This window comes from Anser cygnoides, chromosome 7 (assembly GCF_040182565.1).
Source record: "Anser cygnoides isolate HZ-2024a breed goose chromosome 7, Taihu_goose_T2T_genome, whole genome shotgun sequence".
Lineage (NCBI taxonomy): Eukaryota > Metazoa > Chordata > Aves > Anseriformes > Anatidae > Anser > Anser cygnoides.
Window position 1 is genome coordinate 9484134 of NC_089879.1, and position 72089 is coordinate 9556222.

The 72089-nt window shown below is 43.0% G+C and overlaps 1 protein-coding gene and 2 long non-coding RNA genes across 35 annotated transcripts in view; 1 reads left to right on the forward strand and 2 right to left on the reverse strand.

The window, feature by feature from the left end:
- Positions 1-10113: 10113 nt before the first annotated feature.
- LOC106031943 (uncharacterized) lies at positions 10114-23288 on the reverse strand. The gene is made up of 5 exons (XR_010832863.1): positions 23154-23288; positions 22367-22452; positions 21271-21365; positions 13590-13740; positions 10114-12763 (listed from the first exon to the last, which is right to left on the reverse strand). It is a non-coding gene; the product is annotated as an uncharacterized lncRNA (long non-coding RNA).
- Positions 23289-25078: 1790 nt separating this feature from the next.
- On the forward strand, positions 25079-27724 carry LOC125182409 (uncharacterized). Its single transcript, XR_007162057.2, has 3 exons — positions 25079-25160; positions 26546-26629; positions 27523-27724. It is a non-coding gene; the product is annotated as an uncharacterized lncRNA (long non-coding RNA).
- Positions 27725-42793: 15069 nt separating this feature from the next.
- Positions 42794-72089, reverse strand: part of TCF7L2 (transcription factor 7 like 2) — a 177483-nt gene continuing 148187 nt past the window's right edge. For 4 of the 33 annotated variants that reach the window (XM_067000947.1, XM_067000933.1, XM_067000951.1 and 1 more), the window contains 10 exons: positions 70640-70772; positions 68351-68453; positions 65500-65586; positions 59033-59173; positions 58382-58541; positions 57457-57576; positions 52605-52653; positions 52004-52054; positions 50772-50844; positions 42794-45093 (listed from right to left, as the gene is read on the reverse strand). In XM_067000947.1, coding sequence (XP_066857048.1) covers positions 44670-45093; positions 50772-50844; positions 52004-52054; positions 52605-52653; positions 57457-57576; positions 58382-58541; positions 59033-59173; positions 65500-65586; positions 68351-68453; positions 70640-70772 — 1341 coding nt within the window. In that variant the 3' untranslated portion in view covers positions 42794-44669. Of the gene's footprint in view, positions 45094-49224; positions 49251-50113; positions 50187-50767; positions 50845-52003; positions 52055-52604; positions 52654-57456; positions 57577-58381; positions 58542-59032; positions 59174-65499; positions 65587-68350; positions 68454-70639; positions 70773-72089 lie in introns of those variants that run through there. The other 29 variants (XM_067000949.1, XM_067000940.1, XM_067000938.1 and 26 more) reach the window with 26 other exon arrangements.

The following is a 72089-nucleotide window of genomic DNA, read 5'->3' on the forward strand; positions in this document are numbered from 1 at the left end:
AGATCATCTAACCCAACTGCCCCGTCACTTCAGGCAAAAGTTAAAGCATGTTATTGAGGGAGTTATCAAAGTGCCCCTTGAACACTGATAGGAACGGCGGCATCAACCAGGAAGCCTGTTCTAGTGTTTGACCATGCTCATGGTAAAGAAATTTTTCTTAATTTTCAGTCTGAACCTCCCCTAGCACAACCTTATGCTGTTCTCTTGTGTTCTATCTGTTCTGAGATCACACAGTTGAGTTGTCTCAATTCTGCAACTGTAAAGACAGTAACTGCAAAAGAGAATGAAAGGTGTAAAGCAAAAGTAAAATGTCCCCTCGCCTGACTGCAGCAGGCATGTTCCTTGCTACCATCTGCCATTCAGGGGCTAAACCAGAACTCAGAATCTAACCTCTCCTGAAGCAAATCTTAATATTCTAAGGTTACATCTAAATAATACAAAGTGCAGGGCATGCCTACCCTTATAGAAATCTCTGAGGTAATGTCACCCCAACTGGTAGTTCTCCACAGTGCAACACTGCTTGAATGCATTAACTTGGGATCAGGCACATTAAAGTCACTCTTGCACGGAAACACAGTTATTCTGTTGCTGGATCAAAAATTGTTTCATATTGTGGGAGACATCTGTGTCTCTGCCTCACACCCTGAGCTCCTCTCATGCCAGGGGGATGCTGTGCAGGACACCCTTTGTAGATACAGCAAGTGGTTATAAAGCTAAGAGAGCACACCCTGATCATCTGACTTCTGCCGTGGGATCATTTTGTTTTAGGCCCCTCTTACAAAGCTATATAACATGAAAAGGCTCAATTTTCCACAAAGAAATATTTTGCTGTACAAGTGTTCCTGTGAAGACATCATTTCATGACTGCCCCGGTTCAGTTTAGAGAATGCGTGCGGGGAGGAGGGGTTAAAAATACTTAAGAAGAAAGTTTCCCCAGAACTACTCCCTGTTGAGTACACAGGGGGGATAAGCTTTGACAGTTTAGTTTTAAACAAGAGATAACATCAAATAGGCCCATGGGACTGGTTCCAATTATCAAGCCAAACAAAAAGAACAGCTGCACCCAAAAAGACCGATGCTTACAGTCGTATTTCATTTTAACCACATTACAAAGAAAAAGTCTCGTGATATACAAGGCTTTTGTTTTGGTTTGTTTTGGTTTTTAACTCCACAATGTATTTAGTAAGTCACCACATCATATAGTATAGAGATGCACAGTCAATTAAGCAGGCATTCCATTAACATTGCTTTTATACTCACATCAAAATGTCTTAGGTTAATCAAACCATTACATTAGAAGGGAATGTTACAAAAAGGAAATAACTGACAACTCTACCTACAAAACCCATGACTTGATGTCGATATTGTTCCTGGTTGCTTGTCAAGGTAAAGTATCTTGGGATTGTATTTCCTTGGAGTTTTCACAATGATAATGAGAACAATTATATTTCTCCATCTGGAATCCATTAAATATGATTATGATTGCTGACTTTCCTATCCTTATTACTATCTAGATTAGCTAACCCCATTACAAAGACCATGCTCCCAAAGCTCAGTTGCAAATATGGTTATATGATTTCCTGTCATCCAACCAGAGTGTCTTTCTCTTTCTCTCTCCCTCTCTCATCTTTCTGTTCATGTACCATTTTACAAACTATTTTGCCCTTGTTTCAATTATAAGAACCTTAATAGGTTCAAACTCCCAGGTGACTTGCATTTGCAGGTGTTTAAGGGGGGAAAAATCGACTGACCTATGTGGTAATGACTCTTACGTTGCCTCAATCAAGCAAATGGATCTGGCCTGTAACTTGCAGGTGGTACAGGGTGGAAACTTAAACATCCTGACCATTTATTTCATGCTGTATATTTCATGCAGATTAAGTCAGAACTATTAAGAAAGATGTTATTACAAAGAGGGCAGGAGACAGAGGTTTTGTACTATAAATTTAATAAGCAAGCTTCTCAATTCAGAAAGCTGAATTGTTGGCTTAAGTCTCCCTAAAGTCTCTGGTTTTCATTCTGTTCTCATTTATACTATTAGTAAACCCAGAGCACTTCTGCTAGTTTCATTGAAGTTGCTCCAAATTTATACCGGTACAATAAAGATCAGAACGTATCCTTATTTATCTGGAGAGTTTCTTATGAATTGTCATTAAGGAGTCTGTTAAAAACATAAATGTTATTGGGTAAGGGTCAATTCAGTGTTTTAGTCCCAAATCAAATTACTTTCAAAGTTTGTATGTCTTCAGCTGCAAAGTTTAATGTAACTCTTCACAAAAGACAGTATCTACAATGGCAATATGACACACTAGAAATGTGCACTCAACTTTTTTTCTTGACCTCAAAGAAGTGTCTCTGGGTCAAAGCTGCAAAGGCCATGGTTTCCTGTAGGGCTTTACATGAGATGATTCCAGTTCTTCGTCTGACTATGCCCATGGATCCATACTTCTTCCTCAGTTACTTTTTCTGCTGTACATCAATCATCCACTGTTTCAAGCTCTAATTTAGAGGTTCGTTGATGCATTATAGCTTTGCACAGCCAGCTCAGAACTTTCAAACTGTTTGCTTTGTGCTTTAATTATGCATTCATTTTGACTTGAAAAAGGATTATATAATAATAAGCAGCATTTCAACAGAAGCCAGTTGTAGATGTTTCTATCTATAATGATTGTTTAATAACTATTTAAGATGTGTTGCCTAGGGTTGTTTAATCAGCCAGTTTTTATTAACTTTCAATGAATTCAGAGTGATACCTAATCAGTGGCAAAATTTCAGTATTGAGCAAAGTCAAGTTTCATGTAGTAAAATCATAAAGGTCAAAAACTATTAATTTATATTATTAATTATTATTGTGGGTACTTACAAGGCACCTATTATCATGACATCTAGGAAAAAATTAAGTCAGAACAAAGAGTGTTTTCCTAGCCTACGTTTTCTTCATTAAACCATGGGAAACTGGGTAAGGTTCCAAACTTCTTGAAGTCAACAGAGAAAACTACCCTGGTGAGTCCATTGCCTTTGGATCAGGCTCATGGCGAGAACCGTTGTTCACGCTTTGCTACTCTTGAATCCATTTCAGCTGCTCTCTGTTTACAGCCACTTTTAGTTCTTTTACTTTCTGCACCACTGTGGAAGTAATACCTTCATAGCAAATTTGGGGAAGAACTGCGAACAGAATTTGGGAACCACATGACTTAGGGAAATGTGCTAGGTGATCTAAAATATCACACACACATTTCTCTCATTTTTAATTTAAGGAGTCAGACATTTCTGAATTACTGCAGTCTAATGAATCCTTTCTACTCACCAGCTGAGTGCCATCAACTAACTGTACGTGCTCTTCAACCATTGCAAGTATGAGCTGAAAGGTGTTTGCTTAAATTTTACTGAAGGAGGTTTACACTGACTCGTGTTTGTGGCCAGCTAAGACACACACGTCACAGCTCAGCTGACACGTGGTAGTTCCTTAAGCCACAGTAGCATGATCATGCTTAGGAATCCTAATTGTCATTACTGTGGTTGCCACTGTTTTACTGTGGTCACACTGAATTCTATCAAGTACCACCAGTATGAAATCCACATAGAAAAGTAAAAGCTTTTTAATTAAATATCTTATACTTCCCAAATTAAATATCCAACCCATTTGTGACTCATTTCCAAGTGTCTGCAACTCAGATCTTCTTTGCTGCTCAAAACTTCCTTTTTGGTTTCCTTCACATTTCTGTCCAGATCTGTGGTGCTCCGCCTTGCTAATGGTAAATTTGCTAGGCCACAGTGAGCTGCCCAACACAAGTGCTATCCACAGCAGTAGTAGTGTTGATGTCAATGGGCCAGTGGAATCAGAGTTGCCAAATAGATATCTGTTCAACCAAAATTACCACTAAATTGTTGGTTGGCCTTCGTATTGTTTCCCTGCTCAAGGAAAAAGAATTTACAGTAGCATGGGCACCTCATATCTAGCACCCACTACACATTTATAGTGTGAAGGACAGCCCTGCTCTCCTTCATGATGTGGGATTGAATAAACAAAGCATTTGGGATGGTGTTCTTCCTTATGTGAAGTGCCTGGAAGAAGCGTAGCTTACATGACTGTAATACCTGATATAACAGGACATGAGCATACTTTACACCTTTCAGGATTGACCTGTCATCAATCATCATTTGCTAAATAAAAAAAAAATTTAAAAAAAAAAAAGCTCCTTCATAGCATTATATGCAGATCAACTTACAAACCCTTCCTCTTGGAGTCAGGTATTGAAAGCCAAACCCACCCAGCAAAATCCTATCATAAGTTACATGTAAAGTTTTTATGAGATGAACTATGAACTTTAAAAAGTCTGGAATCTTTAGCAATTGCTTATTGCCTGCAGGATAGATGCAGTTAGTATAGTGCCTTGTGGGCATGCCCTTAGCTGCAATCCTTATTGATGTTCCTTTGCTACTCTTTTCAAAACTGTTAAAATTCCTTCGCTCAAGTGTTCTTAGCACTTATGTTGATAGGGAATACTTCAAAGGATACATCTTTACTTTATCAAATCTACTCTAATTTTGTAGACAGAATCAAAGAGGTTCATTTTAAGTCTAGTCAAGTTTGCCAACTGTCCTAAGCTCAAGAAATCAATTCTGTGTTGCCATGTAATCAACCTAAACGAGAAGCCTGGAACACAACAGGGCAAACTTCTCCTTGGTGAAATTACATTTGCTTCAGCACATCTACACTGGAAAAAAAAATTTGGCAAACTATTCCTGCTCCCATGCTTTTTCTATTTCTCCCTTTCCTCTGTATTCAACACTATGGCTGTACTGATGAGCAGCTAACACATCAGACCCCAAACATAGCGCTCAACAGTGTCAGTTTAAAGTACAGCATCATGTATTTGCTTCACTTTCTCACAGAAGCTTCCTCTGGAGCAAAGCACTTGCAGGGTGTTCTCACACTGTTATTACAACAACAAGGTATATAATGAGGGTCCATGCACTTGGCAAGCTTTTATGAACAAATAGCAAAAGGCAAAACAGGAGTTTTGTAGCTGAAGTTCTGGGCATTAACCTCCACCTACTGTGACAACCAAAACACTTTTTTTCTCTTAACAACTTAAATACAATTGTAAACCTTATGTCAGCACAACTAGCTAGTCCCTAATGTTATGTTTGGGGTCACGCATAGCTGTGTGTCTAGTTGTAGCTATAGTGTGAGTTATTATGAATTCTATAGTCATGATACAAAAGGGACTTTTTGTTTGTTCTTTTTCACCTTGTAAAATAATTACAGGGATGGTCTAAACTGAAGGAGGACATCTGAACACACCAAGCAATTTCTGCAGAAAAAAAAAAATATGCAAAACCTGTAAAGCTATGAATCTTTTCTAGCAGAGTGCTTATCCTCATTTGGGACCAGATCAAGTGTGCATAATGGAGGTTACATAGAAGAGTTATCAAAAATCCTCCTTCGTATCCCGGTTGCTTAGATAGACTTTTTAAAATAGTTCTCACCACGATGCGGGACCTAGCCTGCTTCAGACTTTGGGAATCACAAGATCAGTCTGGTTTTGCTCTTTTTGACAGTCTTGTCTCAGGTGTGGGCTCAGAAAAGTTTTATCTCAAGTGAGACTCACAGACTGCAGAACCATTATTAGGGTCCTTGTATCATATGCGATGGATTGAAGATTATTACCCTCCTGGGAAACTTGTTTCTCAGAAGCTTTCAAAAACCAATGTAGATTCAGAAATGCAAAATGTGGGGCAGAATTATTATACAACTTCTATTAAAAATTCCTAGTAATGCAAGATTAACCCTGGCTCAGCAGTGGCAGTTCTCTCTACAAAGTATCCCCAGCTTCCTGGAGGAGAACATTCTCTTTCCTCTTAAATTTCACCTCAGACAGTTTTCTCTGACATTCAGCTTCAGTTTTTACTTTTAACAGTATTTTGATTAGACCATGAAACTTAAAAAAATAGTGTCCTGCATTGATCTTATATTCACATTAAAAAAACGGTAGCAAAAAGCCATCCACTAGTGTCCTTACCTTTTCAGCAATATTGAAATGAAAGCCTGACTCTGGTGCAGGCAATGGTCAAAGTCACATTGACTTCAGCCAAGTTTCCATACAAAAAAAGTTACACTCTATGAAGACTTTTGTTCCTGCTTTGTCCTCTACTTACATCTTTTTGACAAGGAACTGACTTCACCTAAAAAAGATGATAAAGCAAAGTCAAGAAATCTACAGCCACGTACATTGGCTCTAACACGCTGGTTTTTGCATGAAGACGGTTTGCATGTTCTCATCAGCCCAAAGTTGTGGTAATGTCTCTGCAAAAGGTCAAGCCAAAAGAATGTGTAAAATACATACACGAGTGCACAAACATATAAAAAGAAAAGGGTCACATCATAGCTTAAATACCACCTCCTTTGTCTCGTGCTTCCCGTTGTCTGGCTCAAGGCTTCAGTAAATAAGAAATTTGCTTACATGGAATTCAGGCTGCATGGGGCTGGGCTGCAGAGCAGAAACTCTGCATGTTTTCGTAAAAACATACATGTACTTACATGTATTCATTGTATTTAAATGCAATGGCACCCTGTCTTCTGTCTGGGCATAAAGGACCTCCACCGAAGTAAATAATAATCATAGACTAACTTTGCCAACCTCCACTGAAGTAAATAATAATCATAGACTAACTTTGCCAAGTTAACAGCAAATTCAGGCAGGACAGTAGGGGTGTTTGTCCAGGTATGCAACCGCATATGAATACAACAATATACAAAACCGTGGATATTGGTAGATATCAATCCATAAACCATCAGTGTAATTGTGCGGATAACTTTCTATATGAAAGGACACGCTCATGTCTACCTACATAGTGTGCATATGTGTGTAAGCAGTCACTGGCAAGTGGAGGAGTGTATAAAGTGTGTGTGTACGTGCCAATTAGGCTGACAGTCCGGTGCTGACGAGACACGGCTCCGAATGCCGCGATTCCAGAGAGGCAGCTCTGAGAAGCAGTGGCTGAATCCACTGCCTTGTGGGAGACAGGCAGCCGGCAAAGAGAGAGCATCGACGTGATTGACACGTAAGCATTGTGCTACTCCGTGAGCCTTTGTTGTGTGCCTATATGGTCTCATTTGTTGTTTTTTTTCTTGGCACTCCCCGCAACCCATTTAGTGGCAGCGGGACTTGAAGAGACTGTGGCATTTGGTGGGGAGGGAAAGAGTTGCTGTTCAAAATAACAGCAACTTTTAAAAAGAAAAGTTGTCTCAATATTTTAGTTGTCTAAATATTTTACCAACACTTCTGTGTTTCATACAAGCAAGAAAGTGAAAGGATTTTCACCTCTGTTTATGCAGTGATGAAAGCAAGCTAACTGTGACTTTGCTGTTAAATGGGCCCATTTCCAGAGTTTAGAGGAACTTTCATTTGATATTCTCAACACGGGATGTTCCTCTTTATTAACCTTTACATTAAGTTTGTGCAGTTCCTGAGTGCTTTCCTCTAGACATTCCCTTATGACAGTTTTTCTCCTTTCTTCCCTTTTGCCATGGGAGTGCAATAAGCGTGCAGAATGACCCCGGAGCCAACGCAGGCGCAATGTCCCCCACGACTGCCACAAAGCTCCCTCCTCCTGGGGCATGGAGAGGAAGTGTTGTCCTTCCAAAGGGTTAAGGCATTCTCAAATACAGATTCGTATCTTGGGCACAGAAAACAGCACGTCGGGATGAACAAGAAAAAAAAAAAGATCCTGTTTAGTTTCAGTGTGTGACATTTGCCTGGGGGAAGAAAGTGCAGAGCTCATTGGAAATCCTATTGTTGAAACTCTGACCAGTCAGTTATAAAGTGTCATGATTTAATATGCCAGAGTCGTTTCCATTTTCAGGGTCAATCACTCCATCTGTGTGTGTGTGTGTGTGTGTGTGTGTGGTGAGCCTGTGCATCTAAAGAAATATTTTCAGGTTTTATGTTGCTTAATTTCCTTTACAGGAATTCATTTTGTTTTGAGCAGAACAGATCGCCAGGAAGATTACTTCCTTCACAGCACATGGAGGCACATTTTCCAACATCAAATCCCCCGATCAAAGCAGTGAAAGTTATAGATTGAAGCAATAATTTTGACCTTGATCAGGGTTTATTCCGTTACGTGATTAATCATACATGATATTTAAAAATGTCAGGTGCCTGCCTGCTGCTGGTGTGAAATACAACTAAAAACACCTCTTATAAAATAGCTAGAAGAAAGGTCAACAAATCAGAGCTTGTTACAGCAACCTGCAAGTCCTACACATTTCAGTGTTTAGACATCAGTTTGCGATATCTGTTTTCTTTTATGACTCTGGGCTTTGTTACCAACTTACCATTAATAGGGTTCAGCCAATGCAGATCTTTTGACTCTTTTTCTCTCTCTGTCCTCACCTGTCAGCCTTCTCTTCATCAACTATATTTATTACAATCAAGCCCTGTCAACTGTCACAGCTTACATACAGTCTGCCAGTAAATATGTCTTTCCAGTCATTAGACATTCCTTCCAGTCACCTTGGGATTTCTACCTTGTCTATCTCACTCCAAAAAAACTTTTGTTCAGAAGTATTAGACTCCCACAGAGCAGTGTCAGCTTGGGGCCATTACTGTAGGAAGTGACAGAAAACACCAAACTGTCACTCATTAGGATCTAGTTTTTCCAGAGTTGATGTAAGTCAGATTTAGCCCCAAAACGAATCATGATTTATTTAATATATTTGCTTCTACAAGTGTCAGCTCATCAACTTAAAATGTTTCTCCTTTAACTCTATTGAGGCCTGTACAGAAAGTTTTCTTTGAAACCTAGTTTTTGCTCTAAGGCTCAATAATTAGAACAGAATCGAGAACAGTCAAGTTTCTGCTCTACAGGTGCACTTTAGTGGCCCTCAGTTTTATAATTATATGTACAAAGTGTTCATGTTAGAATTAGGGCTGGACACTTGTGAGAAAATGCCACCTGGTGGGTAAGCTCTTTTTATGCTGGCTCCCAAGTCTGAGGTGAGACAATGTAAGTCTATGGGTAAGTTTAAAAAGAGGAAAACAATTAGCTAGGGAAGCAAAGATGGAGAAAGAAACAAAAAATTGTATGATTTCCTGATTATGCTGTGAACTGTCTCTTGAAATGATCTACAGTACATCCATCTGGAGCAAAACTGATATACCTGTGAGGTATATCCAGAGTGCTGTGGCGTTCAGTGGGTCGCAGAGAAATAGGTGGCCTAATAGGTGGCATATCCAAAAAAGTGAGAGGAAAGAAGGGAAGAATAAAAGTCCAGGATCGTTAATGCAAAAGATACGAATCGCTCACGTCCCAGCCACCAGAGGATGAGTCAGGTCCTCCACTGGTGCAAATCAACATAGCCCAAATATCTCCAGTGAATTTACACAGCACAGGCTTACCAGAGTTTACAAAGCCAGAGGAAATGTCAGTAGCCAGATTTTGCATTCAAATAGGGATATCATCGTTACTGATTCACTTATGTAGCAGCTATTAAAGACTGTAGGGGACTATGCAGTCTTAGAAACAGCGCATGTATACCAATGTCTTGGTTTCACTATCAAAATGCAAACGTCTCTGAGATAGACAAAATGTCCTATAAAATGACAGGTTATATTGAACAGGAGTATACACGTAAGTGATGGAGAAGAACAAAACTGTCCCATAAATCATAAGTTACTTTGGATTTTTAGTGGACACAGTTACCAAGTTGTCTTTCTTTGTTTTCTGACTGTGAGAACAATTCCTGACATAGATTACCATCTGAGATTAAATATGGAGCACAGATAATGACAATCATCGGGGGTGAACAGGACTGATAAATCATCTACAGCATTCCCAATAGCTGTGACTGAACAGGCTCGACCTTGATTACTGTGTGAGTTGGAACAGATTTCACCACACAGGATTCTGCAAATCGTAGGTTATTTGAAGTTTCCATCTAAACACTAGGATCAGTGCTATCCCTGATCACGGAGGGGATTCAGCAGACCCAGGATGCCAGCACAGTGGCAGCACTGAACACGAGGAAATTTCAGGTTAAATGCTTGAAATAACATAATGTGAGAAAAATCTCTGTGAACCCACATTGAAATGTTGTGTGTTGTATCAAAAGTTGATCCTTCATTATTGCCCTGTTAGCACATAAGATCAGCTAGAAGTGCTTCTGAGAAGGTTAAGCTCATTTTCTACTTTCTCATACGGCAGGTCTAAAAATGTTTTGTGTAAAGAACAGGTGATTTCTAATGTTTTGGAGACACTAAGAGAATAAGTTGGTGTTTACCTTTTTTAGCACTGAAACCCCAGTTTCCCTCTGATTAGTATTAAGTAACCTTCTTCTTTTTGACCTGGTGAATGATGAAGAGGCGCTACCTGCTGCTAGGTAAACATAGTTCTCATAATTTACAACTTCTTACTGAAAAGAAGCAGCATTAATTGCAAAACAAGGAGCAGAAGAAAAAAGGTGGGGAGGTACTATTTACCACAAAGTGGGAAGGCCTGTTATCTGCCAGCATCACAGCCCTAGTTCTGCAGTAATTTTGCAATGTTTCAAGCTACATCAGGCTCCTAAACAACAAAGGGATCTGAATTCCTAACATGCTTTTAAATCCCTCACCACCCTTGCCAGCCTAATTTCTGCTGTAGAAGTGCTTTGCCCCAGCTGGATTGCTCACCACCCCTACTGTGTGACAGGCCACGAGGCCTTCCCGTCTTCCGTGTGTTCACAAAACAGGTCTGCCTGTACAACACCCTGCACAGGAAGGTCTTGCGAGGCCTCTACCAGTTAATATCTTTTAACATCTCCCAGGGAAGATGCGGTGAACCCATTCCAAGGACTGGCTGTGTCAAAGCCTGTCCAGACCTCAGGACAAAACCAGCCAGTGCCTCCTATCACAGCCAAGGAATAATTGCATTGCATTATTAATAATGGTGATTTCATGCCTAGGTGGTGCCTATACACACAGGCATGGAGGGAGAGATTGACTAAATTCTGTTATGCTTTTCTTTTGAGAAAAGGATGAAGAAACTGTCTGTGGGATGTCACTAATGTGGTGAAAAGGTCCAAATACAGAAATACTAGCAGAAGGGCTGCTAAAAGAGTGCCTGAAATATTGCTGATATGCAGAGTAATGATAAATTAAGTAGACTTTTATTAGTATTGAAAGTAAATTGTCACAGGGCAGTCTGAGAAAGCAAAATCTTACCACAGATGTGCCAGCCACACTGGGAAACAAATGGAAGAACCAGCACAGTCCAAAACCGATCTGAGATGGCTAGGGCATAGCAAATGAAGTCTCAGCGTTTTCCTCAGCAAAACCCAAAGCAAGATCAGTAACAGGAGCAACCTGAGGAGGGGAATGTCAATAACACAGCATGATTTCCACCCACCCTTGTGGGAGCTACCTCTGCATAGGAAGGAAGTAATTCCTGTCTCCCTGGGACTCCTACTGGGAATCTGTCCAGCACCCTCTCAGAGGACAACGTGACTCAACTGAAATCAGCTGCAGATCTTGCTGGAACTCCAGTACTGCACTGTCATTCCCATCATACCCTAGACTTTTAAGGATTTTTTTCCCCTCCAATATGTCCTTTTATTCATTGCATGAAAAAACCTCAATCCACAGGAAACCTTTCATCATTGCCCTAAAGAAGGTGTCCAAAAATGAGTTACTAAATTCTTTTTGACAAAGCACCTATAATACTTACATGGGCCTGGCTGTTGCACACAGTCTCTTTGGTGTGAAATCAGGCTAAATAAATGTTTGCATGTTGACTGCTGCAAGATAATTATACAAACTGCAACCAACAAAGGAAATAATAACTGCTGGAGGTGTAGGCGGGGGAAGAAGGCAAGAAGGGGGTGGGGGAAAGGAGGAATGAAGGGAACCTCAAGGTCAAATGAGCAATGGGTCGGGGCACACAAAAAAAGTGTAAACAAGAGGAATCTTTCAGCATAATTTTGAAAGTAATGGCAGATTGAGTTGTATTGTGCAGGTGTACAGAAAGCACTTTGCTGCATTATGCCATCTCAAGTTCTTGCTCCTATTTCCTTTTGTCAAGAGGTCTTTGATTGAAGACACGATTGTCTTCCTAAGAAAGGATGAAATGTCATGTGAATAGCTCAAGTGATAGACTGCAGTATCTTGGATGCAGCAAGAAAAAGCAATGCTAATGGATTTGTACAGTAAATAATATGGGGCAAAAGGGAGAAACAATCAGGCCTAGCACGAGTATAGAGAAAGCAGCTTGAACCTCCGTAGTTTGCACTGATTGCCAGGGGTTGCTCAGCTCAATGGACTTCAGGCTGGGGGAGAAAGCCTTCCAAATTCACCCCCCAAGTCAGAGGGACAAGTTCTATACCTTAAGCCCTGTGTTTTTTTTTGTTTGTTTTGTTTTGTTGTGTTTTTTTTTTTGTTGTTGCTTTGTTTTTTTCCTCCTGACTTGCTAGTTCCTCAAAACTAGCTGTTGAAGGGCGTCTGTCCTCATTCCTGATGCACAAGTCACTCCAAACAGTTCCAAACAGCAGCTGCCCTGCAAGCTGGGGCAGAGAAGTCCAGTGCTCTGACCGGTACCTGCGGTCACAAAGTATTTCTTCTGGCCCATAACTGAACAGATCACGCTTCATAAGGCTGGTCTGTAGTCACGTGAAGTAAATTTTGCTCTTCAAGAGACCTGTCTCACCCGAAGTATTGCCAATCCAGTAGAGATAAGGAGATAAGGACTTGCTAGGTAGACTTGAGTAGGTCCTAAATCAATCCTAGTGACGGAGAGAAAAAAAAACCCTGGTCACAAACATTCCTCTGGATTAAATTTATATGCCAAAAAATTGCATTGAGAGGAGAGAGGAGAAGCAAGCCACATGAAGCATACTTTCAGGACTGGGTTGTTACGGTGTTTCCAGAGCTGAACGCATGTGTCCTGCTATGTCGGCATGGCACAACGATGTGACATCACTTCTGCTGCACAGCTGGCAGGCTGCTGACCCCAGAGCTCGGCAGGTTGGAGATGCTGGAGCCTGAGCAGCCAGTGCAGTCCTAGCTCCAGACACCCCCAGTCCAGACAAGTGAGGCTTTGGACATCACCCCAACATAGCCTTGTGGGGAGGTCTGTGCAACCAAACGGGCTGCAGCAGGGGGAAACGGAGGTGAGCTGTAGCTTAGCTTGCACAGAACTATGCCCTTTCAGAGCCCCTGCCTACCTTTGCCCTGTGACTGACCCTGGGAGAAGGTGGACTGCTTGGAGACATTGTCTCCCCATAGGGAGCAAACCCAGACTCACCATCCGTCAGGGCAGGATAATGACCAGACTCAAGAGTTGAACTCAGGTTTCCATCCACCAGCACGTAACAGAAGGCTTTCCGAACAGTTGTGCATATTAGATTTCAGATACAAAAAAAATACATCCAACTCCCTTTGGCCTTTTGACTGAGATCAATTGTAGTATCTGAGATCTGACGCGTGCTGTATCAGGGACGACAGCACTCACTGGCAGGGGCATGTGCTCTGTGATCTGACAGATCTTGCCTGTCTTTAACTCCTCTGATCCTATGAGTCGGCTGCCCTGTGGGTACACTGCACACTTACCTGAAGAAGCACAAGGAGCTGTGGGATGCCATCACACTGTCAAGATGCTTCACGAGATACCAACAGCAGAAGTCTTTCTGGGAATGACACCATCTCATCATCCACTTCACGCTGCTAACTTTGTGGTGCTGTTTCCTGGAGCCATCTCATCCTATTCAGGAACAACCGATGAGGTAAAAGAGGTGAGGTATGGCACTGAACATTAAAAACACCATTATCTAGTTTTCTAGTTACTGAGGGCTCAGAGTGAACCCCAGGACTTTGAGTGACTCTTCGATCACTGAGCTGACCCAGAAAGCTCAGGAGGTGGTAGTGGTAGGAGGCTTTGTAGACCACTAAATCAAACCAGAAAATAGGATGTGCTACTTCTTAAGACCTGTCTGGAATACATCAGTGGGAAAACCTGCACTGTTAGGGGGTCCTCAATTTGGGAGGCATGTGCTGGAGGTCTCATGCAGCCAGTAAACAAAGTATTGCTTGGATGTCTTGACAAAATAAGACAGAGAGAGGGGAAAAAAAAAAAAGGAAAAAAAAAAAAAGAGAATTGTAGAGGATAAATCCTTTAATGAGAAAGGTACAGATACACTGCATCATTCCTGACTGCCAGGAGTTAATTAGTTACAGGCACAAAAGATGGTGGTCACTAGACACCTATAGTCATCCAATGGTACAAAAAGGATAGTCCAAGCAAATAACATATGTAGTTGGCTCAAAAGAGGCAATTAATCACAAATAAATTAGAAGGAAGAAGAAAAAAGACAGAAAAATGCAAATGAAGATTAGAGGTACTTTATAATGAATTTCTTAAGCAAGATAATTATGGAATTGCTGTTAAGTTTAATTCACATATGATTTCAATTGAAAAAATGGCATTTGCAATACTGATAAGGCACAGGATGAATGGGTGAAGAGCTGGCTACTTGGCAGATCTCCAAAAGACAATTGTCAACAGAGAGCCATCACTGAATGGGATTTTTCCCTAACAAAATTTAGCAGCAAGTAGTACTGGTGTGCAACTAGCTGATGTTTTCTTCAGTGGATTCGGTTTGTAAACATCATTAGCCGCATGACTGTGAATTAGTCTCAATAAAAATTGCGTCCACATCAGAACATCTCCACAAATTGTTTAGGGGAACTTTCTCATTGAAAACCCTCCTGGTCTGCTCTCTAAGTCTTTGCTGATAACAAGTACGTGAGAACAGAGCCTGGCAGAGGGACAAACGAGAGTGCTGCTGATGTGAGGGTGGCACAGGCAGCACACTGAGACTTGGGAAGGTGGGCTGAATTCAAAGAGAAGGCGCCCTGATATAGCCCAAAGCAACATTATACAAATGGGCAAACTCTTCAGAAGTGTCCATCCGTCTCTGATGTCTACTGAGGGAGCCTAGAAGATGCCTAACACTATTAGATGCCTAACTTTTAGATGCCAAGCTTTTATTTTGGCTAAACTCAGGTGAGATGCTTCCCACCCTCATAGCAAAGAGAATTCAGGCTAGAGACTACACCCCAGGTGAGCATATAGTAGACTATGGGATCTGGTTGTCATGTTAAAGAAAGACATTACAAAATTGGAGAAGGCTCAGAAAAGAGCCACAGAAATGATTTACTGACTGTAGATAATGTTTGACAGTGAGAAACCTAAAGATCTCACACTGTTTAATTTATCAAAAAGAAGATTAAAAGGTTACTTCATTGCAAGCATTATCTCATAGGAATGCCACGTACTGAAATGCTCTTTAATCTATCAAGAATGGCACAAATATTTAACATTGAAGGTGATTAGCCACTAGAATGAACCACCAAGGGAAGAGGTGGATTTTCTCTCTCCTGATGTCTTCAAATCAGGTCTGAATGCTTTTCTGGCAGATGTGCTTTAATCAAACAAAAGCTATGCTTTTGTCAGATGCAAGTTTTTGGGCTGAATACAGAGGAAATCGGGTGAAAAAAAAAAAAAAAAAAAAAAAAAGATGCACTCCTGGCCTCAAAAATCTACAAATCTGTGAATGCCAACTGTAATTTGAATGTATCTGCAGGAATCAAAGTGCTCAAAGTGTGCTCTTCTTTAAGGGGTAAGAATCCCAGGAGAGGAGGTGGTGACATGCTCCTAGTGTTTATGGGCAGTAATCAGGGCTCCAAAAACTTGGTATCTTGTCCAAAACTTGACACTGACTCCCTCCGTGGCCTAGGCACGACTGCAGTTTCAAACAGATCTATCGACAAAGAAACATAACAAAAATGGTCTGATTTCATGGGTGGTGAGCAGGCATGCATTGCTCTGGGTTCAGAGGGATCTGTGAGCACTTAGCACCTATGGATGTGAATTTAGACACTTAATGAAAGGGGGACACTTTGGGAGTAATTTTGATAGCATCTGAAAGACACTTGGGAAAACCTGCCCTCTCTTCCAGTGGCTGCTGTGCTCCTGGATCACAACAGTGCTTTCACAGTTCTTGCTTTTTGGCATCACCTTTCTTTGTCTCTGTTCTCTCCGTTGCAAAATAATCACATTTCCTGGACTGGACAGCTGAAAGGATTAACATTAGAGTGCTAGTTTTCAACCTGGGGGTCTGCAGACCTCTGGGGAGCTCTGTGGTCTACTTCTAAGGTGTCTGTGAGAGGTGGCTAAGAAAAACAAGTCCATTTATGCTGTGCAGCACTTCAAGAATGTGCATTTCAAAAGGGACCCGCTCCTCTGGAAAACACTTCACGGCCCGCAAAGCAAAAAAGGTGAAAAACACAGAAACTGAGAAGCAGTCTGTAAGTGACCTCTGATTAGCAGCTGCTTTCCGTGCCCAGCAGCTGGGGCTTGCTGAGCCTCGCTGAGTGCACCCCTGCCACCCCTGCCCCAGACCCTGCCGCAGCTGGTGGGTTAACACAACTCTCCGGTCGCCACCGGAGGCAACTCCAAGCAGTGGAAAGAAGCAAAAGGGCTGCGGTATGCAATTTCACCTAAAGCATTCCCATCGTCTAGATCCCTCGCTGACGCCCCCCCACCCACCACCTCGCTCGGTGGCTGACAGGTTTTTGATTTTCCCCTCTGTGGGGTGGGCAGCAGCACCCGCAGCGCTGCCGAGCGCTCTCCAGGCAGCCTCCGACGCTCGCACCTTAAGGATCACTTCTCATCTTTGTCTCCAGCCTCTGTCGCTTTCACCTATTCCCAAGAGTTTGGAGCTTTATTTTTTTTTCCCTCCTCCTTCTTCTTTTTTTAAACAAAAAAAGCTTTGCTTGTCAAACAAGTTTTTTCTCCCTGAACTCTCAGACTTTCAGCCTTGACGCAGGCACAGAAATGCTATTCTCAAGGTGAAAGTTTACAGTCTCGAATAACAATGCCAGCTGCTATCTTGGCAACAAGTTCCGCCGCCGATGCAGAAGGTGGGGAAAAAAAGCCGGCACCCTGATGGCTCACGCTGCAGGACGGTTTGGGTACCTGAGACCTGCAGCCGAAGGTGTCCGTGTCTGCGCTGGCCCCGTGAGAGGGAGCAGGAGATGGTGCTGGGCACAGAGCCTCTGCCCGGCCTTGGGGAAGAGCCTTTGCCTCCCTTGTGCCTCTGCTCTGAGGTGCTACCAGGAATACAGACCCTCCGCAGCTTGCTCAGACTATAGTCAGATAGGGAAGGGATGTGTTATAAGGGAAAACGATCCAAACGGCATCACTTGGGGCTTAGCTGCTCTGCTAACAAGTACTTTTGCTGTGGGTGTCAGACTGCAGCTCATTTACAGCTGTAGAAAGGTTTTTCTGCCATACATGCTTTTTAAAGCATTTTGGACTGTTTCCTTTACAATTCTGTTTTATTTATTTATTTATTCAAATCATTGCTAAACATCCTTTAAAAATCAGACTAATGATACACATTTACAGGAAACATTCATCTCCCATTTTAATCTTGGAATCTTAGCTCTTTAATCTTAACACTCCAGCTTTGTATTTGAGCTTTGTATTTGCATATGGAGCTTAAATAAGCAGCCAAGGTACCAAATAACAAAGCACAGAACTCTAAGAACCATAATGTCAACTAAGAAACATATATCCCAGTACCTAGGCTTGACACTGGACATTTTGAAATGCCAAACGAGGAGGATTCACAACACTGTTTCATTGACACCTGACTCCAAATTCTTTTATCATTTTGACATTATCAAGAACATAATAAAAGAGTAGTTCTTTTTTATTATTATTTAGATACTTAATTTATGATTTTATCAATAAAGCTCTTTTTAATTATTATTATTATATATATATTTTTAAATAAGCCGTAACCACAGAAAGCTTTGTGTTTTTTTTTTTTTCTCTTTAAAGCATCAGACTATAAGATTTGTATATATGTAGCGCAATCATGGACCCCCCACTTTCATATTAATTGTGTATGTATATGGCTATAAATATACATATCCAAAATAAGTTATTGGTTTAAAAAAAAAAAACAACAAACAGGTAAACATTTCTTGGATAGTTATTTGAGAGCCTGTTTTAAGAGAAACATGTCTACTGACGTGGCCTAAAATTATGTATCTGCACCAAATTGAAGATGTCACCTTTTTAAGGACAGCATAATGGCAAAAGAGTCGAGTGCGAGGAATTAGTGAAATAGCGCGGGTTCGTCTGTGTGAGGATCGGTGACATGTGCAGTGCTCGGCACAGGCTTAGGGGCTCTACAGTGGAGCATCCCCCTCCCGCTGTGGCTCCGTCCCCTCACACCTCTCCCCGCACCGCAGACACCGGGCGGCACGGTGGGACTTCACAGCCCATGTCCCAGCCGCATGCTGTCCCCCCTCAGCCTGCTCCGACACCTGCTAAGGGAAGGAAGAGTTAAACCGTGGTAATTTTTTTTTCCTTTCCACTTCCTATCGCTGCTTAAATTACTGGAGCTTTATACATCTGGTTCAGTTCATTGCGAATGATTCAGGTTCTCGCTTTCCCCCTCCCTCCGGGACACCTTTCCTGAGTCTTGCTGCGGAGACTGACCCTGGTGCCAGCAGGATGGAGCCCCAGGAAGTCCCAGCAGCCTCATCCCGACTGCGAATACCCAGCTGGGTTTTGAACGCATTGCATCAGAGAGCAGTAGGTCACCACATTAATCAGGAACTCTGAAATCCTCCGAGATACCTTGTTGGGAACGGTTCTGGCTAGTCTTAAACATAATTTAAAAGACTTTGGGGTTATTTTAAGGCTTTTCCTTTCCATCAGCCCTATCTCTATGTAAATGTTTCCCTCCCCTCCTCACTGCCGACTGCTTCTAACAGACAGATTATTTTGCTTCTCTGGCCTACTTTGTTTCAGACAAAGTTTTGACTATCCAAGTTCTTTTTTATTCCATTTTACATTTTTAATGCTATGTTGTAAAACGTCCTTCCTCTTGAGCAGTAATAAAAACCTTTTTTTCCCCCCTCCCCTCTTCAGATTTCTTTTATAACACATTCAGCATTTTCTGGGACATAATTAAAACATCAAACAGTTTTCCTGCTGGTTATGCTAAAATCTGAATGCTCGAGTCTGCTGGCATTATTGAAAATTAAAATGTACTATTCTTGAGTGTATTTAGGATGCCCTTAAATAACTATCAGAAATGGTTTTGTTCTTCTTTATATAAAGACTTGCATCATGATGCTAAAATACCTGCATTAAATAATGTCTCTAATTGGTAGCATGAGGATACTTTTAAAAAGTGTAAAATATGTATTTTTGTTCACTATTTTTCCTGGACTAATGTGTCTAATTTTCCCATACAACTTTATCCCCAAGGAAAAATATAGACGGAAAGACCATTACCAATACATGAAGTTCAGTGGTTCTCTCTCTTTAGATGTAATTGCTATCAAGGAGGCTGGCAGCAGGGTAATTTTAGTTCAAATGAGTACATAGCCTGAAAAAGGATAAATCAACCTTTGTAGGTCTGAAATTAGATCCCAGTGTGGGATTGTTCTAGCTAAGTGTACATCACGTTCATAAAATTCATTTGCCAGAATGAAAAGTCCCTAAAATCCAAGGGCAGCAGTGGGTGTGGGGCTGGAGGGGAAGGTTTCATGCCCTGCTACAAGACCTCCTTCCTCCTTCCTTTACCAGAAATGGCCTCAAATCACCTTAATAGGGCACGAAAGGCTTGATCCTGCTGCCATTCAAGGCAGTGGAAAGCCTCCCACTGCACCCAAAATCCTTGTCTCAGGATTAATAATACACATAAGTCCACATTCACAAAATAGTTGAGAAAGAACGATTTCACTGGGAAGCTGGAAGGAGACATCTTGACCAGATTTAGGCACCGAATGTGGCTGTGGGTCCAGACTCCCAATAGCACTTAGATAGCAGGGCTAACAAAGCCTACATGTCAATTTAAACACTTAGAGTGGAATTAACGCCCAATAATGGTTTTGATTATTGCAGAGATTTCTATTTTCTGTGGATGTCTTGGATATGGTGAACAATTCGTCAAAAAATGGGATGGCAGGGTTCAGCAAGACAGGGTTCTGTTTTTTCCACACTAAAAAACATTTTGGTAAAAGCAGATGTCTCCCAGCCACCATCACTTATCCACCATGGCTTAGAGAGCCAGACTGCCTGGGAGGCAGGGCCAAAGAAACAAGACAGAAATATAAATGGATGTCCAAAACAGTTGATGACATAATTTCCCAAACAACTTGCAGCAACTCTTCTGTGTTTTGAGTACCCTTCTCCTATATTATTTTAACCTAACAATCTGCGTACTATATGTCAGTATGAGGGCTACATATAAATTACTTACATTGAAGTACAATATTTCAATGTATTGTAGATACTTATACAAATGCTATCCAATTCCTAAAAAGATCAATTAAGAAAAATATGATATGAGTGTTCTTAGAAAAGCAGGCAGGTGACTGAAAATCAAAGGATATACGTAGGTCCTTCTGTGAAAAGCAACCTAAAGGTTATAGTCACTTCTGGCTTTGAGGAGGGGAGATTGCACCTGACTTTCTCACTCCTGCTCTCAGCCTCCCACTAAGCATGGACAAACCATTTTCTGAAAGGTTAAAGAGGGTCTGCATAACCTCATACGTGCAGCGTGTCTGCTCCCTGACCTCAGCTCTCAACGATGTCCAAAGTGTTACTAGAGCGATAGCAATAATAATAAAACGCCCCAAACGCAGAAGATTGCTGAACACATTTCTTAAGCCAAAGACTTCTGTCTCACTACAATATGCTGAAGTAAAAACATATCCAGGAGTCGTCCCTGGAGTCTCAAATCATTCTCTCATCACACTGGGTTCAAAGACAATGTGAGTTGTGTAGCGTAGCTGAAAGTATCTGCATAAAGCAATTCCTCTATGATGTTGTTTTGTTTCTGGCTTGCTTTTACCTGGGCTATCTGAAGACATTGTTTGAGGCTAAGGAAAAAAATATGAATAATGTTTGGGCCTAGAGATCAAAAAATCAGGCTTATTTCCATAGTTGTTAGTAGCCAGTATCCCATGTGAATCTGTTCATTTCTAAAGCTTCACTGAAATGCTGGGTGTATTAGGAAGGATTTCTTTTTATTTTTATTTTATTTTTGTAAGAGTTTGTTCTTCTTGATTTTTGAAGATGCTGAAAGCTTTTTGATGTCACAAAACCAATCATAAGAGGGAAAACCCAAATTTAAATGTGAGATAAAAGGAGCTTTGCATGCATGCATAACAAGAAACCCATTGAACAAAACACATTACTTACCACTTCCACAATGGCTCTCTGCCTCCAAGGGATGGGCTGGTTCACAATAAGGAGGTGACGGTGGTAAAGTCACTCTGATACTGTGATCAGAAAAGCTGCGATAAGAAGAAAAATGTATATAGGGGAAAGTAAACTACAAAGAGGGGAGAGAGGAAAAAATGGCTCACCATCCCCCTGGGACTGTGAGTGACTTTCAGTATTCACCCAAAAGTTTCACTTCAAACATGACGAGGCCAAAGAGGTCTCTTTCTGTGTGCCAGTTCTGGCAGCCGACGGAGGAGGCAGAGGAAGGAGGACAGTTGAATTTTTCATTCAGGTAACTTTGTTCCCATTTGGATATGCCTTGTCTGGAATTCCCACTGACGGCAATGAGGTGTGAATTTTCCTGATTCAGAGGGCAAGAGTGATCTCTTGGATCTGAGTTTGTTTTTAAGAGGTTTGTTTTTATTTGATTTTGTTTTCCATTTACATCTCTCCCTTTCTTTTACCATTTTAAAGCCATGAATGATGAACAATAAGGACTGGGGAAAAGCCAAGAGAGTAAGATTGTTATAAATTTCCTTTAGAGTTCTGTGTTTCAGTGTTTGGGAACCACTTCAAACTGGTTAGCAAGAAATACTCCTCCCTCCAGTCCTCCTACCCAATCCCAGAGAGGGTTAGCTCACACTGGACGCAGGCATTTGATATGTTATTTTTTTTATATTTTCACTTTATCTACCAAGACAAAACACTGATTTTTAGGAGCTGAAAGTCTCAAAGGACCCAGGATAGCGTATCTACTATGGAATAAGGATATAACAGATGCCTAATCTGTAGGACAATAAAATCTTTATTTGATCAGCTGATCATATAAAAACAAAAAACAAACACACAAAAAAATCACACAAGATGATGACGAAGAATTTCTGAGTACGAATCCTTACCTATGCAGCTTCTCTCACCAATAGGATTTGTCAGCTTGCCCAGCAGTTCTCCATGTCCATGACCCATTTCTACCAACATTCAAAAACAGAGGGCATAAAGCCCACAAAGCACACTGAAGGCATTTCCATACCAAAGGACATAGAATATGGTCAGAGCTCCTGGAAATATTTACCTTTTTTTAATTATTATTATTACTTGTTTGTCTTGTTTTTGTCCCTTTCCTCTCTTCTTCTATCAATCCCTATATTTCCTTGGTCACTGAAAAAGTAGAAGGTAGAAGAAGAGAAAGAAAAAAGATGATCAAACAGAAAAATAAATGAAAGGTTGACTTGATTTCTGAGCAGTGAACAAAAAACTGAAACTATTCCCTGAAGAGTTGTTTTGTGGGGTTTTTGTTTTTTAAATCATTGTGGATTGGGGGTCTTTTTTTTTTTTCTTTTTTTGTCACAATATTTTGGAAGATGAGTTTCCTGTCTAAGAATGCATTCTTTCTCTTTCACTCATTGGTGTCCTTCCTACATGGGCAGAAAACTTTCCTGCCTGCTCTGAAACCATTGGCCATGCCAAACTCCTTCTTTGCTGTCCAATCACAGCAAAACCTTCAGCTTTCAAATCTATCAAATTTCAAACTACCTGTGAAAAAGGCTATTGTCAAAGGGTTTGCTCAGGAATCCTGTCAGTAAAAACTTATCCATGGTCTTAATTTGTGTTTTGGGATCACATCTGACCTAATTCAGTGGACCACTGATCAAGTCGTCCTCCAGCATGCCTGCCTTGTTGTTTTTACTGATTTATGTTATAGGAGTTATCCTTGGGTTTTGATATCACAAAAACTGTTCTGAAGTGAAGAATCATCACAGCACAATGAAAATTATCAATTTGAACTAATTTTTACCTCAGAGATTCCCACTGTATTTCAGGTTTCCAATTTTAATGCCAATTAGGGGACAAAAGTATACCTTCAGTATGTAGAGAACATACATAATGGGTAACAGTGTTGGAAGAAGCCTTCTGGTACTTCAGGCAAGCACCTCTCTAGAGATCTGTTGCTTTTGCCACTATGTCTTGAGGATCTGAAGAACATTTCCGTCACTGAGAGGAGCTGCAGAGAGCTATACGATAATCACCTGCAAATTTGACAAAGCAACGTCAGGATCTTAATACTGCAATTCATTTCCTTTGATATATCATCTGTCATCTCCCCCTTCCCACACATCCTCTTTATACTGAGAGGGAGATGGCACATCACCTATTCCCTTGACTGTTGAGAGAGAAAGTTATTTCTCTTCCCTTTCTCCCTCTCCTTCTCTGTCTCTCTGTCTCTCTCTCTTTTTTTTTTTTTTATTCCGTGGTTTCTGGGACTAAAGATGTTGGTTGTGTCTTCCATCTCTCCCTGCCTCTTTTATGATTCTTTCAAAGGAGAAGGAAAAAATCTTGTTTGCTTCAGCTTGACATAAAATACCACAGCAGAGAGGGAGCCCGTGGTGAGGGCTTAGGCCATGTGGCCCACGACCAAGTGAGGGTGCCCCAGTATGCTCCATTAGGTATGTCCAGGCTGTATTTTAAGCAAAGGTCCAAACGCTGCTCATTTCACTTTCAAAGAGCCTGGACAGGTCTTTGGGGAGCTCTGAAGTCCAGGCAAGGTGAAAGCTTGCATTCATGCAGCCCAATGCGCGGTGAGGACAGGTCTGGCTGTGGACGTGTCTGCCCGCCTGCGGTTGCCACCCAGCTGCCCTTGGGAGCACTGTGCATGAGATCTACACGGTGCAAAAGAGCCCGGAGCTGAGAGATAATATTTATACAAACAGGCTTTTCATTACCATAGACTATTTTGTCATGAGCTCTCGTTGGCTGGAGGAGGCTGAAGAAAGCTCAGTTACAATTCAATTAATATTTAAATATCTTCTGTGACTTCGCTACATAAAATCTATGGTTTCAAGTGTGATTCACGTGGTGTATCTGGCCTATAACTTCCAATCGACATAAAACTTTGATAGAAACTCTGAAGTCTACAAAGCTGAGGTTTATTTATATCTCTCGTAATCCCTGTGAAATCCTAGGAGTGGAGTCACCCAAATGAGAAGTCACAGTGTTTGGGTTCTTGTCTAACCAAGGCTCATTGATTTTTAAGCGCATAAATTCAGGAACTCTAAAGACCCAGCCAAAGACAATAAGGCAAGCAGCGCAGTTCAGAGATTCCCCCAGGGAGGAGATGTGGTTGTAAACACTTGAAAATGTTTAAATCCAGTGAATGTTCTAGTTATATTTGGTAGGTCCGACAGGACAAGCAGTCCTAACAATCTGAAACACTGGACAGAATGGAGGGAAGCATGTGCCAAAGATAATGAAAGCCTTACAGCCCTTTTCTCATCTCCTCCACCAGGACATGGAGTTATCACGGTCTCGGTCCTCCTAGAGATGTTCTTATCCCTGATCCAAGGGACACAGCAGCTGTCCCTTGCATTGCAGGTTCACCTGCTGAGGGCCTCATACAGTTCTGAGGGGGCTTTTGGCTGAAAAACTACTGAAGAGCAAAGAGGTTTTCATCTAGGTACCTGAGGCCCAGATTAAAGCCAGTGAATGCCCATGCAAAGAGCTTCACGAGGCCTTGGGCCTGGCTTTTGGCTGAAAATGTACTGAAGAGCAAAGAGGTTGTCACCTAGGTACCTGAGGCCCAGATTAAAGCCAGTGAATGTCCATGCAAAGAGCTTCACAAGGCCTTCGGCCTAGCTTCTGACTGAATATGGTTGATAGTCACGTTCCTCTGGTAATGATTTCCAGAACAAAGGGCCCTGGGGCAGACCTAAGCAGCCAGCTGAGACATGTAGAGCTGGGCAGATCTCAGCAGATGTATACTTGCCACAGCAAAAGGTATCTTACATATAGGTGGCTTCTCTTACAGATGGCATGTGGTCCTCGGGCATTATTTTCCAGGCCCTTGACTCCCAGCAGCAGCATTACATAGGGTAGGTATGAAGCCCTCCTAGGCAAGAAAATGTAAATCTATCTGTGCAGAAAAATGTTGGGGTCTTCTAAAAATACCTCAGTTTGAGAAGCATCAGAATTCCTCTGGAGAAAAAAAAAGTGTGGAACAAGCAGCAGAAAATGTCCAAAAATGTGCTGAATATAAGGGGCCTGTGATTCTAAAACAGGACTCTGGGGTCTGTGAGCAGCAGACATGAGTATCAAAGAGACCAGCGAGGTTAGCACTAGATAGATGGGTAAGGAGAACAAGAGCATTCACAAAAATACCAGGGGAGAGGAGTACTAGCGAGAAGTTCTATCCTGCAGTAAACCATGAGACTGAACTCTTTTGATATCTGTCTTTAAATAAATACACAAACACGAAGTTTGAACAACTAGAAAACACTGGAGAAAAATAAACCTGTAAAAATACAGATAATGACAAAGAATGGGTAAGGGAATACAGAGAAAATATGAATATAAACAAATCAGCTTTCCAGATTGCATATATCCTGGGACACTTAGGGAATTGAATACCAAAGTTATTGTACTACCAACAATTATTTTTTGACAAATCATGGGAGATTCCCAGGGCCTGGAGCAAAACAAATATTGTACAGATTTTTCAGAGAACTGAAGCGTGATCCTAATAACTATCATCTCATACGTCAGTTTTCTCTCCCTGCTTGTATAATAGCACAAATACTTTCCTGAGAGCTATGGGACTGACTTGCTCATTACCCCCAGATGATGAGGTATAGTCCAACGCACAGTTGGCGCAAGGCTGACTGACAGCTACGGTCCCAGCCAGGTGACAGGAGAATTACTTGCTTGGTTGTGATGCATCCAGCAGAGTGCCTCCATCCCACAGTGCAGCCCTGTGCAGGAACTACACGAGGTGACTCTGAACAAACTCATTTCCAAACTATAAATGATACCGGTGCTCTGCCTAAGCTAATTAGTCCTGATGCTAATTTATCGGATCCGAAACTCAGTGAACCTGTGGAAAGCATGTTTACATCTGTAAAGAGCCCGTGAGGAAATACTCTCAGCTCAGCCACGCGCTGCAGAGACAATCCGCCCATTTTACTTGGATCCCACATTCCTAGAAATGCATTGGGAAGGAATTCAGAGAAAACGAAAAGATTTACAGATGACTAAAAAACCTCACATTGTTATTATAACAAAAACATACAAAATAAAAAATGGAGAGACAATGAATAAACAGCCACTGCTGCAGTCAGGGTAATGCTCGTAGCTGTTTGTCCAGCTTCTGGGATGGGGCTAAGGCAAAATTCCTTTCCTTAATTTCTTGTTCCCACCCAAAGCCTGCTGTTTTTGACTTTGTGCAGGGCATATATGTTTCATCCATAATCATTATTTACAGATATTTTTTAGGGCCAGGAGGGACCATTAGATCATCAGTTCTGGCCTCCTGCATAACACATGCTGTAGAATTTCATCCAAAAAGGTAATGAACTATTCACCTCCTTTGTGACAGTGGATGAGGTCTGAAACTGTGACTGTTTCTGTGGCTTTGGGGGAGATCACAGATGATTTTTGACATTTCTTAACAGAGATTCTGCAAAGCATCATCACATGGAAAATCCCATATGATAAAAAAAAAAAAATATCTTGAAAAGCAACACTACTTGGAGAAGGAGAAAAGGGGGGTTGAAAGCCCACAGTATAAATGGAAAAATTTGGAGATTATCAGCTTTTTCCAAATTTCATATCAAGCTTTTTATTCTTACTCTCTTCCCAGTTAACTTTTGTCAAAATAACCAGACACAAGAATCAGGGAAACTAAATGATAGTTTAGTCTCCAAAAGAGGGGAAAAAAAAAAACTTACTGAAATGTGTTTCTATAGTAGACTTTATACATCCATTCAGTGCGGTCTAATGTAAGTCAGGCTTTAACAAATATTTTTTTCTCAACTTGGTTCCAGGATAAAATTGTAGAAGTTACTGAAAGGTGAAAAAAACCCTCAATCTATTCAACTTAAAAAAAAAAATAAAAAGACACTTAAGGGGGGTCTAACTGAAGTATACAAAAATCTTAGCTGAATGGATAATATCAATGCATGTTACTACTTTTGATACTGCATAGATGACAGGATCGGGGGCATAAATGGAAGTTCAAAAAACAAATTCAGAGGAGACATAAGGAAGTGCTTTGTCACTCAAAGAATAATAAATGTTTGGAATGGCCTACTGGGCAAGGTTGTTGAGGCAAAGACAGTGGGCTCGTTCAAGAAGCAATTAGATGCTATCCTGGGGGAAACGCTGTATTACAAGAGACAAGCATCAATGTGTTGAATGGCCTTTTCTCATTCCTAACATTTTCTATGTTCTTTTCTCCAGCTTGTACTCTTAAGGGTCTGCAGCCTCGGTGTATGATATCAAAACTGAAATCAGGCCCAGCAGTGTTCTCCACTAAACTGGGCCAAGAAGCATAATAAAGATTTGGCCTTGCTATAAAAATGTGCCGCGCTGTACTGCTACCCTGCTTATTCCATGCTGGCTTCTGGGCTTCTAATAAAGGAACAGGCATCGGGCAAAGCACCCAGGGTTCAAAGATTTGTTTCACGCCTTGTGTTGAGTCCAGAGCGCGCTGTCAAGAAACTGGGGCACCCTGCCCTTCAGGTGGGAGCACTTCAGAGGTGGGAGAGGACAATTCCAGCGCACGCAGGGCTCTTTGGATCCTTCACAACAAAACTCGTCATTCAAATGTGCCTTTATTAGTAGTTATTAATATTTTTAGAGAATCACTCCATCCTTTTCACCTTACTCATCTGTCCTAATTCTGCTCCTTCTGCCTCCAAGCACAGCGCTGGTCCTTCCCCCCCCCTCTTTGCCGCTTTGCGCAGATCAGAAGGAAAGTAAAGTTTGTATTTGTTCTTCAGTGGGTATGAGGGCACCCACTGGAAGAGGGACTCTTTGGAAGGCTGGGTGATAAGCTGTGTGGCGCCGGCATGGGTGAGCCAGTCACAGGGCGATCAGCCGAAGCAGTGCAGGCTCAACCCACCACCTCCTGGCCGCATCAGGCCCCACCATGCTGAGGCCTTCAGCCATGTGCGCTAGGGGCAGCAGAGGAGGCCCCACAAAGCACCCTGCTGCAGCTGGCCCTTTGGGGAGGAGGCATCAACAACAGGTCAAGGTGCTGAGGAGCACAGAGCTCCCGGTGCCTCGCTGAGCAAGCTGAAGTCCACTCAGACGTGGGTGGTGACTCACGGCACCTCTCAGACTAGCTGCGTTATTGCGTCCACCTGATTTATGGGTTATGGAGGAAGCTTCAATGGCCCTCTGCCACTACCATCAGATCAAGATGGTTTCTCCTCCCCTAAGCTTACTGTGCGCCCTACAACTAGAGGTAACAGGCAGTCACAACCACGTGGTGGGGAAGTCCTTGAGGACATTCGTTTTACTATGCACGCAGGCTATGCAGCTCTTATCAAGAGTGTGACAGGCAGATCAGCACAGGAGGGATTTTAAGGAAATATTTAAAGAATGTTGCATTTGTAGCTGTGCAGTTTTGTATGGTAAATCTCCACCAAACATAAGGGCGCATACAAGAGAAAATATTAAATTGCTTTGTGGGAACAAGGAAAATGTACTGGTGTGCAAGACATGCTCTGCCAGTGATACCAGCTAAGAAAGACTGGAGAAGAGTGATGGCAGCCGCTCCTTCTGCAGGCAGGGAGAAGAAGGAAAAAAGACCACTGAGGTGCTGCCTCCAGTTCAGGAATTGAGACAGCCCCTAATTCAGGGTCATGCAAACAGAAGCTAAATTAACATGAGTTGCTGAAAGACTCACAGTCTGTCTGTCCTTTCTTACCCTAGCCCTTCTGTTGTTTTGTTTTGTTTTATTTTTTTTTTTATTTTATTTCTTTCTGATGAGGAAATCTTATTATTATGGTTCTAACCTCCATTACAGTGTCTTTGTGCCCCAGCACTCCAGGGGGAATGCAAATGCAGAATAGCTTTGCAAGTGCTGCCGAAGCCATTTGATGTCTGCACCACTAGCTAAATTATTTGCTAACAAACTTTGAGACTTTTTGCCCTTCCAAGGGAACCGTTCCACATGTGGTTTTTGGCTTCCTCTGCAGTGGCCCAGCAATATTATTTTATCCCAGCAAAGAGCATATTATTGTTTAATATCACTGCTATATTCCAGTATTTTTCCCAGGATGATAAATGTTGGCACAGAAAAGAAGCAACTTTTTCAAACAATAAGTAATAAATTGTGGAAGGCTGAGGTAAATATTTTTCCATGTCCCCAAACAACTCTGAGTACATTCTTGAGGAGTGTATTGACAGCAAAATGTTTGAGAACAAGAAAATTTGTTGGATCAGGTTGTGGTTGTTGTCCAGCCCATAAAATATCAAGAAAATTCCTAGCTCTTTCAACCATCTGTTCCACTGTGTACTTGTAGGTACAGCTTTAAGGAAAGCAATTAAAAAATCTACTACAGCAAATATGAATATGGATGAGTTAATGTGAGAAGATAAAGTGCAATGCTACAAGGCTTTAGAAAGAAAAATAAAAAATAAAAGTGTCAGATAGATCCAAATGCAGGGGGAGGTGTCTTGTCAATGAGTTATTCCAGCACCTGGATTCACTGTGCCAGGGAGATTCATGGTGCTTTGAGTACCTATTCCTAGCTGGTGGCATGCATCCAGACCAAGCAAGGTCAAGAGAAGCCACACATGGACTGCTGAGCACTAAGCACGTGCAATGAGCCTCTTGTGAACAAGACACAGATCACAAATGTCAGAAATTAACCTCTAAAATGTCACCTCCAGATTACATTTGAAAACCACTCCCTGCTGCTGGTCAATGTGCAAAGAGAAAAGGATGACCAGAAACAAAATATTATTATCCAGTGTGACCTCTACTTACAGGTAGTGCCCCCGCAACCATCCTTACAAGCTTTGCCTCCAACACATATAACTGTACCCCTGGGATCTTTGACCCCACCTTCACAGATTCTGCTCTCAGGCTGGCACACTCACCCAGCAGGAGTGCTCCCTTAACCCACCAGGCGTTTTATCAAAGCCACAGGGAAATGGACTACTAATTGTGAGCAAGGCTGTAAGTAGCTGGCCCCAGCTGCATGAACCTCTGTATATTTAGAGGTTACTTGGTTGTAATTTTTGCACCGACTTCAAAGGATTTTTACAGTGTTTAGATGTTGAATATAGACTTATTCAACATCCTTCTGGGCCAATATTTGCCTGTTTAAATGGAAACTACTAATCCTCTTGCACTGTAAGGGGAAGACATACTCAGTGGACATACTCTGTACCTGAGACATAAATAATAAATGCAATTTAATCTGAAATTTGAGCAGACTTTCCATTAAGTAACAGATCACTGTTGGATGGTCATGGTTTTTTATATCTGGCGGAGGGCTGTATCTCAGATATGTAGACATCATGTAGAGATGGGATATTTTGTAAGAACATTAATAATGATGTTCCTACATTGCTCATGCTGTGGAAATGCTTCCTATTCATCTCATTATCTTCTGGTCCCACAATGGCAGCATGATGAGTGCAGAGAAATGAGTGAGAAGCCTTCTATGTCTTTGTGTGTTGGGTATAAAATGGTTGCAAACCAGACGAATGCTTAAATACATTATCTCTTTGACATTTTGCACTACCCTTCTGGAAAGACCCCATATATTTAATATCAAAAGGGCAGAGACCACTTACCATGGGAGAAAAAGAGAATGACTGCTTTGTCCTACTATCTGTATCCCAGGGAGCAGATCACAGCAGACCAAGATGGTTTCCCTTACACCTTGAAAGGGGCTGATGAGAACCACAGAAGCACCTAGATAGAAGTCGGATTCGTTCATACATATCAGTCCCACAGAGCTGCTCTATATCTCTCTTCCCAGTCTCCTCCTCCAGGGTTAAAAAGATGGCACAGCAGAGTGTGCCAGAGAGAGGTTGTTCTGAGTTATTGCTGTGTGTCTTTCAGTGGTCATTGCTGTCTTCATAACCCTCACTTCAGTATAAATCACTTCTGTTTTCACATTTTCTCCTGGGCCAGTTCTGCATCCCAAGGACTATTCCCATGTGTAGCTGTTGAATTTGGGCCCCCGGCTCTTCTCTAATGACCTTTCACAACATTGGAAAAGGCTTCAGCACTTACTGAAAGCATCAAAGGCCCTATTCTCATCTTTCATGGAATCTAATAAGAATGGTGGGGCTGTGTATTCACAAAGCTGGCACTGATTCTCTGTATGTCCTTGGGCAAGTCCTTTAAAAACTGCAGGAGAATGGGAATATGTGGGAGAATGGGAATAACAACAATGGCTTGCCAACCATGAAGGTTACAACACAGAATCATGTGAAAGACTTGCTGAAGCCCCAGACAGTTGGTAACGGGCAAAATACCTTGCAGGTAAGCAAGAGGTACACACATTGCTGGAGAGGAGAGCAATGTGCCCAGAGGTAGCATAGATGTCACCCCAGCCTGTAGCCCCAAAATACAAATGATGGCAAGACTGCAAGCATGAACATCCCAAGCTTCAGTGATCTAATTTACATCAGTTGACAACCTCTTGTACAGACTAACCTCTGGTATAGTCCCGTTTCCCTGTGCTGCTAACAGAACTATAAATATTGAATTCAAAATATAAGATACTAATAAGCATCTTAAATAAAAGAAGATTGTGATAGATTGGCAGGCTGCCATGCTCATCTCCACTTTATACAGTACTTCCTTCTTGTCTTGGACTGCTAGATGACATCCTTGCGATGGAATTAATTGGCCTCTTTTTTGCCCCATGCTATTTCTGGTTTAATTATCCTGCAGTTTGGCCAGCAGTGGATGATGTTCTTCCTGTTGCCACTCTTTTACTCTTAACGTTCTCTGTTGGTGTGTTTTCTAAGTTCAGTCTCATTTTCCTTTTATAAGTTCCGGACCAATATTTGTGACTTTTTCCATGGAAAGGACCATTTAGAGCCCAATGCAACGTGAACTTTAATCAGAATCCATTGACTTCAACAGCTGGGAGATCAGGTTTTCACACCTGCCACATGCCCCAGCAGTTGTAGGACAAAAATATGCATTTAAAAATTAAGTTGCACGTGTGAGGAAGAAGAGATGACAAGACTGATTGGAAGAAATGAAGTTGAGTTTCTGTTTTCTCAGGTAACTACAGCCTGACCTCTTGCTACTGAAATATTTCCTCTGGCTTCGTATCTTTTCCTTTGCGGGTGTGTATCAGATATTAGATATACACAGTGAAGTACGTTCCTCTGTAATTACTTAATTACCAAAGTGCAAAAAAGTATGAAGGAGGTGAAGCGCATTTTAGAATTAGACAATGGTCTTTTTGGTTAACTTTTATGCTTTTTTTCCCCATATGTTGACTGACTTCCTCCATGATGGCATTTTAAAGTGTTAAAAACCATCAATCTCTCAGAGTTCACTCCATAAACTTGTGACGCCTGGTATCTGACTTTTCCTGTCCCATGACACAGTGCCTAGTTTACAAGTCCAGCCAATGCTTCTTATATGGACTGTCAGATCTGGTTAAGTCTGTGTCAGGGAGCCAAATATTAGTAAAGCCGGGGAACATTCTCCTAGATCAAGAGAATATTCCTGTGCTACGAGCCAGGCACTGCAGCCACGCTTGAGCCCAGCCATGGACACATACTGCACTCGGCAGTGGTATTTATAGAATTGTTAACAGTTGAAGAGATGTGAGGCACAGCCCTATAATATTATTTCCTTTGCCTTCAAAAAGCACTTCTCTGAAGTGCCCAGAGACATCCTGTCTTAGGGGTTATTCCCAGTTAAGATAAACCAAGTGAAAATGTGCAACTACTGTCAAAAGAAAAATAATGTTAGTGCTTACAAAAGCTCCCCTTCAGATACAAGCACTGCACCGCTATGCATAACCTCTGTGTTTGATTTTTCCGTCATATTTTCTCACACTGGAGATGGTCCCAAAGCAAACCTCTGAACACAAGCACAGAACATGATTAAGAATCAAAGCCTAGAACAGCAGAACATATGTTTGGCTGCTTCTTGTATCTTTATAGAGGTCCAGCCAAGTGTCTGAGTGCAAACACCCTTGAATATTTGTATGTTTTGCACAGTAGGCCAAAATATTCATTCTTAATTCTATTAACCTCTTGCTGACTAAAACTTTGATGCAAATCTAGTAATTGTCATCGATTGTCTGGGGGGAGAAAAGCCCTGTTTGATCCATATTCAAGGCTAGCTCAGCCTCGTGTTCCTTCCCAGCTATCCTGACTGCTCCTTCAAATCAAGAGAACACTACTCTGCACAACTCAACCCCTAAGGTGGGCTGAGTCCCTTAGACAAAACTCTGGGGATGAAGCACAGTAGGGTTTGGACCCACCATACTTACTTCAAGGGGCCCAGATGTGGTGGTTTCTGTTGGATGCCAATGTCCCATGGCTAGGACTAGAGTAAAATTTTCTTTCAATAAGCAGTTTTACCTCTAGCAGTAAGAAATTGGATAGCATAGGAGAAAATTACCTTAGCAAGGAGAAAAGATCTTCAGCATGACGAAAGACATATGAACGTATCTCCCAAACATAGAATGTACCCATACTCCTTCTGGGAGAAAAGTCAAATTTACCAGCAAATTCCACAGCCAGAGGTCTGACATCATTCAGGCACCACCAACAACCTGGACTTTGCCTCTGTCCTTCTTATGTCCATGGGGGACTCTTCAAATTCAGCTGAAGGTTTCTGTGCTCCCAGTCTTTCAGCTTCCTTTGACACCACTCACTAGTCTGTTGACATCCCATGCATGTCAAGACAAAGTGTCAAACAAGTGATTTTTTTTGCAATAAAAAAATTAATCAAGCTTTTGCGCAGGATGAGATATTCACTGTCTTTTCCTCCTTGAAGATGTTTCTGATGAACTCACTAAGTGAATTAATGAGGATCACACGTATATGGCACTCTTACACCATTCATGCAAGACTAGGAACTACCCAAACTATTACAAATTGTCTGCAATCTGTCCTAGCTAGTACTCCATGGATATGATACAGGAGATAGCTTACCATATTCTTCTTGCACACTCAAAATCGCAATGAAAAGATGAAACAAAAAATCTTGTTTAAAAGTTACTCCAGAAAATTTCAGCATGGAACATGGTAATCATGCTCATTAATCAGATCACAAATAAAATCAGCTCCCTTCTAAAGTGAGAACAGAAGAAAAATTAGGACAACATACATCTGTGAAAAAAGTTAGACTTTTTTTTTTATTCCAGGAGAACTCAACTAAAAGCTCCCTCGATTCAGGCACCTGGGTTTCGTTTCATAATAGCTTCTGTCCATTGTTCCTTATTATCAGAGCTGACTATGTTCAAGCTAAGGCAGATCTTGTTCCTAAATTTATGTCTCTGTGTGTGACCGCTACAATATGTGTTTTGTATGCTTTTTCCTGAAAGCCTAATATAGTGATACCTGTGACACGGCTTGGACTCCCCCTTTCATGTATATTACCAACTCGAACTGCAACCTGCTGGTAGATTTTTCTTAAACTCTAAAATGAGGGTCTAACCTTCTCTTCTTTTTCTTTTTCTTCTCTGTTACCTATAATCTTGATTTGACTCACACAAAAGTGACACAGTGGGAAATCCACTCAAGAAGACTTTGACAACTAACAATGGAAACCTACCTACACGAAAGTTGACTGGTGGCGTTTATAGTGAAAAAATGTATTCAAGTTTAAAGATGTCATCTGTGTTAACTGATCCGTGTTGGTTTTGTGTGTTTTTGTCAAAAGAAATGTGCTGCGGAGTCACCTCTGCTAGAGTAAAGAAAACTAGCCAGAACAACATCACCACTAAAAAAAGAAAGGTATAGTCAGAAGAAAAAACATCTCCCCAAAATATTTAAGTTTTGGATAAATATGATTTTTAGGTTAGATTTAGACCAAATCCAAAAGACTTACAGGAAACAAGGAAACCTGAGCACTTTTAAATGCAACTAACATGCATAATTATTTATACTCATACTTCTTTTGCCTTCTCTGACATAAAAAAATATTGTTATTGCATGCAGTACATAAGATGTACTAAGTGTATCTTACAGATTAAAATAAAATAAGATCACTGTAGCTTTTCTTATAGTATCTACTGATTGTTTTGGCTTCAGTTTTAGAGTCGAAGGTGAGACAGTTTACACTGACTCCTTTTCCTCTGGAATGAAAGGAATCCAGTGCTTGCTGCAAACCAGCCTTCCTCCTCAGATGGGATGCCCAAGGGAGCAGCCCTGCTGCTGCTTGTCCATGCTGGAGGATGAAAAATTGGATATCAGACAGCAATCTGCATTTGCAGCCCAGAAAGTAAATTGTATCCTAGACCTGAGTGATATCCGGTCTGAGTGTTAATTTGTATTGATTTAAAAATTTAAAGAGGATAGGGAAAAGATAAAGATATAATCTCCTAAAGGAAAAGAATTTCATGTGAAGCCACTTTGTTCAGTGGTTTTTCTCTAATCCAAATTCTTTGTCACTTCTCACAAAGGGAAGGAGAAGTTTATGAAAGCAAGCCACTTGGCTGCTTGAGCAAAATTCATGCAGTGAACAGGGAAATAAGACGCATCGTTGGTGCAACGAGGAGAACCCCAGAGGGAAGCTAATACATTGGAATGGGTGACTGAAGAGGGAATTTCACCTCCTGCCGCTGTGAAAACACTGTATTTGATGTGCAGGCTCTGAGCATGCTTATTGTGGTAAGAGCTGTGCAAGTCAGCACGCCACATGACTGCGTCTTTTTTACAGCCATTTTAGAGCCAGGTAAACTGAGGGCCTTTGATGCACATTGCAGACTGACAGGAGTGTAATTTGGGCATCTTGCTTCATGTTTGCTTGTTTCAGCCATTGCCAAGCATTTTCTGGTACGCTGCTTTGGGCACAATATATCCTGCCCACACAGACCCTCTGCCTCAGCCCACACAAGGGCTACGGCCTGGCCACAGCTCCTGTGTCACCTGCCTGATGTCTCCTGCAGCCTTGCTGCCAGAGAAGCCTCAGCATCCAGGAGATGAAAGCCACCTAAATTCTGCAACTAGAAAACCCCCAAAGTTCTGCACTTAAACAAAACAAAACAAAAAAAAACACCTTTTAATTCTTCATTTGATAGGATCTGTTCCAGTACAGATGGGGGTTCTTGTGTCTCAGTCTGTCATTGGGCAGCCAGGGTAATTGACCCCGTGATACCTGCCCAGAGGAAGAGACGATGTTTGAAATTCCTGCTAGAAACAATTATGTACTTGACCTTAAAGAATGGGTCTTTCTGCTTTTATTTTTTTAGCAGGGCATAAAAAAAAAATAAAACAGAAAGGCTCCCGACTCTTTGAAGGTCCTGTTTGTGCTGAAGCAGGCTGTGAATTGGTAATTGGCCTCCAGAGCCCAGGGGATGGAGGCTGAGGCCGCATGAAGCACGTGGCACTGCTGTCGTGCTCCCCCACTTCCCCTGCCCCGTCTGCGGGGCCTCAGCTCCGTCCTGCTCTCAGCATCCTCCTGTCCTTGCCAGGCCTCCCTCAGCACCAGCCCAGCTGGGCTCCCATCACTCTGCTCTGTCACAAGGGCTGGAGAAGAGGGCACACAGCAAAATGGTTCCTGTAGAGATGTCGGTCTGCAGGGAAAGCACTCACAGCGTAGCCTTCCCATGAACACGGCTTCTTTCACAACGGTGGAGTAGGCGCCTGCCACCATGAATAGCCCCAAACAGTTGCAAAAGAGCAAATCCGCAAACATGAAGCTGTCTGCTAGTCAGCACCATTAACAGCTTCCTGTTAAACTGGTAGCTGAAATGATGCAAAGTCTCCCTGTGCTTAACTTGCTGCAGGACACGGGCAGGGGGTGCGGACAAGAGGCCCTGCTTTCCCTGCCCCACAGGGTCGGAGCTGACCACACGACGACAGCTGCCCAAGCCAGGCCCGAAAACAGCGCAGCCTCTGGGCACTGCTGCCGGGAGCTCGCTGCCCGGTGGGTAGGGTGGCCTAGGGTGCAGGGCCAGAGGAGGAGGAGGAGGCTGTAGGAAGCCTCAGAAAATGGGATGACATCCACGCTGGAAGTAATTTCCCTGCAGGACACGCTTGTCACCTTTCGCGTGTCGCTCTGGAGGGCGTTGCCTTTCACCCAGGCGGGGCGGCTCTCCTGAAGTGGAGGAGGAGGAGGAGGAGGCCCGACGGCTGCCAAGGGCAGCCTGAAGCTGCTGGCTGAGAACCTGCTCAGGTTTTCTGGCTGGGATGCTGCTGCCGCTGCCCTGGCTCGGAGGCAGGCAGCGGGGCGATCCCTACACGCTGACACCCTGGGCAGGTGGGAAGTTTCCCTTCTCCTCTACGGCAACATCACTGCAGCAGAAGCATGTGTGGCCCAGCCATTACACTCATCCCTTCTGCTCTCGTAACCACATGGCGTAGAAGCAGACCTCCATTAGATCTTCAGCAAGACCACGAGCATTTCACGGGCGGGAGACAAGACACAGGCTGGTCCTGGCAGCCTCCCCACGGCCTCTGTGGAAGGGAAAGCTCCCTGTGAGCCTGGCAGTGGTGCACAGCAGCACCCGGCCGTGCTCCTTCTCCTGCCTCTCCCTGGGGGCACAACTGTGGCCCTGCATGGAGGGTGAGATTCAGCCCTGCTGCTCCCGAGGAGCTCAAACCATTAGAAGAAGAATTAAGCCTCACCAATGTCTGTGCTTTAAAATCAAAACAAGAATAACAAAAAGACCAGTCAGGTTAATTACACCAGAGCAGGGAGGAATCTCTAAGATGTAAATACATTGCCATGAACATTAAAAGCAAACTCCTCTCTAAAGTGTTTTTCTTTCACAAGCAAGCAAGAAAACGCACTGGATAAAACAAACTTTGCTTATTTTAGTTTCGACTCAATTACCTGTTAATGGAAAAAATCTGGCACCACTAATAATGAGGCAGGAATGAGATCACTGTTCTGGAGGCCTGGCTTGTCAGGGAAGCTTGCAACAAGAAGTGCATTTATCTGCCTTTCTATAACCCTTTTCAAGCACTCTGTCAGGGAGCCCAAACTGAACAGCCAGTTTAGGAGGAACTTGGAACCCGCTCCAGGCCCCCTAGGCCCTCTGGGAAAAGGAAAATTATTGTTGGCAAGTCTGCCTGGCTCCAGAAGTTGATCCAGTGCCCCCCACTTGCCCATGCAGCAGCAGACAGAGCTAAGAATTTTGTTATAATTAAATAACAGAGTGCTGATTGGTTGCTGGAGGTGGTCTTGAAACTGGTGTTTAAGGCAGTGGAGAACAACGGTTACTATTCATAGAAAAAGCAGAGTCTTAAAATCCATCTGTTTCATTCCAAATTTAGGCCAAAAAAATGCTCACTCACTGTCTTTAAAAATACCACCTGCTTAGCTATTTTGTATAATGTGCCATTATATAAGTTTGAAGGAGGAGCAGGCAGGGAGGCAGCGGGGGCTGGGAGAGGGGAACAGATTAAAAAGATATAGTTAGATCCAAAAATACCCCAGCAGCATATTCAAAAGAGAACACAAAATAAAGGACCAGAGGAGACGTTTTCTGAGGAAGATTAAAACTGGAGTGTTTACTAATGCCTGGGAACCAGCTACTACAAATGGGCTTGTTTGCAAATAAGAAAACAATCTTTTTTCTCTTTTTCTTCCTAAATTTTTTATTTTTTTTTAAAGGAAAAAAAAGAAAAGCCATTTTGCTACATGGACACAAGTCCATCATCACCATGTTACAGGGCCACAGAAACACCCCGAGCCCTTCCCACCCTGCAGACTTCCCTGGTGACATCGCAGCCTGCCCGGCCGGAGCCCCCGGCAGCAAGGACCTCCTGAATGGCACCGTGTTTCTCGGGGAACATGTGCAAGCAATGAGTGTGAAGCAAGGCTACGAGGAGCTGGTAACATCATTGCTTCTATTTTTCCAGAGTGGCTTTGCTCTGTGAGCAGTAACATTAGCAAGGCCTGGTGTCCTGCAGATGTGCGTCCTATCTCCCCATCGTCCTTCCCCTCCCCTCACTTTCCCACTACAATCTTACATAATATTGCATCTTCCAGCTGCGGTATTTCCAGTTTTCCCTATACCCTTAACTCTCTCCCATGTCCCTTGTTCCCTCCAGCACCCCAGCACTCTCCATGTCTCCTAATCTTCTTGGCCTGCCAGCTGGGCAGGAGAGCGCAGATGCTGGTCCAGAAGTAGACGTGTGATAATTAGCCATCTGGACGCTGCCAGAGAGAATGGATAACAGCTGAGCTCTCCCTGCCTGTTCTTCAGCAGCGGATCTGGAAAGCCTCTCTTCTCAGTGCCGGCAGAGATTTCCCTGGAACTCGCAGGGACTTTATCATCTCCCAGAGTTTGACTGCTTCTGTCAGATCTGGTTCAAAATGCCAGAGGATTCAAGAGTTACCAGGCGAGGGTCAAACAGATGGACGGACAGCATGACTTCATGATCTCCACCACCTTAGAGGTCCAGGCTAGCACCTCCCACACATTAAATGCAATTCCAACCTCAGAAAAAGAGCAACTCCTCAAACATGGGTGCAAGTCGTTAGTCAATATTTTAAATTGATCCCTGGAGAAAATCAGTCCAGCGGCTGGCAGACTCCTGCCTCCGCGAGTCATAAAATGGGCTGGTGACATTGTTGACAATGATGGGCCGCTGGGATGCATTCAGTTGTAGCTGGTCAGCCTTAAAAGTCTCAAGGTGATTTCCAAGAACATCTAAAAATGAATGCCAAAATACCTGTTCACCCTGTTCATTATCCAGCAATTCCTACAGTCGCTGTGCACGTATGCATATTCTTAGCTTCAAGGCTACAAGAGCTTTCTCCTTCCTACCACAGACCACGGAAGCTCTCAGCATTTGACCTGTCCTGAATCTGCTCTTCAGCTGCAGCATGTCTCCCAACGCAGCATCCAAAGTCTTTATGCAGACTCTTAGGTGGTAAAGCATCCCTACGTGTATGCAGGACACAGCTGTCTGGTGCTGTCACGCGCATTCATTTTTGTTGTTATTGCTTGCTTTCGTGACTGTTGCAATGGCCCACGCAACTATTTTACTGTGTATTCTCTTTACATCTTTTTACAGCCTAATGAAATGAATAGGTCTCTATAGATTGTTCTTTTTTCCGCTTTCCTTTCCTTTCCTTTTTTTTTTTTTTTTTTCCTTTTAAGCAAAGCTTAAAACCATGTGGCACTGGTTTATTGAGTCAGCAATTGCTCAAACTTTTTAAAATTCCATACACTAAGTGAAAAATGAGATTTACAAAGCTAATGGAAAATAAATGTCTCCCGAACATGAAATACATTGACTTGCTTCCTTGCCTTATCCCATAAAAACAGATGGAAGCAATAGCTCCAGTGAATTACCTACTGTATGCAGGGCCCCATGCTGTCACGTGGCAGCTCGTGCAAGGACCGAGCATGCCAGCCTGCCACCGTGCTGCTCTGGAGGCTGCTGGGGGCAGGGGGGCGATGGGGCCACGTCTCTGCAGCCAGCCGTGGCCCCACTCTGCCCCTGGAGCCTTGACCCAGCTCAGGAGCTCTGAGCAGGGGAATTTGGAGGCAATTCTGGAGGCATACGGCCCTCGAGGGACGCAGCCAACGCACAACCTGCTGGAAACCCAACCGGTTGCTTTCCCAAGAGCGTGCACTTGTTTTCCACACACAAGGGCTCCCAGCGTGAGTTACCCACCGACCCATGAGCTGTGCTCGGTGCGTCTTTCGACCAAGTTCCTCTCGCTGCACGTGCAGACGGAAAACCGATTTGTCCAGGAACGATGTTTTTGGCTTCTGCTTTCCAAAGGCTAGCTAATAAAGCAGCGAGTGAAGAACACCCCGTTTTGCTGAACACATGAATCATACCTTGATGGTGTCTCCTTTGAATCATGGTATTCAAAGATCTCCCCAGAGTGCTATGTTTTACATTAGAAGAGAGCAGTTATCCCCAGCAGAGACGCAGCACATGTGTCTGGCTGATGGATGGCCATGTTCTAGGGAGAGTCAAAACGTTTAGGAGACGAAAAAAAATACTCCCCAGAAACCTTAAGTAGTGGGAGAGTAATTTGAGCATCGTGTTCAATTTCCTGGCTACCAACAACAGCAAGATTTAGCATCGTCCTCATTTCCGAGTGTACGAGGGCTTTACAGCGACATCCTTTTCCTCATGGCAACCCCGTTGCCCCTGCACCGCGTGTGAGCCCTGAGCAGCTGGAGGGAGGGGGCCTGGGACCTCCTGCAGGTTTATATACATGTTTCTGTCTTTGAAGACCAGTCCTTAAAAATAATAATTAAAAAATCGGTCGGAATTTAAAGTACTGCATATCCTGTTTAAACATGAAGCACTTCCCCTGGTACATCCCTGCCCCTCCTGCTACCTGTAACCACTTTGCGGCCAGTTTTGGTTTCACCGATGGAGGCAAGGCATCGGCATCCAAGTGGCTCCCCTCTTCTCTGCCTCGGGAAGAACCGACCAGCTTCCCTCTGCCCATCCGAAGCACCCAGCCCCCGCAACCGCTCTGGGGACAGGGGGTGAAGGGTCTCAGCACTGGGGCATGTCCTGAAACGGCCCCGCTCCTGGGTCCTTGCAGAAAATTGCTTCACTGCTCTGATTTGCCCGTATTGTGCAGTGCCTCCGTTTGCCCGTACGAGGAGGGATACTTACCCTTCCCGCAGAGCTCATCAAGACCGACCGAAGAAAAGCAACACTACAAGAGCAACACTCGAGCGCGGCGGCACAGCGTGCCTGCTGGCAGACTTTTGCATTCAGTTGCCCTCGAGTGCCATTGTAGAAATTACTGCGGCTGAGATTTTCCATGACTGGGGGCCATGGTGACATCCACTTGTGAGAGATTCCTGGAAATCACGAAGCCCAAGTCCCTACTCAAAAAAAAAAAAAAAAGACAACAAAAACAACCAAGCAAACCAACCGTTTTATAACATGCTCAGAGGCATGTGTGTTCACTCTCATTGTGCAGCATCTGTGGGCACTACCGCGTTTGGGGGATGCTGGATGGTTTGGGGGTTGCTGGCTGCTCAGTGCTGAGAGCAAGCTGTGCTGCAAGGGCTCATTGCGTAAGAAAAAATAAATGCAGAAACGGGCTCAGATCTGTCCAGGAGACAAACCCTCAAACCCCGAGGCCAGCACAAGGACTCTGACTAGTCAGGGCTACCTAAGCTTTCCTGACTGACCTTTGCAGTGCACCAGCCCCGCTGTGGGATCACCAGGCTTTCTTTAAAATACAAGTTCTCATCAGCCCAGGTCCCGTCCCCTAGTCGGGGTCACGGCGGGAGGACATCGCTTTAGCTCACACGCTCTTTGCCTTTTGCCAAACCGCATGCGATTTGCTTGAAATAAAAGGCGTTTTCAACTGCTGCTGCTCATGCGAAAGCTTGCTGAGCGGGGAGAGGGCTCGTGCAACGTGAATTTACGGGCGCTCGGCTGCAGCGAGGCAGCAGCAGGACAAGCCGAGCGAGGCAGAGCATTTTGTGCAAGCGGAGCTGAGCTGCCAGGGAGTCACCGCAGCTTTCGCAGCAGCTTTTCAAGGGAATTTTCCACTCGGGCTGTCAATTGTTTTGGCCCGAATAAAATGCAGTCAACGCATAAATGAGTTGACAAGTCGTTCTCTGCACATACTAAGTTGCTTTTATTAATCCAGAACTGCATGCTACAGATACTGTACAGCATGAACATTTATTCATTACAAAAAATGGCTTCCAAACCATTAAAAATGAAAATCGGAATAAGAGCATAAAACGGAACAGTAACATCACAACTGTTAGGAAACATTCAAAGTATTCACAAAAAATGTTATAGTTAGCATCTTAATAAACCAGAGAAAAATCTGAGACAGTTTTACAATCGCTTCATGTCAACTACAATGGCACTGAATGAACAGATGAACAATTTTTCAGCTTTATACAGCGTTTTTTGCAACATCAACATGCCTAGTTTTTTTTTTTTGTTTTAAGTTTGCTACCTACCTGTATGTAGTAAGTGTACATAAAAGTGGCAGTCTGATTTTCCTTTTATGAATAATCTAATATACAGAATTTGGCCCTTAAGGGTTTATACCTCTTCATTTTAAATGCTTTCCGGACAATCTGCTACCAAACACATCTGTTATAGGTGACATTAAAACTACATACATACCTACCTATGTAACATCACAGCAAAACATGATGAACAAAAAAATTACAGCATTAAAAAAAATAATAAAGTTGTCGGGAGAAAGTTAAAAGTCACTGAGAATTTTGGCACATAAAAATTTTGCACACAGCCTACAGTCCTAATGGCGCAGGGGATCCAGCTGCAGTTCTGAACGGGAGACACTTGGACCTTGCTATTTTTCAAACAGCGTTGCTAAAAATTCCCTTGCTAAATTTTCAAGTCTTTTCACGTGTAATGGCTTTTAAAGCAATTTTTTCTTTACACTATTGATCCTTGAAAAATGCATCTGCGAATGTCCATTTGGTGGCAACTGTGTTTCATACAGAAAAAAAAAAAATCACGAAAGGAAATCAAAAAAACAAAAATCCCGGAAAAAATATATATATACACATTTATATATAAACTTAAAAACCTTGTACAAATGAGTTGTTATATATAAGATGCTTACACTAAGGGAAAAAAACTTTATACAATGTTTTGAGGAAAAAAAAGAGGAAAAAAACATTTAAAAAGGGACAACATACAGATACAACAAGCAATTTCTAAAGCAATAAATACTACTGGTCCAATAGCGTTGTGATACTTTTAATTGTTGAGTAGCGTTCCCTCCCCCAAAAAGAACAACACCATGGAACAAGGTATATTAACACATTTTTTTTTTAACCCTTTGTTTCTGTACATTTAAACAATAACAAGTAACATCACAATAAAGGTTGTTTCACACGAGGAAGAAAAAAAAAAAGAAGTAGTAGCGGCACTGCATTCACTGTGCCCTTAAAGGTTTAAAAACCAGATGTAAAATGATTGGTTCGCAAGCTCGTATTTAATACAAATAATAAAGAACCAATGCCTCCGGCAAGGGCTGCTTCAAAATTGCTTCTTTTTTTTTTTTTTTTTTTTAATTTTTAAAATCAGTCTTTAAAACTAAGCTATTGGAACTACATAACAATTATGTATATATATATATTTTTTAAACGCTACAAAGACTTTAAACAGCTGTTGATAAAAATTTTGGCAGAATCATGAGGCTTTTCTCATCTACATATTTAAAAAGGAGAAATTGAAATAAGAATGGGTCAAATATTGACCAATGAACTCGATAAAACATCAACTAATGTAGCCACGTGGCACGAACTGGAAACGAAACCGAGAAACGACGACGAACGGCGGAGACGACGACGAGGAGGAGGAGAAGGAAAGCAAGAAAAAAAAAAAAGGAAAAAAATGGAGAAAAAAAACAAAAGGGAAAAAAAAAACAAAAACAAAAACCAATTCCCAACAGAATCCAACCCCCCCGAAGGAAACCGAAAGGGCGACAGAGGCTAAAGCTATTCTAAGGACTTGGTTACGAGGGAGAGCGGCTGGGGCTGCGGCCCCGGCAGCGAGCTGTGGGGGTGCAGGGAGGAGGTGGAGGGCTGCGCGAGGGGGGCGGCCGGCGGGAGGGCGGCCGGCGCGTGGTCCAGGGCCCCGTTGGGGCAGCTGGCGGCAGGCAGGGCGCCGGGCTTGCTCGCAGCGCTCTCGGCGAGGACGAGCGAGGATGGCGGCGGCATCATGACCAGGTGCGCCAGCGGGTCAGGCTTCAAGGAGAGCGAGAGGGGTTGCGTTTGTTCAGTCTGTGGTTTCGAGTCTCTGGAGGGGGAGGCGAGCATGGCGGGGGAGGACGGAGGAGAGTCTAGTAAGCTTCCATCTGAAGAGGGTGGGCTGACGCAGCTGCCTTCACCTTGTATGTAGCGAACGCACTTTTTTTTTCTCCTAGAAACAGGGAGAGAGCGCTCTGTGAGTGAAGGGCAGGGATGCAGACAGAGACAGTTAGCTACAGCAAAGAGCCACCAGGCAGCTCCCGGGGCTCTGAGCGCCCGCGCCCCGGCCCTACGCGCCGTCCTGGGGGGCTGCCGGGGCGTCCTCGGCCCCCCGTCCGCTCGGGGACCCCCCTGGGCTAACCACCTGGCGAGGGATCGCCCAGTGCCTCTTCGTCCCCCTCCTCTGCAGGCCGCCTCCTTTCCCTATTTATTTCCTTTCAGGCTAATAAAAGCTGGTACGGGGTTTCTGAGCCCACTGTGCTGATCTATAGACTCTACTTTCCTCCCGAAAAAAAAAAATATTTATGTATATATCCTTAGAAAATAAGAACTCTGGGTGTGTTGATCGTCCCCCAGCGCTGTCCACCTCAGCGGGGCTATCTCTACACCTGCGTCACCTGGCGTCTCTCACGGTGCTCTGCCCCGCGAGGCAAGGCCGGCTGCAAACTACTGCTCATTGCTTTCTCCTCTGTTAGGAACCACACCAAATCCAGAAACGTCAGAGTCAGACAGGAGGAGTATATAATAGAGAGAACGAGAGAGGGGAAATAAAAACAAAACGAACGAACGAAACAAACAGAAGAGGGAAGAAAAAAAAAAAAACAAAACAAAACAGAAAAAGAACAGGATAAATAGAGTATGATCCAAAATAACAAGAATAACTGGTTGTATGGCCTGCAGGTTGTGGCTTTAAATTGACTCAGTTTTACTTTTTGTTTCAAGGGAGAGTGGTAGATTTGGGAAGCTGCTTGTCTGCGTTTTGGGGAATTTTCCTCTGAGAGGCCATCCATGGAGCTTCAGAGTGGGATCCAATTTCAGTAGGTGAAGAGCACGACGACAGGCACAAGGATGAGAAGCAACATGGCACTTATTTCATACCGGGAAATACGAGCCTCATAAGAGCCGTTCATCTTCAAATAAATGAGTAAGTGACCCGACAGAGATCTTTTCTCCTCCCTCTGTCCACTTAACAATGTAAAGGAGCAATGAAAACAGATGACAGTTTCACACCATCTCTCTTGCCAAGTGTATGCAAGACAATTCTAGCAGCAGGACAGAAATAATGAGGCAAACAACCACAGCATCTGGCAGAACGACGGTCAGTGGCCACCGTGACCCTCCTAATGACAGCTCTCCAGCCCTCCTACTCACAAGCACGCTTGCCATGGGAAGTGCTGACCACTGCCACACAGCCCCGCGTCCTTGACCACGTCTGTCTAAAGCGGCTCTGCCGCAGACACTCTGGACACTCGGCCAGGCTGCACAAACCCGCTGATGTGAGGGAATATGTTGCTCTCCCCCTCGGGGATGCCTCACGCTAGCTCAGCCACTCCATCAGGAGAAGCACCCGAGCGCGGCGCAGAAGCTGAACGTCGCTGGGTGAAATTCCCCACTCGTTCAGGGGCCCTAACTCCGTCTCTGGTAGCCAACTTGCTCCCCTCTGTATGGCAACTGCATTTGACTTGGGTCGATCCAAGGTCCTTTATCTAGGCAATGGGGCTAGACGTTTCTAGACTGCAGGGGAGATCTAACCAGCTACGGCTTGGGGTTAGGATATCTCATCTCCCATGGCCAGGAGGGGAAGAGCTCCCCCAGCACCCCATCTCTCCGCCTACTGCAGTGGGGATCAGTGCTGTGACATCCCTACCTCCAGTGAATCAGGAAACAGCCTGGGGCTCTGCTCCACGTTCCCCACGGCAAGGTAAGGGGTTAGGGCTATTAGAGTTATAACCACGTTAGCCTGCAGATCAATACATGCTAAAAAACTAAAGACATCCATGCAACTTAAATGTTAAAAAGAAAGAAAGGAAGAAAGATAGAAGACAGCAAGTGAAGGCTGTAAACCATGCTTTATTAGAGCAACGTTAAAAGACAGAAAAAAAAATAAATTAACTTGGTGGGCTCAAAACAGAACCTGTTAATTCTTCTACCATCAACAAACAGCGCGGGAAGCCTCTGGCACTTGGCTAAGGACAGTTCTGCTGCTCCTCGCCTCTGTCTCACCACTTCCTAGCCTCAACTGTGCAATGCTGCCAGACCCCAAATTCATGGTGGGACTTTCTGTACAGCTGCCAGTGGCAAAGCAGAGTACTGGTGTTCGCCAATTTCTCTGATAACACCTGTGGGGAAAGGTGGGTTTTCACAATTTGGAGACTGCAGGGCTTGTCGTCTCCCCCTTCTCTCCCTAATTAAAATAATTTGCAAGCAGAGACCCAAGTTCTGCCCACCTCATTGACGGTGGTCCAGAAGTTATTCAACTGGATTGCTCTGCACCTACAAGGCAGTTAATTATTTCACTGGAGGAAGGTTGAATCTGGTATGCCAAAAATTAAAAATGATTTTGCTAATACTGTTTTAGGTTCTGTGGCCTGAAAGAAGGGGTTTCCCATGGCAAAGCAGACTTAAATCAGGTTACCACAGAACTGTCTTTCTGAGTTTGCAGAGTTAACAACTCTTTTAGAGCTAAAAACACTGGTCTGTTACCTTAAATAATTCCCCTTTGACTAGGATTAAGGTAGCAGAATGTTTCCTCTGTTTCTTTTTTATGTTAAACTCTTAAATAGTGGCCACTTTTGGTCTGAAAAACCATTTACTTAAATCCTGGTGGTTCCAGGGAGGCCACTTCTCCATCCCCAGCCTGTGCCATTCCCACCATGTGCTACCTGTGGTGATATATGGGACAGGGTTAGGTGCGCCAGAATTAATAGATGGGTAAAACTCCAAAATCTGTAAGCCAAATTTTACCAGAAGCAAACAGCTTCAGGCAACCCTGGTGAAAGGGGATAAGTCACCATCCGGGGAACATTTTATGCCTCAGTTTCGCTGTAATTAAAGAGGAAACAAAAATGCTATGTATCCCCTTTTAGAAGCACATTGTGAGGATCATTCACTTGTGTGCCACTCTGAAAGTGTCACCTGCTACATCAGGACGGCACACACCCACCGAACTGATCCAGCTCATGCTGCCATGAAACTAGCCCCAGGACAGCATCAGAAAAGCCAATAATGCTGCAATTGCCATGGGTGAAAGCCACAGATGACTACAAGGGTTTATTCGTTTGCTATGAGCAAAGATGTCTCAGTTTCTATAGTATTAGCAAACTGCGTATCTTTGGCACCTTCCTAGGATGCGCTACAAAAACTACCATGCTACCAAATGCAATGTTTTAATGGTTAGGACCACAACTAGGAAAGAAATGCTCTAAAATCTACCTAGTAACAAAATGCCTCCATGCATTAAAACAACAACAAAACAGAACAAACAAAAAAACTATGTCAGTAAGCCTCCAGTTATCAACTACACCGCTGAAAGGTGCTGCACTGCTCTTAACTAATTCTGAAATAGATCTAAAAGAGTGGTCTCTAATGTGCAGCAAAGATTTCCGATCAAAACCTGGCATAAGTTAAGAGAGGGTTTATGCTTGGTGTGTAACCTAAGCGCTGCACAGACTGCAGGAAAAGTCCCCTTGCTGATAAAATGTAGTTTTAAAAGTCTGACGTTTCCTTAAACTGCTAGGGAAAGATAAAGCAACACTAACACGATGTGCCCCCATTCTGGTGCTTGGCATACTGAGCCTACCACGCTTCAAATATTGTATCTCTAGACTACACAAATATCTGTTGATAGCATGTAGTAAAATAACCACAGAATAAACCCTAATTAAACACTGCATTGGCATTTAAGCCTTTGGTTAGCATAAGTCTCCTGACACAGGGAAGGTGCTTACTCAGCTCTTCTGGTCTGAACTCTTCTTCCTTTCCTTTCCTTAAGCTTTAAGAAACCGTAACTTTCAAAACCCGTTTAACATATATACTGGTATCTAACACCTCAGCCCCGACACCCCGTACTAGCATTACTCAAATGGGACGTTTTTGGTGCCTTATCTTGTATATACAATACCACCCCTGGTTCATGTTTTCCTCGACACTAAGCACAAACAGGACTGCGTGCATACACAAAATATGATGAACATCTGATCTACATTCTAAATGAGATGAAGCACATGGGACTGGCATGAGTAAGAGGGGAAAATGTGGGAGAGGAATCACTACACACAGAGTGTGGTTTGGGTTGAAATACCTACCATCATAATATTCCAAATTCAAAGACTGCTTGTATCAGAACAAAGAAACAACAAATTTAACCAAATGCGATCATATAAGGAAAAAGGAATGAGAAAAGAACTACTCGGTATCCCTCCACCAAGAAAGAAGCATGTACTGAGTTATACATGAAATTAAACTCCAGTAGAACATGGGCTGTCGAAATTTGGGCTCTCTGATGTCTTTCACCTCCTTTTAATGCTGGAAACTGTCCTACTAAAGTTGGAATTAGTTTTGTCTAGAGCTCAGGAGTTTACAGCTCACATGCTGGGATAAAATTTAGAAAAAAAAAATATTTTCAGGGGAAAAACAAAAAAGACATCAGATCATTTAAAAAAATGTTATCTACATAAGCCTTACCAAGGCAAATAAACTCATAGGTAGGGATTTAATTTTGCAAATAACACCAAAAAAGTGTTACCATATAAGCTGTAAACACTGGCTTTTATATCTATAATCATTTGAAAAACACTAGTGCTGCAGATCCCAGAACATTTTAAGCCTTTGGAGGCAGTGGACATAGACCCAAACAAAAGACAAAATATAGATGTCCACCTAAACAATCTTTTTTGCTGACAATCTGGAGGGAAAAAAAAACCAACAACGACAAAACCAACTGCCAGCTTCAAGCACTTCAAGTTTTCTTGTTCCCAGTTCTACCACTAGGGAGAGGTTATTGGTAAAGAAAGAGAGAAAATGGCATTAAATTAGCAAGAAATTCCAAGGATCAAAGATTATTAGCAATTGATGCTGTGGGAGAGAGAAAGGTGGGGAGTGGGGAAAAAAGATTAAAAAAATAAAATCACACAAATGCACTAAGAGGACAGATTGCTTTTATTTCCCCAAAGGCCTAATGGGTAGTATTATACCTGCATGGTTTGCACCATAAACTCTGTCGGTCAAGCCCGAACAATGCCCGACACTTCTTTGGAGTATTTGCATCTGTTAGCATAAGGTAAACACAAAAAATACAACACAATGGTGGATAGAGCTCATTTGGACTGTGTAATCTTAGCTACAGCTACATTTAGGTTTTAATCACCTCCGTTTTATTTGGTAATCTCCCCTCATACCAAGGGCACGAATAAACAGGACTTTGACAATGAGCCAAAACAAAACCAAAAATCTCCGACACCGCCGTGCGTGTGTCCGGCATCGGCACCGCACTCGGTGCCGTGCTACCGAGGGCTTTGGGGGCGCCCCACGAAAATGTGACTTTCCTGGATTGGAGGCCGGGAGGGCAGGGCTGTGTTTGAGCCAGGGATCAGAGAGGCTTAAGGCTGATGCTGTTTTACAGTGGGTTTTTGGCTAGCAGCAGCAAAGAGGAAGGAAAAAAAAAAAAACACAACAAAAAAAAATAAGCAAAACCTTTTCAGAGAGACGATAACTCATGGCAGTGTCCCACTCCCTTGTGTCTTCTAGATCACAACACAAAGCTACAAAGCAACAAGGCAGGAAAAAAAGGGGAAAGTACCAAATAAACCAGCTGCAAATCAGCCATAGCGAGTCTGGGAAAACTATACACACCTGCAGGGGCCGCACCAGTTATTCTGTTGATCAAGGCCAAAGCGCGCTCGGCATTTCTTAGGAGCGCTCAGGTCTGAATGAGTTCAAGAAAAGCGAGCAGAAAAGGGGGAGAGGAAAAAGAAAGGGGAGAGGGGGAGAGAGAGAGAGAGAGAAAGAGAGAGAAAAGGGGAGAAAAAAGAGAAAGATAAAAATAAGGAAAAAGTAAAAATAAAAAAGGGAATAAAAATCAATGTCCTCGTTATTAATTGCAAAATATTGACTTTTGATTTAAAAGTTAAAAAAGTGATAATCACATTTTTATTCAACTCTTGAAATTAGCTGTTGCAATTAAAGCTGCAGTATCCCTTTATAAAGGACTGTTTCTTTCACTTTTAATAGAGCAGGTAGAGGAAAGTCATTGTGGCTGGTCTAACAGGATGTTTCAGGCGAGATTTATTGGGGTTGTTTTTTTTTATTCTCTTTTTTGAGAGGGGAAAAAAGGAAGAAAAGAAGCTGAGTATGGAAGTTAGATCCTGAACATGCTTTTTTCTTCAACTCAGATACAAAATAAAAATAAATAAAGAGGAAAAAAAAAGAAACAAAAAGGAAATTATATCTCCTGGGATAATGCAGCTTTTGGAATAACATTCAATTTATTTCTTTTTATTAATTTGTATTTAAAAGAATGGATAAGAATAAGCAGATTGCGAAATGAGCATGTTAGTATCAGCCAGAAAATAAAACGTAAAGCATGGCAAGGTGCTGAGTTAGTAGAGCTAGTGAATTGCAATGAATAGGCTTGAGCAGAAAGGCAAAAAAAAAAAAATTCAAAACTAAAATAATAATAATAAAAAAAAAATGTGTATGCATGCTAATGTGAGAAGACTTAGTGGGAGCCATGAAAAATGCCATTAGATTAAGGAGGTTCATTACTGACTTGCTTCCATTCTTTATCAGTCTCTTTAAAGAAATACTGCATATTCAATTTGCACAGTTAGTACAACTCTTGCGTTATTTTACTGTATTACGTTTTAATAGCAATTGTTACAAAAAAACGAAAACAAAATTAAAAAAATACTATCAAACATATAATAGATATAAAGATAAATAGATAATAAATATTATAAAAACGTGTGGATGGTATTTTTTTCTTAATGTCACAAGTGTTTAATGTTAAAGTCTATAATGGCAGGAAAAAAAAATTAAAAAGCAGTTTATAAACTATTTTAAATGACTCAAAATGACGTTAGCACCTGTAATCGGAGGAAGTGAAAGGCAAGGATTTAGGAAACATTCGCTGTGTTCTGAAAAAAAAGAACAAATTATACAAAGGCTTCAAAAAAATTAAGTCAGGGCTTCTTCAAAATTGACTATGAGATTGCCTATGCAGTATTTCTAATTTCCTATATAGAATGGCAAACCTCCTTAATTTAAAATGGGTGCGATTTACCACTGTAAGGCATGCATCAGAACATACAGGTACAGCCCAAATTAATACCAAACACATACATACGTACGTACACGCACACACATATGCGCAAAATAAGCAGACAACTTCATCAACAACAGCATAGGCATTACCACTATGGATCTGCAGTTAAAGGCTGGGTAATTACTAGGAATAAATTCGGCTAACGTCACAAGAGGCTCTTACATGCAATGGCTTGGTTACTAGTTTTAGAAGGGCAGTAACGTGTAAATAACTAGAGTGCATTAAAAAAAAGGCTGCCTGCTATAGGGACCGGCTCCCCGTGAGGCCAGGAGACTCGAGCCCACCTCCCCCGAACCTAGGAGCGTCACACCAGGACTGCCACACTTCCACTAAGCGAGATATTTAGACTTATTTTTACTTACCGTTGGTCTCTCCTGGCTGCTTATCCCTTTTCCTCTTCTTCTTCTTGCCCTGCGTGACACACACACAAAGGAGAAGGATTAAAACCAAGCCGAAACAAAGCCACGTGTCCTTGCGAGGCGGTGCAGAGCGACGGGGCAGGGGCCGGAGGACACCGGGAGCTGAGCCCGCTCCCCCCATCCCAGTGGGGCCGAGGGGTCCCAAGGGGATGCTCGCGCCCCGGGGATAGCTCTGCCTGCCCCCCGCTCCGTGCTAACACCCACCCCAAAGCCGCGAGCAGCCGGAGGGGGTGCTGGCAGGCTTGCAAGATGCTCCTTGTGAGATGAGATTGTAATGATGGCACACGTTTGACACACACACTCCTGCATCTGGAAGTTTCACAAGCTACTTGTGGCCCCATATGTGCAAGTTGGGGAGGGGAAGGAAGAGGAACAGTGGAGACTGAAGGATGGGGGACGCATGGGTGAGGTGAAAGTGAGCCCCCGGAGTGCCCTGGCACCCAACGCTGACTGCTGAAGCAGACAAGGGAGCCGTGATAATGAGCAAAACCTAACCTGCAGCTCTGTAAGTGCACTCACAGCCTAGGGAACAAGGCCAAGAAAAGAAAAACCCCAGATATAACCAAGACCCTTTCCACATTTTGGTTGATCGCAAGGGAAATGAGCAGTATTTTGCTAAACTGTGTCTATGTCCTAAATACTGCCCAAGGAGATGATGTGATTTGTCATGGCCTCTAACTGGAGGGAGGAAAGGAACAGACGAGGTCGGGTAAGCAGGAGCTGGCCGCTTCTCAGTTTGGAGAAGGCAGGACCAGGAGCACCAGCCTGAGTTCTAGGGAAAGCCAACAACCGTCTTCTACGAGAAGAGTTATAAACTGATAAGCATGGCTCAAAAGAGAAGTTGTTTTCTAAGAAAATTCTTCTAACACTGAACTACAGAGTCTGCAGAGTACAAAAAGGCCAGCGCAAGACGATAGAGTCATTTTGTTTTCATAGCTCGCCAGCTACTAAAAGCAACAACTTTGGGGCCAGCAATGTCAACTGTGAGCAGCGCGGGGATTCCTGCTTTTGAAGATGTGGTGGTAGGAGAAGTTGGTGAAAAGACACCAGACCAGCAGTCCCTTGTGGGCAAGAGGGAACAAACACGTCTTGGAAGAAGGAATCTCAGAGCACTTTTGAAGGGCTGGACGTATCTGTGGGGAAGCCAAGGGCTTCTCCCACATAGCGGACTCCTCAGTCGGTTGGTCTGGCTCCCAGCTACATGGTTAAGATCGGCTTCAGCTTGGCACATCCACTGTAACATTTGGCTCGCTCTGATACATATCAGTAAGAAATTCCCCCAGTGTGAATGCTGGATTCTGATCTGTTGTTGTCGTGTTTCTCCTCCCCAAAAGCCAGCTGTCTGGCGTGGGGCTTCTGTACTCGCTCCCCCTTGCTTGTAAACTGCCCCCCTGCTGTCCAGGCTGTGATAAGTACAGCCTTGTCTGAGAAAGCCTTCTTGTGATGGAGAAAGCAGTGTGCACAGTCGATTTTAAATGTCTTTCAGGCAACATGCACATAATCCTGCAGCCTGAATGCTGCTGAAAAAAAACATCTTGGACACCTCTGAAGCCATTTTGGGAAATATGGAAAGTTTGGGAGATATGGAAAGCTCCGAGTCAACTGCTACAGCACCCATCAGTCTAACAGGACAGGAAGACAAGACAGACAAGCACTGCTCCTAAAAATCCTGAGAATAAAACAGGGGAAAACATGGATCCTGAAGTCCACACAACACATAGAAATACAAGGGGCCCAGGCTCTGCTCCATCTACATTGATCTAGATTGACAGTAATTCTGTGAAAGTCAGTGAATTTTTCCAGCTTTACAATGTAACTGAAACCAGACAATTGCCTAAGGTTCGTAAGCCTGATTTCTATTTAATCTCAAGGAGGCCACTTGCATAATTAACAGACCGCATCTTGTGGCCAACTTGATTCATTTCTCAGTGCATTTGAGAATTGAAGGGCCGGTCTAACTTGAGACCTCATCACTTTTTCACTTGATGGCCAGCCAGAACACAGGTCAGGAGCCATCAGCCCTTTACAAACTTCTTCAAGACAGGTATTTAAATACTATAACCCCTTCAGGGAGCAATCTATTAAAAATGACTGATACACGGGAACGTCAGCCAGGGACCAGGAATTTCTGGTTCCTCTTCAACACAAGCTTTCCTAACAAAGAACTGAAAAAGGTCCCACTAACTTCTCTGACATTCTTTGCAAAGGCAATAGGGAAAAACTACCATGCTTTCTCATTCAATTTTTGCACCACAAGAAGATATTGCATAGCTAAATTAATACATGGACTTTAGGAAAGAATTACAGCAGCAGTTCTTCAAGCACTCGGCAGAAGACAGCTTTGTCTTTGCCTCAGATTGTCCTCCTAAGACAGGAGCAGATGGTCTGTAACATTTTTCATCATCATCCTATACAAATTCTAAGGCTGCAAAGGAAATGTGGAGGTACGTACTTGCTAAATGTTTTGGCAGCTCTCTTGACAGAGCCAAAGCAACACGGGTTTTGACAAGACTGAAGAGTTCTTTGGTACTAATTTTCCAGACAACCGGCAGGCAAGGTGACTAGACCCTTACATATTCCTGAGTCCAGCACTCAGTGCCACTTAACATCTCCTATTAGATCTCAGGAAGAACGAGCGTGCCTTGTGACACCAGCAAGCCACAGGGGATTCACTGAATCCTTTTCTCTTATTTAAGAGCAGGCTGAAAGCTGCATTTCTCAAATGCAGAGCTCCTATTTCTGAAGACGTGGGCTACAGCTGGCCCCATCCTCATGCCTAATGGGAAATGCCTAACGATTTAACCATTTGAAGCACCCCAAACATGCTCCCACTCTAGATGTGTGAAGGTCTTAAGACGCTATGAAACGCTGAGGGAGGTGGGGAACTTGGAGAGCTCTGAACGGATGGGAGAGGGGAAAAAAAAAACCCTGCAGATGATGTAATCGTGTGATGCAAAGCTGCTGCGCTCTCCTCAGGCAGGAAGGTTCCCCCTGAAGGTCACCTGGGGGTACAGCATCAAGCCGCTGGGAAAGCGACGGCTTTCTCATCCTGTCCTTTTTAGCTCAAGAAGAAAGGGTTTCTCAGTGCTCACACGGTGAGGACAAAAGTAAAGGTCCTAAGCACTTCAGGCTTTGTACATGCCCATCTGTCGGTGGCACAGTCACCGCGCAGAATGAGCATTCCCGAAGCCTCAGTCGAGCCTATAACTCTCTTTTGAACACCCAAGATGACAATACTGCACAGTGCCGAGGAACTACCTCAAGCCTATGGTCTGACAGTCTCAGGCCAGACTATAACGAAAAGAAAGGAAATGTGTTCTTAGCAGGAGCAGTGCCTCGTTGGGCTTAAAGAGGTTTCCTCTGTCTCTGAGGAGCACGCACCACTACACCTCCAGCGGCAAGCAAAGGAGGGAGCCAGGCAGAGCCCAACGGAAAGAAAAGATGATCAAGAAAAACAGAAGTATTTGAAAAAATGTCCTTAAGTAAATGAGCATGTGTATTCTCTACTGCTGAAACGCTGGAAGAGCACAGAGAGATGCTGCTGCTCTAGGCTTCGCTGCAAACTGAGACCTGGTTTCACACACATACACGTGGAAGCACAAATGCTCAAAGAGGTAAACATTGCCATACAGAAAGCACATAGTTCACGTGACTTAGGCAAAACGGTATTTATGGTAAAATAGGCAGTGATGATGGCAATGATGGAAGAGACAGACTTCAGCAAAAACAAAACGTGTAACACTGTACGTAACTAACATCAAATGTACAGATACTAGTCCCCAAACCTGCATGGAAGTCTATCTGCAAGGTAGGGAGCAAGGTTTATTCTAGAATCAGATACCTTGAAAGCTTTGGGTGGTTTTAATTTTTTTTAAATGTTTTTAAAACCAAGATGCTGCTATAATCCTCGTAAGGAGGGGTTAGAGTTCCCACCAATCTACAAATATGTCAAAAATGTACGGGTTTAAGCTTGTAAACACTTATTACCAGATGCACTGCTCACCCTTCATGGAAGAAGGGGTTATATACTACTAGTAAGTGATCACAACACTGGCCTTACATTTTTAACAGACAGAAAATTCTACTACTTTTAGCTACAAAATGGGCTTTCCGAAAGGTGGATGAGGGAATCAGTCTTAAGAACACTCCATGAATTGATCACAAACTCCAAAATACTCTTCAACAAATGATGAGGGGAAAAAAAAAGATAGTATGGCCATGAAAAAGCAGAACATAATCAAAATGTACAACAGTAGAGCGTGGAATAATTCATTTAACCCCACTTGAGAGTAAGACTTTCAAACAAGTCATGCTTTTGGTTTTGCCAGTCCTTCTCTGAAGCTAGGATAAGTCATTCTTCCACTTTCCACTATACTCTCACACAGATAAGCACAAGACACTAATTATTCATATTTTTGGTGGAAAGGAGAGGAGCCATGCTAGGGGATTTTTTTTTTGTAATATATATATGAAATAAAATTTAAAATGACCAGCAAGCCAAATAGCATCTCCAGATGCTGGTAAAAGTGAAGGCAAGAGTTTCTTCACAGAGCTCTACTGTCATGCCCCAATTCTAACCTTTTACTAGACCCATAAAGGAAGCCTCTTCCAAGTGGAGGGCTGTGAATTATCCCCAATAGTTTTAGTATCAGAGAGGGAAGCGTCCGTTGTTGTTACCAGATTGGGATCCTGAGGCACGCTTTCCAAGTAGTGCTTGTGTGCAATGTGTGGTCGTAGTTCAGCAGGTCACATATACATTTCTACAAGCTCTACTACTAAAAAAATTTCCACCTACATAGGAACCTACATAGTTATCCCGTGCGGACCAGCCCGGGTACAGCTGCATATGAAGCTGTCGTTCCTTTCTTGCTAGTTCATAGTATTTCGCTTGTTCTTCTCTGGATAACGCATGCCACTGAGGTGAAGAAAAGAGAAAAAGACAAAATAAAAAACACAAGTGTGGTGTGGGCTTTGTTTGTTTGGCTGGTTGTTTTTGAAGTGTGTTAACAGCAGAGTATGTTACTTATACATAAATACAGCTAGAATTGATTTACCCAAACAAATAGATAGAACAGATGATCAGGCACACTGACATTAATCTTTTATGTATAACTCCAGATTATAACTCCAGTTAACTCAGCTGAGTCAAAACTAATCACTTTTATTCATTGAGCCCCTACATTTTCCTGATGAGACAATTAAGAAAACTAAACAAAAGCAAAGAACAGAGGAGAGGACCCAGAAGCTGAAGCACTTGTCCTAAGTCAGATCTCAGTTACAGATTTACAGATGTTCTCCCTCTCCCTTCTCCACCAGCATCCCCTCTTTTCCTCCAGCTCGCACAGCTTCTAATACTTGTACCACACTTCCCAAAGGCCTCCCCCTCCCCCATTTACTTTCCTGCCCATTTGTTGGACAAAACAAGAAACCTGAGACTCCTCCATCTCCCAGTCATGGAAATAACACTGAAATAATACTGCTACTAATTAACTTTCCCCGCTCCCCATGAATGACCCCACCAGCAAAAAGTGTCTGCGAAAACCAAACCAAAACAAGGCCTTTGGTATAGTTGGATTCTATGAACACGGAGTACTTCTCTATCCATTACCAAAATAAGAGGAAAACACACCAATTCGGAAGGACACAACTCCCTCTCTCTGCAAGCAGTGTGAATCCTACCGAGGGTCAGCCCCTGTCTGTGCTTCTCCCTTGTTACCTACCCTTCGACCGAGGATTTGGTTGATGGCTGCGCTCTCTTTCAATGTGCATTCTGCTACAACTTTTGCTCTCATTTCCTTCATATACAACATAAATGCATTAAGAGGTTTCTTTATGTGTGGCTTCTTTTTCTCTTCTTCTTTTTTGGAGTCCTGATGTTTTCTGAAGGACAAAGATACAACAGACAAAATCCTCACAGTGAGAACTCTTGTGAATTTATTAAATTAATCCCCTCAATCCCTTAACATTAATCCTCAGAAATTAGTCTCTAGAAAGAGGAACAGAAGGTTCTCTAGAGCCTTTACCCTGGCCGCTGTATGAGAACAGTTTTAACAGCATTATTAAAAAAAAGTCTCATGTTTATGTAATATCACCAAGTACATCCTCAGCCCCCTAGAATAACCTCAGAAAGAAATGGCCACCCAGAAAACGGGTTCTTGCTTTATGGGGAGGGCTTGTCAGCATAATGGTGAAGGAAATAATTACATCCCATCATCCCTGGCAACTGAAATGCTGAAAATGTTTAAAAAATATATACAAATATATATTCTACAGCAAAAACGTTTGCACAAACCCACGCCTTTCTAAAGCTACACATGCAAAGGTTCTACTTTGGGTGTTCTAAAAGCAACACATGGGAAGCAAAAACTTACGAGCTGTGGAGTGAGCCGACGTCGCTCTGGGAAGATTCTTGTTTGACTGTTGGTGTGACTATGGCCGGATGAGGGATTCCAGTTGTATGTAAACTATGGTGTGGCGGGACCATGTGTGGAGGAAACCTAGAGGAGAGAAAGCTGTGTAAATCGTCAGAATAAAAATGAATGAATGGGGAGGGATGTGTACACACATTAAAAAAAAAAAGGCATATAACAAGCACATGACAGCTAGACAAAGCATATGAAAGCTGGCAGCATTAATTAGCAATAAATTAAACATAATGACTCTTCTAATGTCATTAAAGCCAATCTTCCCCTTCATTATCATTACTGACATGAGACATCATGATTTTTAACATCTTTAACAAAAGGCAAATTCAACTGGATGAACTTGGGATGAAAGTGGAATTTCAGCTACCTGCAAGAAAATCCACTGGTCTATTTCTTTACTGAGAAATTATCTGTGGCAACCAAGGATTCAATTTTTATCGTGCTGAATCACATTGTGAATTTGGGATGACATCTTTTGTTGCATATTGACAGCAAAATAAAATATTAATGCCAACACAATCTAGATGCGTTTTTGATAATCCTTATAGAAGCCTCATTAGCTACATTTTGTTGATGGAGCAAAGGAAAATAGTTATTTGTGTCTAATATATCCCTGAGCCACGCTGCTTTAACAGAAGTTTGGTGGATTGTGGAATTAAGCCCATTTTGGTCCATTATGGTACCCTAGGAAGGCTTAAATTCAAATCAAATAACAAAGTAGCTTTTCTAAAGACAAAAAATGTCGGCAGCTTTATGGTCATATACAGGGACAGGCCCGAGTCCTGCAGCTGGATTCAGAGAGATGTGCAATCCTTCTCGTGCATCTAATTGCTAGGCTGGGGCCACAGCACAAACACACCACTATCGATCAGGCTTTCTAATTTTTAACTGAAGTTAACAAACTTGTCAAAAGCATTACTGACAACTTATCATTATTCCTCAATTATTTTTAAAAGGTTTTGCAATGAATAAGGAAAGCGCAACACAACTGAGCTACTGCCTGTCCCTTAGAAACCCCCCACACCCAAAGTTTATAGGTTTCCAGGGAATGGGATCTAGCCTAAACTTTTGGCTTAAAAATACCTTCCCACAAAAATCCAAGGCTAAACTGATCCAGCAAAAAAGAAGGGTTTTTTTTGTTGTTGTACATTCCTACACTTATCCCAGATTTTGAGCCATCTTGGTCCAAACAAAGTACCCTGAGAATATGGAACATGCAATGGATAAAGAATTATATCTTCTATCATTTATACATAATGTTCTTTTTTCTGTCTAACAGGGTTTAAAATGGGGTGACAGACTATGGTTAGGCAGACTCTGTACAATTATCAGAAATATAACGAGATTTCTTTACATTTATTCCTCTCTTATAAAGTCCATTCCTGAGCTTAAAACCCAAAAAACTGCCTAGACATTCCTTATATTCGAAGATGACACAGAAGTACTTTCATAAACAAGAGGTATTGTCCACGATGAGCTCTGTGCATCTTTGTCTACCAGCTGGTAGTACTCAAGATCATGAGACAGAAGTATTTTGTCTTTGAGGCAGTGGTGGGAAGAGCAGGGACTGACGGGGAGAATGTGAAATTGTTCAGACTGCAGAGAATCGCAGCTCCTGTGAACAAAGACATGGAGAGAAGGAAAGGAGGAGGCTGTGATGGCAAGGGAGGAGGAGAATGGCCAGCAAGACGGTCGTTCCTCTTTGGATTTCTACTTTTGCTAAAGACTCATGGACACAAATCTTCAAGTGGATTGGCAAAACTCTGACAAAAGAAGCTGGGAGAGAAGTGCACGTCTGGGGAAATGCTTTGATGAGCGGTATGTCAGAATGGAAGGGAACGGCGAGGCTGCAAGGAGACCAATGTCCAGGTCCCACTTCTGCCATGGCACTGCCCCACTGTCACCAAGACACAACCTGGACCTTTGCATAGCTTTCTTCTGCTCTCCTCTCGTGGCTGGACATAGTTAGAGGTGAAGTTTGTTCCCACAGTGGATGGGGCCTTCAGACACAGTGCAATGCAAACAATAAAAACTGAAAGCGAGAGTCCGCAGGGGACTGCTCTTTAAAAATATGTATTTATTTGAACATGGGTGAAGATAAAACCTATGGCAAAATCCTGAGCTCACTGACATCAGTACAAGCACTGTGATAAAAAGTCGGCACACATCCTATCTGATCCTAGGCTGACTGTGCAAAGATCCAGCACTGAGGTGAGGGCGATGCTGCTGGGGCTGGCTTGGGTTCAAGCTGGAAAGAGTCAGAGATGATGGGACAACAAAGGATGAAGATGGAGACGACAAGCCTACCTTCGGAGAGCAGGCAGGAGGAGCCTGAGTGACATGAGGACACAGGACAGAGGGCATGTACCAGCAAGGAGGAAGAGCCGAGCGCAGTGGTAGCACAAGGCCAGCAGGGTATGAGGGCCTGAATGAGGTTAGGGTCATCACTGCAGAACGGCTCCCAGATAGCACAGAAGGCTGACTACAGCTGGAGTTAATGGGGACAAGAGGTGGTGGTTGTTAAGCTTCTGAATGGGACCTCTGGAAGTGGCTGTGATAACTGGGTCATGGACTGGCTCCCTGACAGAGGATCTGGTCCAAAACGAAAACTAAAATGCACTGAAAAGTGAACACTGCCTATGTGCTGAATTGTTGTGTGGTCAGGAGCTCCGAAGGAAACAAATTCAACAAAATATAGGGGCTTATTTTGTCAGTTTACTTTTGATGAAGATTTAAGTATCTCCAGCTAATCAAAAATTGAGGAGGGTGAAGAAAATCTGGCTAAAATGCAACTCCTCCCCCAGTTACGGGAGAAGTGTTTTCTCCAGTTACCATTCAGGAGAATGAGTATCTGCACAGTGGAGGAGTGGCCGTGTGGGAGGAAGGGCAGCTGAGGAGGAGGTGCCTACACACACGTTGTGCAGAAGCCTGGCCGTAACCAGAAGGATGGCAAAACCTCACTGAGTTCAGTGGGGCTGAGACCATACCCAGCGAACCCTAAACTTCAGAGACGTGGTAACCTTCATCGGCAGGCAGCTACAGCTCAGCAGTTATTTTGGGGCTGGCGGTTTTCCCAAAGGAAGTTTTGTGTTCACTACCAGCGACCATTTATTATTACGCACGAAAAAGCCCATCTGACACAATGCTACCCATCAGATTTACACGCTCCTTCCTACGTTTGGGGCTGTACAAACGTGCTCCAAAACCCAAAGTCAATCACACCACCCCACGGGCTCCAAAGGGCAAGGTGTTAGACTCCAAGTCCAAGTGCCTACTGATTTCTGTGCAGACACCCAGTCACACGGCAGTAAGAATGGGGAAGGAGTGTTAATTTTTAAGTTCCTGGCCATGCTCCAACTTCAGTAATTACATTCAGCAAAAGTGAATTTCCTCTGAAATTTCAATTACAACAGGTATTTTCCACTGCCACCACTTAACTGCTGTGCAGTGTTTGTCTGGTGCAATTCTGTTAAATTATTTCCTGATTTCCTCTCCCAGCAGTAGTTTTTTCACAGTGGGTCCACTGTTTGCCCATCAGTCAGTTAACCCTGTCTCAATTTGCATTACGGGCGTATTACAAAGGGGTAATGAAGGATCAAGAGAAGTTATAAGCACATTGCATGCTTCAGAAGCGAGAGGGATGATGCTACAAGCGGAGAAAAGAGTTGTAAATGGTTAAAACAACCTGAAGACACTACCTTAATAGTTTAAACCGTTTATTAAAATCACTATTAGTCACCCATTAACCTTTTATAAACTATTCATAGGCACTTTCTAACTAATGAAGCGTAATTACTAAGCTCAGGGAATATTCAGGGCTGGGAAGCATGATGTGCTCCAAAGGTCTGCATCACAACGCAGGCAAGTGCGGGAATCCCCTTTAAAGCAAGGCTCTGGAAGGATGTGGACGAGGTCTTGGAGGACAGGGGGCTGAGGCTGGGGTCTGCCCTGGATTCAGCGTTCAGCCAGAGCGGAGGGAGCAGCCCTGAGGCTCGTGCCTCGCTGCAGGGATGCTGCCCGCAGGGCGCGTCTGCAGGCACGCCGGGCGCTCGGGGCCAGGGCTGCCCCGCCGCTGAGTGCAGGTGCTCCACCTGATACGGCAGGCGTGAGAAAACGTGTGTCGGAGCACGGTCTGCCCAGAGGGTGTTCCCAGCTGTGGGAAACCAGGAGGGGAGTTTCTGGGCTGAAACAAAGGATAAACATCTTAAATCTATTCATCGGCCTGCGTCTGCGCCTGGGCGCGTGTGTACGTATGGGCACACGTCAAGACAAAAAGAAAGGCTGTGCGCCTATACGCACACCCCTCACCTTTGCCTAAGACATCCCCCCGTATTTTTTTCTCTAGACGAGGATTCCATGAATTGCAATAAACACCCTAAAAATTCTAAGTAGCTCATTATACACCACTGTCTCCTTTTATGGCTCCAAGCCAGAATATAATGATGAGTCTTAACTTGTTAAGGACAACTAATTTTTTGTTCCTGGCTGTCTCAAGGGCTTCTCTCTTACTCACTCTCACTTTACTTCACTGTTGACATGTTTCTGTTAACTGGATGTCATCTGCCTGCCTTGATTTTATGCACAAGCAGTGGGATGCATTTTTCTGTGCAACAATTCTGCTTTGAGTTGCATTAGATTTGTCATTATTCTCTCATTTTCCCCTTGCACTTGTAACATTTCATCTATTCCTGCCTTATTTTTTGAGCCACGGTGCACCCACATTATGGTTTATACATGATCTTGCTCCCTTTGAAGCCGGCAGATTTCAGAGCCAGCCCTCGTCAGGAGAAGTGCCTGCTACCAATTTAGCAGGCTGAGGGCCCCGAGCTCCAACAACTCAATCTAAAGGGGGTCACAGGGTGGCACAAGCGAGTGTCAGCAAGTGCTGTTTAATTGCCAATCTAGGCTTCTCCATGGTGTTTAAAGTATAATGACCCATCACTTAATTCTGAGAAGTCCTGGCCCTGCTGCTGAATGGAATGAATATCAAAGGATGTGCTAGAACAGGGCAAGGAGCCTACATTTCCTATAACTGCCATAAGTATAATAGACCTCTACTTCTGTCGTCCCATTACCACAATAATGTATTTAATTTGCTGTGTACTCTTTTTAACTAGATACCTTTCATAAAGCCTATCTTGGGAATATAGCCTCCCCCCTCCCACATCCCCCCTCCCCCAAATGACTAGCCTCTCTAATAATAATTAAACTAAATCAAGCTCTACTTTGCCTCGCACCATGCCTGCAAGTCTTTTATAGATATTAAAAAAGATTAAATAAAGGGAGGGAATCGTTGTTTAAATTTGCAGCTCTCTCTCCACAACCCAGGATTTTTTTCCCTGTGCTGGGTCTATTAATTTTTTTTCAAAAAGTTGCTTTTTCCATTGTCTTTCTCTGTTTGCTGGAGCGATGTGGGCAAATTTTAATTTTTGCTTTTACTGTACTTATCTAAAGCACACAACACAGTATTTCCCTACCCATTCACTCACGAGCTCTAGTTACAGGTTTCCCTTGCTCAAGGAGGTGTGTTCCCCCCCACCTACTCTTCTCCTCCTTAAATCCTCTATATGCCAACCTTCACATATTAAACTGCAGAGACGGAGAGGAAGGGACAGAGAAGGGAAGAGACGTGGAACCTTGCTATGTAATGCATGCTAATTTAATTATGTGCCATCATCAAAATGGATTAGCTGTTTCAGCCCATCAGGAAAGTCTAAACCTCCACCGATTTAATTAACCAGACTGAAAATCAGATGAACAGAAAATAAAACTATCATTAGGAGCAATTAGTGATTACTTAAACATAGTGCTGCCAACCAGTTTGTAAATAAAACTAGCAGCCCCTGGAAAATTAGATGGAATTAATTGAAGGTAGGGAGGGGGAGAAATATATACTTCTAAAGCTTTAAGGGTCAGGCAGGCCCTTTCATGTTGTCTATCAGTGTTTGGAGCTTTGGTAGGGAAAATACAGCGCAATAACCTCCTCCCAACTCTGCTTGAAAAGCGGCCCCCCACCCCGCTCCCCGGCCTCCCCTCTCGCACACAGAGCGCTGCTCTGGGTGATAGCCACCGAGAAAGCAAAAGGTGGCACGACTTCTCCTCCTTGCTTTTTCAACATCACATTCTCTCAGCTTTTTCATTTAGTTGGCTTTTAAAGATGACTTCCTGCTCCTCCACCTCTCCCTCAAAAACAAATTCTTAAAGCCCAATGAGAGCACTGAGACATCCTCTTCTGATCAAATTGGAAGGTACTGCTCGCCCTCTCCTCCTCCGCCCTACCAAAAAACTAAGGACGACTGTTTAACTGATGTGCTTTCAGGAATACGTTTCCTAGATGAAATGCCCTCCTCTAGAGAGGGTGGCAGGAGGAGTTACATTTGCTCTCGACTCAGGACCTCAGTATTTGAACTCACCTTGACATGGAAGCATTGACGGTCAGAGCTGTTGGGTAAGGGTGGCGGAAACCCCCTGTCGTGATTGGGTACACTGGCTGACCTTGCCTGGCAAAAAGAAGGGAAAGAGAGAATGAGAGAAAGAAAAAAGGGTTTAAAAAAAAAAAAAAAAACTTCTCTCTGCACAGTAAGCTTTATTCTCATTTGATCAGAACAAAAATCTTGGGGATTGTACAGCAAGGATCAAAGGAAAGAAACACAGAACAATTTGAATGCCATAAATCTGATAGGAATGGCTAATTAAATTTTATAACCTCTGCTTATGTCAATAGAGACCCTCTCCCCAAGCTGAAACTAGGTGTTTTGTTGTAATAATTAAAGGCGAAGTCTCGCTTGCTTTAATGGAGCCATCACACTAATTGAGGGCTACACATCCAAAGGAAAACAATAATGAATGTAAATTTATACCAAAATAAAGTACAGTGAATCAAAGGACTTCAGTTGCGCTTTGGGCCTCTTTCGGTATTTAGATCTCGGTGAGAAAACATTAAATTAACAGAGCTTAATTTGTAGCCTTTTGTCAGATTAACAAGTGTTGACAAGAGTTACCGGGGGAGAGTCCCCAAGAAGTATTGTGGGTAACCAATAGACAATCACACCTCATTACAATAATTAAAAAATACAGCAACATGCAAAACAGCATCCTCATGAAAGACACACAACTTTTTCTGATCGAGGTTTGTCTGTGCTGGCTATTCCTTTTCATCTGTCCTTCAAATTTATCATCCGAATGGGCAGGATGAGTTCTGGGGGGGTACAGTGCTAGAGACACCCCGGCCAGTTGAGGATCGATGGGTTGGGAAGTAGATGGTGAAGCACGAGTGGCAATGAGAGGGGAAATAAAAATCTGGGGTTACTTCTGCGAAAACGGCCCAGCTGCTCTCCTAGAGCAATAGTGAATGTGATGGTATCATCCCGCAACAAAAACCATTCGGAGAAGCTCCAAGAGTTGTGGTTAGACAAATAAGCCATGGGTGTTGGCTCGTTATAAGCCAGCGGTGATGACGGAGTCTTCCTGTGACAAAGGTGGCCATTATCACCTGCCTGATGAAATTGGCCACACGTGGCAACGTTCGTGTGGGTTTGGCAGCCACAACATGAAGTTCAAGGAGGACAAACCTGTGTCTGCACACAATGATGAAAGGCTCTGAGACAACAATATGCAATGAGGCACAGGCCAACAACACTGAGGAATTTCTTCCTAAACTCTCACATCTTTGATGTTAGTGACTTTTGGTATTCACTGAGTATATTATTTAAGTGATGAGGCTTTTGCCGTGACAACTTGAGCTAAGTGGTTGCAACAGAGCTCTGAACCTGAGCTGACTGTACTGCAGCTAGGCCCTGCTAGCAAGAAAGAAGAAAAAAAGAAGCCAACATGCGTTCAGGGTGTCCTACATAAAAGGTAAATCACCACAAATGAGGAGGAATTTATGATTTCAGCGAGCAGCAACTCTGGGTTTTTGTTCTGCTCATGCTGTGCTCTTCTGGAGAAACTCAGCCTTCTGCAGGGAGCTGATGGACGCGCCTCACTCTCTGTGAGGTTGGGCCTCTACTCCACGCGAGTTGCACGACCGCCCCATGACAAAGGAGGGCTTACAGAGTGGCCAGAAGTGGGCTGCTGAGGCTGAGGTCCAAACTCCAGCTCTCCTGGATCCTCTGGGCCTCTCCAGCACCCCAGGCACCTGTGTCCTCAACCCCTCCACCTGCCCGAAAACCGAGTGCGTGTGAGGACTCCACTGCTCTGCCCAACTCTCCTGCAGGCGTGAATTCGGTTTCCTTAGGGAAGGCAAGCTATTTTAGCACAGCTGACCAAACAGCCTCAAGCAGGAACAAACTATTTCTAGCTTTGGGCAAGTCATTTCTAAAGAAATATGATCTCCCCCATATTGATGAGGCTAACTATGTGAGAAAAATAAGGTAATGATCTTGACCTATAATGCACAGAATCATTGTATGCAGCAGCACGGAAGTATTTTATAATGTTTTAAATCAAATATACGGTACACAAGGCCTAGGACATGTTTAAATGTGTCACAAAACCATTGCAGAGATGATAACATAAGAAAGAAATAAAAAAAAGAAAATAAGGACTCAGTTATTGGAGGGAACCTCATATCCAACGAGGTTCTGCAAGTGGAATATAAGGAGTTGGGAAAAAACAAACTACAAGAACAACAACTTTCCATAGCTTTTTCTCTTAGCCGGTTTTAAAGTAAACTAATTCCTTGTTCTTGTTTGCAAGAAAATTCCATTCCTTAGATGCCAACTGTCCAACCCTGTCTCAACCAGGAATGCTGTTCACCAGTTGATGTAAAGCTTTACTGTTTCACAAGAAAAAGAAAAGGGACTTTTAAGGGGGAAGGCCAATGACATTTAGAGTTGTGCATTTTCAGTGAGGATGCCTCTGTTAAGAAAACATTAAAGAAGTCCATTAGATTCACTGTGAGCTCCCAGAAAACCAAGCATGAGGGCATATTAAAAACAAACAAATGTGGTGGAGTGTAAGAGTATTAACAAGAAAAGAACGTTTCTGCATAATGATTTAAAAATTCGTGCTTCACAAGCCATCAGCTGGTTGAGACAACATGCAAAGCTGTGCCCAACTACCCGTGTTTGTTTAAGACCACATGACCTGGTATAAGTTTTAATTAATTTTTATGAGATGGGTAAATTGATAATCACTCAATATATTGGCAGCTGGCAAACAGACTTATCCTAATGCACACGCACAGGCTCACACACACAATTTTTAACATAAATGTTACACATCAAAAAAGAAAATGGAAATTAAAAAAATGGAACTCCTTACTGTGGTACTAACCATCCTAGCGGATGGGGGATTTGTCCTACAGTGCCCGGTGATAGTGGATAGTAAGGAGATATATCTGGAGGATGTGGAGGCCTTGGAATTCCTGCAGAAGATGAACAAAAGCGGTGTTACTGTTGAGATATGGAAATAAGTAAATATAAGGAAAAATCACTTATGTTTCTACATCACTATCTGTTCTTTTTTATTACAATACTCATGACTTTGCTTTCAGTTTTTAAAGGTTGTTTTGCAGCCTTATAAATTGCCTTTTGGCATCTTGTTAGATGAGTTTCAACCAGAAAAATTGATGCGATTCTGTCTCAGTCACCTCCTCAATCAAAGATAATTACTTTTTTATTATTTAAGTGAAGAATTTAGGAGTCTCGGCTACCATTTTGGTATGACGCTGTGCTAGGTGCCATCTTCACTGATCAAAAGCAAAATGGCCCCTGTATCAAGTTCATGGTTATTTTATTCTCAAAGTCACCAAACGAGCATGGCCCTACCTATACTTTGCATACTCAATAGCATGGCGGTATTCCAAAGTAACCTCCAAAACAAGCTATAAAGTCATTATAATTGCAAATGATGTTTGCCTTTCAGGGGCTTGGGAGACACATAGTTTGGATCCCTACCCTTCCTTGAAACATAGGGGATGAGTAGAAACAAATAAATTGGGGAGAGAACCTGGAAGTGCTTGGTAAAATGGGGGGAAAAGGCTGAAGATGTGGGGGGGAGGGCAGAGTGCCCATCGGTCCTCTCTGGAACTGCTGCAGCTCCCCTCCAGGAAGGATAAACCAATTCCAGATGGAAGCCCAAATCTTACGCTCCTTACCTTGAAAGCGAGTAGGAATTACTCAGGGGAGAAAAGACTACGGAACTGGGTCTTTCAAGTACCAAGCCAGAGCACAATTATATAGCAGAAGCAAAATTAAAACAGAGAGTGTTAAAAGGAAGGGGTACTGTAGTCGTGGCTAAAAATTATTTTTTTTAAGTCACTCGGGAAGCTTTTAATCTCTAAATTAAATCTCCTTGTGTGACATTTTCATGCAGACATTGCTTTTTCTCCATTACAAAAACCAAACAGATTAACTGGGCTTTAACCATCCGGTGAGCTATTTGCACACTTGAAAGAATGTTCACAGAAGAAAAGTAAACAGTCTACAGACGTTAATCATATGTTTTACGATAACCATGTAAATGCTATTCCCTGTACTACCATTATTTAAATGAGAGGTTGACTATGCCATTCACTCGCAATACCCAGGGATGGCGAGATGGATTCCTTTTAAGCCATGTGAAGGTAGCATTAAGGACAATTAAAAGGGGGCCCCCACTGAAGCGCATGGAGTGAAAAACAGCTAATGCACTGCCTGGTTCATGGGCTGCAGCTTAAATAAATTACCGACGTATGCTAGGGCCAACACAGAGCAATTCTTCTGACAAACTCTGGACATGGATTCAGTTTCAGATGTACTTTCTGATTAACTAGTTGGTATTTAGATTAACAAAAACAAAACCACTGTCACTAGGAACTCAATGCAGCCTGACGAGAGAAGATTGACACTGTTTGACTTCTCTGGGCCCTCGGGTTAAACAGGGACTCTTAAAAAGTTAGAATAACATGTAAATTCTATTCTGTTACACCAAAAAATCTAGTCAGGGTTTTACACGTTGCTCTATATTCAAGAAGACTGCCCTTCAGGCTGAACTGAGAGTTGGGTAGACTTACATTGGGGAAAAGAGTTGCAAGTATATAGCTGCAGTTAAGTAGTTAGAGTGGATAAAAATTCAACATTATAGGAGAAAAATGGCTGAACTCCTGACACAGAAACAATGGGATTTGGGGAATTAAAAGAGATTCATTTTGAACTTGGTCATGACCCACCACCTTTAAAATTCCAGCTGCAATTTTGTAAGTGCAGATCACAGAACGTACATGTTTAACTCTCGGGGTTGTGCATGCAAACCAAGCAGTTAGCAGATCCACCTACTAGAAGGGCTATCACGCTCGCAAAGAAACACACCTGCGAACGACCCCACACATACAACTCTGGTGTCACTTTGCAGAAGCGTCATGAAAATTCACCCAGTAGGTTTCCTTCTGAAGCCTAATTGGCTTTAGAAGAAACTATTTTGTCCAGATTCTTGAATGTATTTGACATTTTACATGCTCCGCTTTGGTGCTCCAGCATGGGAAATCCTTCCTACTGCACACCTTCCTTCCCCGTAACACGTAAAATGGAAAGATCCACCCACTCTCAAAACCCAAAACGATTTCCCACCTACCTGTTTTTGGATCTACGTCGGCTGGTAAGTGTGGAGGAGGGTTTCCTGGTGTGAAGTGCTCATTGCTGTATGTGATAAGCGGCGTAAGAGGGTGTACATGGTGTGGGTGCTGCACAACTGGCACTTTGTTAGACTGTCGAGAGAAAAAGGTCGATGGCGTTAGAGGAGGGCTGCAAACTGCCCACTGCAGCACAAGGTACAATGTGTAGAAAACAGAGCGCCCAGGACTTCCACGTGAGCTTCACACTTTTCCAGATATCCTTCTTGGTGTCACCCATGCAGTTTTCCCACCTGTTTGCTTAAAGCCTGCTCACCACACACCCTGATCTTGAGTTTCTTTAATCTTGACCTGTTGTGCTCCTGTACGGAGCAACGGCAATTCTTTAAAATTTGTTCCTTTTTATTTTATTATCTTGTGCTTCACCTCGAAGATGCAGGCAGACTCCTCAGCGAGGGGCTGACAGAGTCCCCCATTTAATTAGCAAGGGACCCAAATGCTCACTGACCTGTAGGTCTTTTCCTTTCCCCTTCCTGTCCTCACTTTCAGTTCTGCATTTACTGCTCATTGCAAATACTCCAGATAAAAAGCCTTTGTAGTGCTAGAGTATTCCCTTCATCAGCAAGCATTAAGCTGACAAGCGATCACCTGCATATTTTATATATATATATTTTAGAAGAGCTGATTAATTATCAATTCATCAGAGAGCGCTGATAAATGGAAACTGGATACTGATGAATTAGGCTACTGAAATATTCAGCTATATAAATAATGGCAGAAACACAGATAAAGCTATTGAAATTAAAACTTGTGGGGGGAAGAATCAGGCAGATATCATGAGGTTTTTCTTGTCACATTCTTAGCTCTGAGGGGAAAAAGAAATCTTTTTCTTCACAACAATAAAAAAAAAAAAAGAGCGAGCGAGTGAATGAATGAAAGGAAAAGGCAGGCTGAACTGTAACTTACCCTCACAAGATCACAAAGAAAAAATTAAGCTGAAACAAGCGAACTGCTGGACCATTTACTGCGAGTAATCCAATTGCAAAAAACCCTATTCCCCATAGAGGATTTTCACTAAAATCCTACAACAGGGACATTTAACCAGATTAGGTACCAGCAAAGATAAAGAGGCTGGTATTAGATGATGAATGGATTAGAGTCAGGTTTCATTTTAGAATGTGTCTTCATTTCCTTTTATTACTTTAAGTAAGGAACAACTTGCATTAACATCAAGTCAAAGGAATCACATTAAAACAGAGCAGGGAGAGCAGGGCGGCCCCGACAGCGCCACTGCCGTCCAGGGGCTGCCGCTGCCGGGCTGCCGCGCGCCCCAGCACCCCAGCACTTCGCTTCTCCTAAAAGCGTTTCGTTCTCAAATAACGGAGTTATTTCTGGGATTCAAGACCGGGGGAAGGATGAGGGAAAGCAGGGTGAGAAGGAAAAGGAACGCCG